Below are 72,089 nucleotides of genomic sequence, written 5' to 3' on the forward strand. Positions count from 1 at the left end.
TGTCTGACATGGTAAAGAAACAATACTATCCTGTAGAAAATTTTTTTTAAGGAATACCACCAGTAAAAGAAGCCTGTCAAATACAGGAGAGAGGGACAGTCAAAAAAGGTAAAATTTTAAATTACCAAAAAAAGGGTAGGAAATAGGCCTAGGTTATAGGAGACAGTGAAAAAAGATTAAATTGATTAACAATTTTGAAATTCAGAAGAAAAACTGTCATAAAAAACAACAAATTACGACTTAGCTTGAGAGAGATGGCTAAACGAGTCTGACCAGGAACGTGACAAATGAGATCTAGATTATCTAGGAGAGGGGCATTGTGGGAAGGTTCCTAGCTGAGAGTTCTTGGCTTGCACAAGCTGGGAAATGGCCTTTTCGGTTCTGAGGATGGAACTGAGGTCCTAACTGTAAAGTATGAATAAAGATTTACAACTTCAGATAAAATACTAAATTTAGTAGAAAAATACTAAGAATAATGCACCTAAAAAAAATCAGAATAAAATAAATTAATATTTATTACAATTCAGCTATTTGTTAACAGCAAGAATATTAAAAGGCTTGTATAAATTATTTTTGTTTAAGATGATACTCTTTCATACAGTAGAAAGGTTAAGTAGCATTACCTTTCGTGATCATTCTTCAAAAACTATGTGTTGCATCATGGGTATGCAAATGTGGACCCGCCTCAAAATGAAAGTGCTGTGGAATGTAGAGGTGAGTGGGGTTGTGATTATTCCACTTCTCTTTAACCAAAACTTAGTAAGAAGCATCACCACTCAAATACTGGGATTTTCGCAGGCTGTCTGGATTCTTTTAAATATTGCTCTTATAAACTTAGAAAGTAGCTAGAATAACAGCGTTTGTGTTAAAATGCATTTTCTAAAGGATTTAAAGTCTGACACTCAAATGTATGTCATTATTTATTTATTTCATTCCTTAGATCAACCCAGTGATTTGCCATAAAACCACAAATTTTATGAGGAACAGACCGAAATTTTGAGGCAAAAATCTCGACATTTGCCAAAATCCGGTCAGTTAAGAGATATACTGGGCACACTGTGGATGCTGCAAAGAGCTGGCTAACATAAAAAAGTGAAACAATACTAATTTCATGAACTTTAATCATAGTTTCTCTTAGGAATGGAGTCCATTCCCATTATGGTATCAGAAACCCAAAAGACTTGGAGAAATAAAAGGGAGAGAGAAAGAGAACTATTCACAACAGGACTGGAACTATATGACTTGTTTTTGATTTTGTAATGTTTTAAACTGTTCTTAAACATTGTGTTTATTTTTGTAAGGATAATTGTTATATTGTTATTAGATAACAAAACACTGGGGAAAAAGAAGTGGGCAACTTTACATGGAAAATCATTTTTGACCAAATAGTTATTTTATATTAATGCTTAATTGTGTTGAGCATCTCTTAAGTCTGTGTGCATTTGTTAGTGGGGTGACATACACTTTAAAATAACATATCAGAAGTTCTCCCAGTTAATGTTTGGGTAATTGATATCACCCAATATTAGGGTGTTTGGTAGGACCTTTATATTTCCCAGTGTTTCCAGAAACACGGAATGGGGGTTCTAGGACATGGTGGGTGATCAGTAACAAGCTACAATTTGAATTGCAGTTTTGCCCGTTGTTAGTTGCACATGGATGATCTCTGGGGCATTGTGCTGTACCACTAACCTGGAGGTGTGGGTATCCTTGATGAATATGGATACGCCCCGCCTTTTGTATTTCGGTCCGGGTTCTGTGGCTGAAATGTATGGTATAAGTTGTAGCCTGGTAGTGCTGGGGTGCTCTCTGGATCCTTAAACCAGGTTTCTGTTACTGCGCATATATCGATTTTCTCCATACTGAGGAGTGCCTCGAGTGCATGCATTTTGAGGTTTAGACTTCTGGCATTGAGTAGCATTACCCTCAGTTTTTTGTTACTTGTGCTATTTATGGCGGTGGGTTTGTCTTTTGAGCCTTGCCTAAAAAAGGCATTATGGGGGTGGCAAGAGCCTTGGCCAGTATTCGAAAGCCTAAGGGTGGCAGATGCAAGCCATCTCTAGTAAAGCAGCGTGGCTTGTCGAGCATGTCATCCCAGGCGGACAGACACTGGATCCCCTTTGAATGACATCAGAAACTTAGCCAATTTTTGAAACTGATAATTTTTTCTTTATACCATGGTATCATTCTTGGTGAGGGCAGGATGCTACTCAGGGTCAGGGTCATACCGGCCTGGACTATGTGATCAGAGAGCTCTTCCATGTCTCTTTTCATGTAGTCCAGGGAGGTACGGCTCAGGTCATTCACACCAACATGGACAATGACAGAGTTGTATTTGTACTTGTTCTGGAGTGACCTGAGTGCTTGTGTTATGTGGTGGATCCTGGCACCTGACAGGCAGCTAACAGTAACCTTCTCTTTATTCAGCCTAGTGAGTGGGACGTCAGTGTGCCTGACTATAGAGTCACCTATTACTAGTATGTTGGGTATGTTATTTTACCTTAAAGGCTGTGATTGCGTGGCACACTGGTTTTGTGAAATATGTGTTTCATGGTTTGTGTTGGGGGGTGGAGGTTGCTTGAATGTCTGCTTTGGAGGTCTCTGTTGCTTTTGCATATTTTTATTTAGGGCGTCCGAGTATGTTTTTGTGTATTTATGTGTGTTTTTGCTGGTGCTGGTTTAATGGGTCTATGTGAGACTGGTGGTGTGATGCAAGTATTTCTCTTCTCCTCTTGACTGTCTGATCCAGTCTTGGGTTGAGAGAACTTAGCCTCCAGTTTGGCTGTATAATTGCATCTTTTGCATGTATTAGTGTTTCATGGTAGGAGGAGAGGGTTTGTCTGTGTACATGAGGCAGTTGTAACATTGCCTCAAAATGCCCAGATTCACCAGTTGGACTGGAGAGTACACCTGAAACTGCCCTTTGGACATGCCCAGATAGGTACAGTGAACTGTTTTACTGAATGGCTGGTAAGGTCGAATAGAGAGCCTTGTCCTTCTGTACAGTATAGGGGGGGTCTAGTGCTAGGGTTTATAAGTGCTTGCTATGAGTTTTGAGCAAGTGCCGGACTGAGAAATGAATGGCTTGAGTGCTTAAGTTGAAAGTTTGTCTAGTTCCAAGGGAAAAATTGAAGAGGAGACTTTGCGGAGGCTGGAATAGTTATACCCTAGCTAACCAGCGCTGCCCGGTTCGCAAAACCGGGCAAATGCATTTTTTATAGCAAGGAAATGAAAGAGATAGAAATTAGCCCAAAATGGCCAATAAACTACTAATTTCTGGGCTGAACCCACTCCTCCAGGGACAGATAGGCAGCTCAAAGCTCCCTTCTCTCACAGGTGAACAGAGAAACTTCCTTCTATCCAAGTAAGGTATGGGCAAACACAGATATTTGTAACACAGCCCTGAATTCAGCACTAACCTGAAAACTGGACTATACTAGCTTAGAAAGGTGGGAAACAAGTATATATATATATATATATATATATATATATATATATATATATATATATATATATGTATATATATATATATATTTTTTTTTGTCAGAAAATAAAGCAAATAAAAAAGCACTAAATGCACAGAAAATGATACTTATTGTTATATATCTCAGATCAGAGTTTTAGTCAATTCCCCTAGTAATAAAGTAGAAAGAAACACAAATACAGTAAAAGCAGATGAATAAAGTGCAATATATATATATATATATATATATATATATATATATATATATATATATATATATATATATATATATATATATATATATATATAGATAGATATATATATATATATATATATATATATATATATATATATATATATATATATATATATATATATGGGTTCACTTTATAAAATCGAAATACTGAAATGTCGAATTTCAGTATCTCGAAGCTATAAAGTCAAATGTTAAAAATAGCGAACGTTCATAAGCACGAATTTGACGTATGTCAAAAATATGTCGAATTTGCGGTTATGAAGTTGCGCTATGTAATGTCCGGGTTTGTGTTTTGTTGGTGCACGGTGCCGTGTTTGGATGTAGGTGTTATGTCAGGTAAGTGAGTGTTTTGTAAGGGTTTTGAGTGGGAGTTAGAGTGTGTGTTTGGGACTGGAGAATGTGCGTGTGTGAGTGAGCTTTTGTGTTGTGTTTGTGCGATCTCGGAGTTAGCATATATAAGTAGGGGGGGTGTGGGGGGCCCAGCAGTTGTGTATGTGTGTTGTTTTTTTGTTTATGTTGTGATGTGGGTGTTGTGTTGTATGTTTAGTGTAGTGTGTGCGGTGTTTTCGGTTATGTGGTTTCGCGGTTTTTGTATGTCTGTGTTTTGTGGATTCGGTTTTATAGTCTCGAGATACTGAAATTCGATATTTCAGCATTTCGAGGTTATAAAGTGAATATATATATATATATATATATATATATATATATATATACATAACAATAGAAAACAAATAAACTGATTTAAACAAGTTACCCAATTAACCAGAAAAAAGCTCAAAACTGAGCCCTGTTCCAGCAGTCTTCAATCAGACAAGTTCTAACTGCACACTCCCGCTACTAGGGTGCAGGGGAAGCTTCTCCAAAAAAAGATGGCATGGATCACTGCTCAAGTTATACAAACAAAGCTAGATTCAGAAGGCCTGAATCTGGTCTATGCTACAGCAACAAGGCGCACCAATTTCAGAAAGAAACAGTTCAAATAAGAAGGCACAATAAGCCTGTGACCAGAAATTCCCAGCTCAGAAGGGCAGAATCCAGCCTCTCCTCCCACAAGTGTGCAGTCCACAAACCTTCTTAATGTAGAATAACTGGCCTGAAGCCCAAGTGCTTAAACCAGAACTAATACACTTTGAGAACAGCAGACACTGAGCCTTCAATCAGCAATTCCCAGCTTAGAAGGATGTAAGCTACCTGTCCTGCCACAACAGTGCAGACCACAAACCTTCTTAATGTAAAACAACCGGTATGAAGCCCAAGTGCTTAAATCAAAAGACTTAGAATAACAGTTACAATTTAATCAGGCTACTACCAAGCAGTGATAAATGCAGCAGAATAAATAAAACTGGGTACTTTTAAGATGAGGCAAACTCAAAATAAAGTAGGAGGAAACACAAATGCAGTAAAAGCGGATGAATAATGTGCACATTTTTTTTTTGCTAGCAAAGTGCAAGGAGAGAGGAAGAAAGAACCTAAGTGGGTTGGCCTTCTCAAACCTTCTCTCTGTATTAAGTAGAGTGAACACTAGACTCAGAATATGATCTCACTGTATTCGGTTAAGTGAGTAAATGAGATGGACTCAGGAGGAGTGTTCAAATACAGACTTACAGGAGGGGCAGGCAGTTCCAGAGCCACCAACACTAACACCAAAACAAGAACAGGGAGGGTTGGTAGGGAACTAACTGCAGAGAGACACACAGCACACACTAATTCAGTGAAACACACAATTAGGTAACAGAAAAAAATGAAATACAGTACTTTTAAAACTGCAAGTTTGTACTTAACTTCAGCTTCTAATGCAAGTGATTGTAGCCAACCAAGTCTCTCAGAAGTTGAGCATAAAATGTATTCTCAAACTTTGTGGCTAGCACTTAAAGTGCAGAGGAAGCCCTCTAGGCAAGCAGTTAAATATCAGATAATAAAGAAGTGAGAAGAGGTGACTCTATAGTCAGGCACACTGATGACCACTCACCAGGCTAAACAAGGAGAAGGTTACTGTCAGCTGCCTGTCGGGTGCCAGGATCCGCCACATAACCCAGGCACTCAGGTCACTCCACAACAAGTACAAATAAGACTCTGTCATTGTCCATGTTGGTGTGAATGACCTGAGACGTACCTCCCTGGAGTACATGAAAAGAGACATGAAAGAGCTCTCCAATCTTGTAGCCCAGGCAGGTATGACCCTAGCCCTGAGTAGCATTCTGCCATCGCCCAGAATGATACCGCAGTACAAGGACAAATTAATTGACTTCAACAATTGGCTAAGCTTCTGGTGTCATTCTAAGGAGATCCAGTATCTGTCTGCTTGGGATGACATGGTCGACAGACCAGGAAGCTTTGCCACAGATGGCCTGCACCTATTGTCCTTGGGATTCTGGATACTGGCTAAGGCTCTTGCTGCCCCTATAGTGCCTTTTTTAGGCAGAGTTCAAATAACAAATTCACCACCATAACAGGAACAGGCAAGCAAAAACTGAGGGTAATGCTACTCAATGCTAGAAGTCTAAACCTCAAAATGCACTCACTTGAGGCATTCCTTAAAATGGAGAACATCGATATCTGTGCAGTGACTGAGACCTGGTTCAAGGATCCAGAGAGCACCCCTACACTACCAGGCTATAACTCATACCACACTTTTCAGCCATGTAACCTGGACTGAAACACCAAAGACGGAGGTGTGTACATATTCATTAAGGATATCCACACCTCCAGGCTAGTTGCTCAGCATAATGCATCCGAGGTTATCCAAGTGCAACTAACTCTGGGCAAAACTGCAATATATATTGTAGCTTGCTACAGATCCCCCACCATGCCCCAGGATTCCCACTCCTCTTTTCTTGATGTACTGGAAAATATTAGGGTTCAACCAAACACCCTAATAATGGGTGACTTCAACTACCCCACCATTAACTGGGAAAACTACTTGTGTGCCAACTCCTTAGCTCAATGCTTTCTGGAATTCATAAACTCCAATGCCCTAGATCAACTTATCCACACCCCCACCAGGGGCAACAATATCCTAGACCTAGTCATTACCAACATGAGTGACCGGTGTTCCACACCTGAAGTCAACTCCTCGTTGGTCCAATCTGACCATAAGCTTATCACCCTTGATATCCACATCCCACCCCCCCCATTAAGGAAACCACAGTAAAAAAATTCTCCAAAGCCAACTTCATGCTTCTTAAGACAGAAGTGGTGAACTTCATGACACCCATGCAGATGGACAGTACAGTTACAACTGCTGAATCCTACACAAATGCACTCTGTAAGCACTTACATGAGTGCATGGATCATGCTATCCCAAACAGAGCCAAGATGCTATTCTCCAATATAAGGAAGACAATCTGGTGGGCCCCTGCCATAAACAAACTGTACAACAGAAGAAAGAAACTGTTGCAAAAGAAAGTAAAATCCCATGAGTGGAGGAGCTCCCTGGTCAGCCTCAGTAAGAAGCTGAGATCCCTTATAAGATCCTCCAAAGCTAGCTACAAAAACAAAATCACCACTAAATCCAAGGACAACCACAAAGCATTCTATAGCTATGTCAAGAATCTAGATGGCAACACCCAGATCTGCTCTGAGTTATAGCACAAAGGCACAAAAATTACAGAAACAACTGATATTGCCAATATCCTGGCAGATAGGTTCAGTGCTAACTTTACCCCCCTCTCACCCCCTAAAGGGCCCATATCCATACAGGAAGAATGCAGAGTCCCTGTAATCACAACTACACAGGTAAAAGCTGCACTCTCTAAAGCCAAAAATGCAGCATCCATGGGACCGGACAACATCCCAGGCTGCATTTTACACAAACTTCAGAACGAACTGGCTCCTCACTTAAGCACCATGTTCAATAATAGCCTCGCATCAAGCTTTGTGCCCACTGAATGGCACACAGCAACAGTTATCCCATCCCACAAAGGGGGAGCCACTACTGATCCTGGGAACTATCGACCTATTAGCCTGATGAGCCTGGTCTGCAAGGCCATGGAATGTATCATCATGGAACACCTAAACAAAGACATTGGTAACCTCCAAACTCTTGATCCCACCCAGTTTGGGTTTGTGGAAGGTAGATCTTGCTTCCTGAACATGATCAACTTCTTTGAGGCAGTCACCAAAGCTGTAGATGAGGGTAAGGTGGTTCACACAGCCTATCTTGACCTCGCCAAGGCTTTCGACACCATCCCCCATTCTAGAATTATAGCTAAACTCACTAAACAAGGTATAAATCCCTATGTCACAAGATGGGTTGCCAACTGGCTCACTGACAGAACCCACATTGTAAAAGTTGCAGACTCCAAATCTGACCTCAAAGCAGTGACAAGTGGAGTACCACAGGGTTCCATCCTGGGACCTCTCCTGTTTGGTATCTACTTCTCTGAAGTACAGACTAACACAGAAGGCCTCTGGCTAATGAAGTCCGCAGATGACTGCAAACTAGGAGCCATAGTTAAGTCCCCAAATGATGTGGACATCCTACAGTAGGGCCTCACTGAGACAGATGCCTGGTGTCAGAGCCATGGCCTCAAGCTCAATGCCAAAAAGTGCAGTGTCACCCCCTTTGGTAAAAACTCTGTACCCATGAACTACCACATAGGCAGCAATCTACTTAACACCGAATACGTGATACAAGACCTTGGGAACCAGGCGGACAGTAGACTCTCCTTTGATAGTCACATCACCACAGTAGTCAGGAAGTCCTACATGGCACACCTCATCATAAAAGGGTTCTCATTGAGGAAAAAAGAGGTCATTGTTCCCCTCTACTCATCACTCATTAGACCCATTATAGAGTATAACGCCTCTTTTGGAATGTACCTCACAAGACATCTGCAGCATCTGGAAAGGCCACAGAAGTACCTCACAAAGAGGATTACTGGCCTCAAATAAATGCCCTACACTGACCACCTCAAAAAACTCCAGCTTTACTCCTTAACATATCGCCTACTCCGAGGTGATCTCTGCCTAACATATAAAGCTATGTCAAACCCAGAGCTGTTGGACATGCTACACCTAAACAAATCCCAATTCCTCCAAGCTACACGGTCTAGGGACCTAAACCTTGTCACCACAATAAGCAGGACACACTGGAGGGATATATTCCTGTCCCAGAGACTTCTTATACTCTGGAACAAGCTACCCATCTATGTCAAGCAAAGTTCTTCATAAGCACTCTTCAAGAAAAATCTTGATGAGTGGATGGGAAATAGGAAATACACCCTGGGGACCACTTCTGTGTCTCTGCTCGACAGTGGCACAGGAAAATAACTTTCTTGGGTGGCGTAAGCCATGGAATCTTGCTGGCTAGGCTTACGTAGGCCCTTGGGCCGATAGCCTAATACCTGCCTATGAACCTATAAGACCACCACCCCCTCTTATAGCAGACAGACACACAGCACACACTATTCAGTGAAACACACAATTAGGTAACAGAAAAAATGAAATACAGTACTTTTAAAACTGCAAGTTTGTACTTAACTTCAGCTTCTAATGCAGGTGATTTTAGCCAACCAAGTCTCTCAGAAGTTGAGCATACAATGAATTCTCAAACTTTATGGCTAGCACTTAAAGTACAGAGCAAGCCCTCTAGGCTAACAGTTAAATATCAGATAACAAAGAAGTGAGAAGACCACCACCCCCTCTTATAGCAGAGAGACACACAGCACACACTATTCGGTGAAACACACAATTAGGTAACAGGAAAAATGAAATACAGTACTTTTAAAACTGCAAGTTTGTACTTAAGTTCAGCTTCTTATGCAGGTGATTGTAGCCAACCAAGTCTCTCAGAAGTTGAGCATAAAATCACAAAAGGGTTCCCATCCAGAACAAAAGAGGTCATTGTGCCCCTCTACTCATCACTCATCATACCCATCATAGAGTACAACGCCCCATTTGGGATGTACCTTATAAGACACCTGCAACAGCTGGAAAGTCCACAGAAGTACCTCATCAAGAGGATCACTGGCCTCAATCAGATGTCCTATGCAGCTCGACTGAAGAAACTCCAGCTGTACTTGTTTGCATACCGCCTACTCAGAGGTGATCTCTGCCTGACATACAAGGCCATGTCCAACCCAGAATTGATGGACATGCTCCACCTAAAGAAAACCTTAGCCCCTCAAGCCACATGCTCTAGGGATCTAAACCTCACCGCAACAATAAACAGGACATGCTGGAGGGATAGATTCCTGTCCCAGAGACTTCCCATGCTTTGGAACAAGATTCCAATCTACATTAGGCAGAGCTCCTTGCTAACACTCTTCAAGAGAAACCTTGATGAGTGGAAGGGAATCAGAACGTTTACCCCTGGGGATCACTTCAGTGGCTCTGCTGGACAGAGACACAGGGAACTAAACTAAGGGGGCAGCAAATGCCAACAGATTCTAGCTAGGCTTATAAATGCCTTCAGGCAGATAGCCTAGTACCTACCTATGAACCTAGGAACCTAAATCTGAGATATAAGCCGAAGGCAAGTTATAGCTTGAAATGAAAGCCAAAATATTTAAAGTGTTGCACAGAGTTGCATGCACATATGTAGGAATAATAATTTATACTGACAAATGTACATGAATGATTCATGAAGATGGTTGCTCATATGAAATTGAACTGGTGAGGACTGGCAAGGGACCTCACAGGATATGATTCCATTCCCCATACAGGAATCATAGAAAAACTCACTAAGCTTGGCATCAACCCCTATATCACTAGGTGGATTGCAATCTGGCTCACAGATAGAAGCCACAGTGTGAAAGTAGCTGACTCCAAGTCAGACTGCCAACTAGTCACAAGTGGAGTCCCACAGGGTTTGGTCCTGGGTCCTCTTCTGTTTGGTATCTACTTCTCTGAAGTCCAGGCCAACACACAGGGAGTCTGACTGACAAAGTTCATAGACAATTGCAAGTTGGGAGCTATTATTAACTTCCCAAGTGATGTTGACATTCTACAGAATGAACTCACTGAGACTAATGACTGGTGTCAGACCCATGGCCTTAAGCTCAATGCAAAAAAAAAATGTGTCATCATCCCCTTTGGGAAAAACCCGGTTCCCATGAATTACCACATTGATGGTAGTCCACTGAACACAGAAGGAATTATAAGAGATATGGAAACACAGGTTGACAGCAACCTCTCTTTTGATCACCACATTGCCACTGTGGTCAGAAAGTCCTTCTATGTGGCACATCTCATTTCTAAGGGTTTTGCATCCAGGAAGAAAGAGGTCATTGTCTCCCTCTACTCTTCCCTCATTAGGCCAATCATCGAGTACAATGCCCCATTTGGCATGAACCTCACTAGACACCTAAAACAACTGGAGAGGCCACAAAAGTACCTCACAAAGAGGATCCTAGGCCTTAAACACTTATCTTATATGGACAGACTCAAAAAAACTCCTACTATTCTCTTTCTCATATCGCCTGCTTAGAGGCAATCTCTGCTTGCCTTACAAAGCCATGTCTGTCCCAGCTCTGTTAGAAATGCTACATCTAAAGAAATCCCAATCCCTCCGCACCACACACTCCGGAGACCTCAACCTCATAGGTTCATAGGTTGGTACTAGGCTATCAGCCCTAGGGCCTATACAAGCCTAGCCATAACAATTCCCTGGCTATTTCTTCCCACATTATTTACTTTCCTGGACCCCTGTCTAGCAGGGTGACTGACGTGATCCCTGGGGTGAATTTCCTTTCTCCCATCCAATCGTCAAGGTTCCTCTTGAAGAGGTCCTAAGAGTCACTCTGCTTGACATGTATGGGCAATCTGTTCCAGAGTCTGGGGAGTCTCTGGGTCAGGAACCTATCCCTCCAGCATATTTTGTTTATTGTGATGACAAGGTTTAGATCCCTGGAGCGTGTAGCTCTGAGGGATTGGGACTTCTTTAAGTGTAGCATGTCCAACAGCTCTGGGTTTGACATGGCCTTGTATGTTAAGCAGAGATCGCCTCTGAGTAGACGATATGCGACAGAGTATAGCTGGAGTTTTTTAAGGCGGTCAGCGTAGGGCATCTGCTTTAGGCCTGTGATTCTTTTAGTGAGGTATTTCTGAGGTCTTTCCAGTTGTTGCAGATGTCTTGAGAGGTACATACCAAATGGGGTGTTGTATTCTATAATGGGTCTAATGAGGGATGAGTGCAGTGGGACAATGACCTCCTTTTTTCTGGATGAAAAGCCCTTTGTGATGAGGTGTGCCACATAGAAGGATTTCCTGACTGTTTTGGTGATGTGGTTATCGAAGGTGAGACCACTGTCCATCTGTGTCCCTAAGTCTCTTATCACACTTTTTGTGTTTAGTGTACTGCCACGTATATGGTAATTCATGGATACATGTTTTTTCCCAAAGGGGATAACAATACATTTCTTGGCATTGAACCACAATTAACAGAACATTCTGGAGGGACAGGTTCATAACCCAGAGACTGTCCATGCTATGGAACATACTTCCTTATACATGTCAAGCAGAGCACCTCGCTAACCCACTTCAAGAGAAATCATGATGAGTGGATGGGAAACAAAAAATTCACCCCGGGGATAACTCCAGTGACTACACGACAGAGGCACTGGGAACTAAGGTCGAGTGGCACTATGCCACGGTAATCCTATGGCTAGGCTTCTAAAGGCCCCAAGGCCATTAACCTAGTACACACCTATGAACCTATAAACACCTGTTCCACTTTTGCTGCATGGGTTGTTTTGAAATAACATTCTATGTTCTGAAATCACCATTGAAAAGGGGTATTGTGTTTTATGTTGTTTGTTATTTATATTGCATGGAGAGCAACCACATGAAGTGAGTGAATAAACATCCAATTTCACTGGCAGATCTCATGTATATAGTTATTTTATCAATACCAGCTCTACAAACTCTTTTTTTAGTGTTGTTACATTGATGATTGTTTACTATAGGGTACACCATTGAATTGTGGGCAGTGCTGACTTGACCGACATTCCAGTGGGGCTGTCATTTCAGCATGGTGGTTGGAAATACCTCTCAAGTGTAAAGATTTTCGCAGAATGTCCAGATTTTTGCCTCATATTTTTGGTCCGTTTCTCATAAAATTGTGTTTTTCTGACAAGTTAGTGATAAATTATTAAAGACTGAAATTAGAAACTAATAACAGACATTTGTGTTTCAGACTTCATAACCTTCAGAAAATTAATGCTAATGCAAAATATGTTATTCCATCAACTTTCTAAGTTTGTAAGACCAATATTTAAAAAGTGTTCCGATTTTGGGCCTTTGTCCTACTTTCAATATGACTTTGTCCAGATTTATTGTTCTAAGAGGTTGAGAGGTAGGATTGGAATGTTTTTTTTTATGTTACTTTTATTCTGAGAACAAACAAAAAAAGTAAAAAATTGAAACTCTAATATTGTGCATTACTGATTTAACAAGAGTGAAATAGTACACGCATCCAGCAAGGGGCTGACACCCCCTACAATTCACAATTTTAGGTTCATCAGCTTTGCAGTTAGTATGGTGTGCGGATTGGGTGGCAAAGCCCACCCACGCACTTAAGCTGTCTATCTTTTTAATATCTCATTTTGTTAAGAACAACTTATAAGTGTAAAATATATAATTACAGTGTCCACCCACTTCAAACCAAGGGTGGGGCTTGCTACTGTGCATCCTGGTATGTCCTAATATAAACAATTGGTTACTTTGAAAAATCATCCGTTTGTACTGTTTCCTTCAAATTAAGACATCAGTCGGTTTTAAGATTTATGAAACCTGACAAGGGAGGTGGAATGGTGGTAATAAATGTAGAACGTTACAGTCATTCCAATGGAAAAATGTTAGATAACACAGAAGAATACTGAGAAGGTACATTAATTTATATTCATAGTAGTTTTAAGTATACTGAATATTATTTGTAAGATTTTTTTAATGAACTGTGATATTAAGTATAAAGTTTATAACTTTCTGTTAAATGATAACCCATGAATAGGAGTTTTATTCGGCATCCCAAAAATTCACAAAAATCCAGTGGCTCCACCTTTTAGACCAATAGTTTCAGCCTCTGGTAGATCTACAGAGGCTATATCTACATTTTTTAGATTCAGTATTGAATCAGTTGGTCCAGCAGTTACCATCATACATCCAAGATTCATTGGATTTTTTTTTGTATAATATAAGGAATTTTAGTTTTGAAAATCGATATTCAACAGAAGAGTATCATATGTTCACAATAGATGTGGCATCTTTGTTCACAAGTATACCTGTTGAAGCAGGTAGTGAATTTGTTAGATCTTAAATAAGTATACTGAAACGGACAACAGCAGTCTACTTATATTGTTCTTTATTAGAAATTTTGTTGACTAGCAATTATTTTTTGTTCAATGGAAAGTATTATCACCAAACCAAAGGTGTAGCTATGTGAGCTACTGTAACCCCTGCATACGCCAGTTTAGTACTTGGTTGGAGGGAAGAGGAAATATTGAGTGTGAGTTCTGCATATCCATATGTACTATTCTATTCTGTATATCCATATGTACTATTCTATTCTGCATATCCATGTGTACTATTCTATTCTGCATATCCATATGTACTATTCTATTCTGCATATGCATATATACTATTCTATTCTGTATATGCATATGTACTATTCTATTCTCTATATCCATATGTACTATTCTATTCTGCATATCAATTTGCACTATTCTATTCTGCATATCCATATGTACTATTCTATTCTGTATATCCATATGTACTATTCTATTCTCTATATCCATATGTACTATTCTATTCTGCATATCAATTTGCACTATTCTATTCTGCATATCCATATGTACTATTCTATTCTGTATATCCATATGTACTATTCTATTCTCTATATCCATATGTACTATTCTATTCTGTATATCCATATGTACTATTCTATTCTGCATATCCATGTGTACTATTCTATTCTGCATATCCATATGTACTACTCTATTCTGTATATCCATATGTACAATTCTATAATGCATATCCATATTTACTATTCTATTCTGCATATCCATATGTACTATTCTATTCTGTATATCCATATGCACTATTCTATTCTGCATATCCGTATGTACTACTCTATTCTGTATATCCGTATGTACTATTCTATTCTGTATATCTATATTTACTATTCTATTCTGTGTATCCATATGTACTATTCTATTCTGTATATCCATATGTACTATTCTATTCTGCATATCCATATGTACTATTCTATTCTGCATATGCATATATACTATTCTATTCTGTATATGCATATGTACTATTCTATTCTGTATATCCATATGTAATATTCTATTCTGCATATCCATATGTACTATTCTATTCTGTATATCCATATGCACTATTCTATTCTCTATATCCATATGTACTATTCTATTCTGCATATCAATTTGTACTATTCTATTCTGCATATCCATATGTACTATTCTATTCTGCATATCCATTTGTACTATTCTATTCTGTATATCCATATGCACTGTTCTATTCTGTATATCCATATGTAATATTCTATTCTGCATATCCATATGTACTATTCTATTCTGTATATCCATATGTACTATTCTATTCTCTATATCCATATGTACTATTCTATTCTGCATATCAATTTGTACTATTCTATTCTGTATATCCATATGTACTATTCTATTCTCTATATCCATATGTACTATTCTATTCTGCATATCCATATGTACTATTCTATAGATGTTTTGCTTATGATCTGTTTTTTATAGTTAAAAGACAATGTGATTATGGAGATGTCTGTACTACTCTCAACCAAAGAACTACCATTCTTCAATTTACATCTGGGGAAAAGGGACATCTTATTTCATTTTTCGATGTAGAATTAAAATGGAATATTGAAAAGAGCACATTTGAAAGTCATATCCACGGAAAGCGTACCTTCTGTAAGAGTTATTTGCATTTTCATAGTAACCACCTTATGTTTATTAAATGAAATATACCTAGAAGGCAGTTCATCAGGGCCTCTCGTATGATAAGTGATGATGAGTTTTTTCAACAATAAGTAGAGTACATTACTTCACTCTTTTAAACAGGTGTTATCCAAGGGAATGGTTACATAAAAGTGCAATAAGTCAGAAAGCGTATGCTGAGTTCAAGCCTGTTATTATAAAAGGATGAATAAAGAAAAGAAAAATAATAAGGAAACACCAGGAAAGAAACTGATGGTACTAATAATATGATCAGTAAAATAAAGAATAATTGTGGGCCTGGAAGTCCTAAGAGAGAAATAAAAGGCCGATATTTATCTAGTAGGTTTAGTCCACATTATTGTTTGGACATGTCAGTGGATACTTTTCATGTAAAACAAATTATTCAAAAAAAATGAAAAATCATTTCTGGTAACCAAGATTTTATAGAAATATTTGGTGAAGGACCTGGGGTGTACTTTATTTAAACGAAAACGCATTATGTCGAACACCGCTCGACACATATACACCGAAGCGTGAAATAATCGAACGCACTAAACCGCGAAACACAAAATACCGAATTATCATACTTGGCCAACCCCACCGCCCGGAACATACTACCCACTCAAACAAAATAAATAAAGCACAAACATACACCAACCAAAACCCTACTTCTAACCCTACACTAAACTCCACATACGCCACTATCTATGCACTATCCTTAACCCCTCCCTAACCCTAAGGTCCGTAACTACCGCACACTTACCCTACGGAGCTATACCCAAACAAAATAAATAAACCACAAACATAAACCAACCAAAACCCTACTTCTAACCCTACACTAAACTCCACATACACCACTATCTATGCACTATCCTTAACCCCTCCCTAACCCTAAGGTCCGTAACTACGACACTTACCCTACGGAGCTATACCCAAACAAAATAAATAAACCACAAACATACACCAACCAAAACCCTACTTCTAACCCTACACTAAACTCCACATACACCACTATCTATGCACTATCCTTAACCCCTCCCTAACCCTAAGGTCCGTAACTACCGCACACTTACCCTAAGGAGCTATACTCAAACAAAATAAATAAACCACAAACATACACCAACCAAAATCCTACTTCTAACCCTACACTAAACCCCACATACACCACTATCTATGCACTATCCTTAACCCCTCCCTAACCCTAAGGTCCGTAACTACCGCACACTTTCCCTACGAAGCTATACCCAAACAAAATAAATAAACTACACACATACACTAACCAAACCCCTACCTCAAACCCTACACTAAACGTTAAATACATTACCCATCTTACATTACCTATCTATGCACTTACCTTAACCTGCACCCTAATCCTAACCCTAATGTCTGTAACTATCGCACACTTACCTTATGGATCTGTAGCGCAGACTGGCCAACCAAAACACTTTGACATTTCAAATTTTGTGGTTTTGTGCATTCACTGGATTCGCGGTTCGCTGATTACGTGTCGATGAACTCGCATTCGATGTAACGCGGTTTCAATAGAATAAAGTAGACCCAAGGACCTGTTTTTGTACAAAAAAAAAGATACATGCATCATGACTATGTTAGAACATGATACCACCAAAATAATACCACCTAAAACTAATAAGATTTTAGGGACATATAAATGTAACAGGTGTAATATATGTAGATTTATATATGAAGGACCCTATGTCTCTTTGAGTCACTTACATATGCTATAAAAATACCAGGAACAGATCATTGTGGTACAAGTGGAGATGTGTATATAAGTGTATGTTTGGGATGCACAAGTGTTTATGTGGATGTGTCGACAAGAAGTTTAAGAGAAAGAATAAGAGAACACAATCATGCCATAAAGACAAAAAAAATCATAATAATGCTTTATTTACACATTCACAATCCTGTAAAAATGATAAGAAATTCACTTTTACCATTTTAGAACAAGTTTTAGTAGATAAAAGAGGGGGAAATTTTAAAAATCAGATTGAAAAAACAAAAGCAGAATGGCAAGTAAAATTAAAGGCAGATTCTCCCCTGGTTTAAATGATGTGGTCAACATAAACCCCGGGATTCATGAAGCTCAGCGCAAGGCCGGCGTAAGGTCTGCGCCGGCGGTGCAGTGAATAGCCGGCGCAGTAGCGCCATATGCATATTAATGAGAGTGCACCACAACCACAGACACGTGCGTAGTGTACGTGAGCGAGCCCAGGTAGGATGCGTCTGGAGGCGTGTCTAAGCCGGCATGAGGTGAGCAACCTAATGTGCTGACAGCCACGGTCCGCCCATAATAGTAATGGCAGCAGCCAGGTCCCGTGCAGAATGAAACGCACGTAGAGTATGCAGCATAGTACCCGTCCCAAATAAACGGAGAAGCAAATACAAGCCACGAAGGCTTAAGTGTACCCATCCAAGGAGCAAAGGATACGCAGAAGACCGCGTTTGTCCCGCAATGCACCGTCAGTGGTTACACTCAGAGAAGGTGTACAGCAGCATGTCAGCGCCGCACCGACATAGGAGCAGCGACTAAGGTCACCACCTATTCCACTGTGGGTGGGGCAGTCTCTCTATGGGCAGCTGTGTCCCGAAAAAACGTATTAAAAATGGCAAATGTGCTAAGATTGTAGGACATAATGATATCCCGTATGTAATGTAATGGTAGCATGAATTGTTTATTTCTGTAACTGAAATACCTAAATGTCACAAGAAACAGAATAAGCAAGCAAACTGCCACAACAATAAGCTTTTATTTAGGCAAACAAGTGAAGTCCTATGCTATATAGTGACCGTGTGTATGTGTCAGCCTGTAAAGTCAGATGTGAGTCCCGTAAATATCCCAGCTTGGAAACTGGAAAAGGTGGCAACCCCAGTAGCGACATGGGCATGGTCACCAGGGTTACCAGCTGTCCCAATGTGCCATGGACAGTCCCTGATTGGACAGTTGTGTCCCTGCAACAATCGGAAAAATGGAAAATGACCTCAGATCCCCTGCCAAAAATATTCCCGCAATATACATGTAATAGTAGTATAAAACATAATACATTGGTATATGAAACACAGACATGGCAGAAGAAAATGAATAAGGAACCTAAATGCTTACAGAATAAGCTTATAGTATGGCAAACAAGTGAAGTTCTGTCAACTGCACTTGCCGTGGGTAGGTGTAGTCCTGCACATTCCGAAGTTTCCACATAACATGCCCCACTATGGGCATTGGAAAAGGTGCCAACCATAATGGTCACAAGCAGTAGTGAGAGTACATAGACGGGTAGCTGTGTTGACATAACAACAGTAAGGAATCAAGATACCTTAAACACAGGCAAACATGTGCATAGCAACATATCCCACACCCAGCAACGTCTCTGTCGCATACACTGGATGGCGTATGTTGAAGTGTAATATCCAGAAGCAGAACCCATGCATTCAGATGTAATACACAATAGCCTCATTGTACATGTCAGTCCCACCCATGTACACCTGTGCACCCTAACCCGCTAGCATCCGTGTGCAGCTATACATCCACACACAATGTGCATACCTGAAATGTGGTAAGATGTTTGTGTTAGGCAATGCCACGCAGGCAAATACGTACCCCACATGTCACCAACCCACCTCAGGTACAGATATGTAAATGGCTGCATGTGAATGTGTCTGCAGAATGTGTACATCCTGCATGTGGTATGTACCCGTCGAAACCATATAGGTTTGCATACGACACGGTGCACATAACTGTACACATGTGGACAAGTCGGGTTGTTGAACCACCGCATCGATGATTAGCTATGCAGTGAAGTCGATCACATATAGTGGAACACGTGCCCACCAAACAGGACTTCCTAACAGGGTGCTACAGGCAAAGAAGGGGAAGGTGGGACATCACATGTGGAGAGTAGCGTTGCCGGACGGCCAAATACACACGGTCAAGGTAAAGGACGGAACAACATGCATATGGCCGGATGGATGTTGTTCGAAAAATATATATAGAAACACATATGAAGTGCCAGTTTAGACTCGAAATACTAGATAATGCATTGAATTGTACCGTACAATATGGCAGTAGAACTAAGCCTGCATGTAATTGGTGAAGCTAAGCTGTAGTGTGATGGAATTCTGATCCTGGCAGTAACCAGTACAGCAGGCTTATGTCTGTCAGCATTAATTATCTGCTGGGTTACAGAACAATAAATGTATGTACATGCATAACATCACCCCTTCCCCTGAGGAGGATGGCCTTGTGAGCTCTATCGAAGATAACAGTACAACTCCTTACCAGAGAGACAAAGCAACATATTAAGAAATTAACCGACTACAGTATCGGAACAGTCTAGGGTCCTTGAAACAGCTACAATCACAGAAGGACACTGTAATTGACAAGGTGCCTTGCAAGGCTGTGTTATTCTCATGGGAAAACATTTAATAAGCATTACCTGAGCACCGTTGTAGGAATACAACGTTGTGGACTCTAGCGATGTAAATGCCTTGTGACTGACCACATCATTAATGTGTGCAAAAGATGATAGTATACCCAATGTTCATACAGCTGTAACATGTATAGAGTAAAACAAATGTCTAAACATTTACTGCATAGTTCTTTGCCTCCAGCTGCACAGTAGTAAAACGTTATTAATCTCAGCTTCCTGTGTTATTGACTGTCAGTTTGAAAATACGAATGAGTGTTACAGTTTGATTTAAACAACTTAATTGACAGATGTGTACGGTCTAGCATGGGAATAGGTCAAGCCAACCATCACAATGTCCATGTGTACCACATACAAACAGCCAGTAACACGCAGTAGTAGTGCATGAAGGCATACACGACTGTGGGAATAGTACAGGACATATGGCACGTGCCAAGTGCAGATGCATGACACAAACCCAGGATGGGTGTCCCTGCAAAGAGGAACATGTGCCAACCACACCTCCCACAGATGTACCGGCAAAAAAACACATGGCAAACACACAGAAACACTACTGTCCAACACACGACTGCAACGGAGCCTGGTCAAACACCAACATGAAGCATGCACAAACAGGGACTTGTGTAATGTTTGCCTTAACACCCCCCATAGGCCAAAGAAGAATAGAATGGACATATTCATGTAATGTTGTGAAGGATGTGTGGTAGTCCTCGGTATCACAGTGTTAGGGACACAGATACACTGTCATCAACTGTGACGTATGTGCACTGTACACAGCATACCTGCATGTAATACAGAGGACAATCATGTGCCACAGAAATATACACTGGAGAAAGAGTATAGGGATAGACAATTGTAAATGTGACAAACTATGAATATAGGTTCATACGTCCATAGGTACAGGGTAGGCCATCGTCCCAGGTTCAGCCATAACACTACACCATAGTTAGGATGACTTTGCCAACCTTCTGTGCTTCAGATAAAATACCCATGATAGCCCCGTACCTCCGTCAAGCAGGGATAATTATGTAATCTCTGGCCTATACCTGCAATTCTCCATCCAATGGACAACACACCCGAACAAGGCTAGGAAGGATTTCTGTCTCACATGTACTGTGATGTAGAGCCACAGCATTATGAGTGTCTGGGTGATATATGTGTCACTCGAACACATCCCATTAATGACCGTGACAAGGTAAATGTCACCTGCCCTAGTGGTTCTGAGGGATGCAGATACAGTAGGTGAAGCATACACATGACATATGGGTTGACATGGCCTTGTATGTCAGGCACAGGTCAACACTAAACAGCAGGTATGTGACGTAATGTGGCAGGGGTCCTACAAGTGGGGCAGCATTACACAAAATTATGTCATCCTGCATCTGTACAACAATTAACCTATGAGGGCTTCCCAGCTGCTGTAGGTGTATGGTCAGATACAGTCTGAATGGGGCAATGTAGTAAATCATAGCTGTAACACGTAATGGGTACAAGGAGACATTGACCTAGCCTGATGTAGATGTGAATCCCTGCACAAACAGGTGGGCAATGTAGAAGTCCCACACAACCACGATAGCAATGTGTGTGTTGAATAAATGGTGACTGGCAAACTCTGTCCCCTAATCCCTGGTAATCACCCCTGTGCTGAGTGGACAGCCACCTATATGCTGGACAGGGGTGACCTAGTAGTTCTCCACAGGTATGATGTTGCATCACTTAGCATTTAGCTGTGGGACATGTCCCTGACAGCAGATATGCATATCTGGGAGGCCCCTTCGAAGGATATCTGTGTCAGATGTCCGTCCCACTATGGCACCTGTTTTGCAGTCATCTACAAACAATGTTGCCCACAAAACCCCTGTGTGTGCCTGTACCGTGGAAATGTAGATGTATGACAGGAGTGGACCCACGGAAGGGCCCCATGGGACACCACTTGCGACAGGCAGTAGGTCTGACACGCTGCCAGCAACTATGACCGTGTGGGTTGTGTCGCATAGACAGTTTCCAACACATTCTGTGATGTACGTGTTCACATCCCAGCCAATGGGTTTATCAATGATACTTGAGGGGGGTAATGTGATGAAGGCCTTTGCCAGGTCGAGGTAGGCTGTATGGACTGCAACACCCCCATCAATGGCCCCGGTGACTGTCCCGAAAATTGCACCCATGCTTTAAAGGCATGAACCGCCCCTGAACAAGACAAACCGTGTTGGATGCAAAGTATGTATGTCCCCTATGCAGTCATATACGAGCCGCAGTATGATCCCTCCCCATGTCTTTGCAGATAGGTCTCCTCATGGTAATGGGACAGTAATAACCAGGCTCAGTGGAGGCATTGGCCCTGTGATGTGGGACTACAGTTGCCATGCGACACAACCTGGGTACCTTACCTGAGGTGAGGCTACAAAGAAATAGCTGTCCTAACTGTGGGTCTAATACCTCAATGAGATAGTGGAGTACACAGTGGGGTCACCAGCTGGTCTCATGGATGCTATGTCCACTACCCTGGAGAGCATGTCCCACCTGTGTGTCACAGAACATTTGGTGACCACAAACCGCTGGTACAGACATCTCCTCATGTGTGAGGGAGGGTGTGGAGATGTCCATACTGGACTTGTCAGCCTGTTTGTTGGCAATGTGTGTATGTTGAGTAAACTCCACCTCTTTGTGAACCCAGTCAGAGCATAGGTGGGAGTGACCTCCCAGGTGTTGAGCATAGCAACTGAAGATGGTATGATTGTCAGCCAGGTCCATGTAGGTATATCTGTGGAATGTGCCCTGGACCATGGCACGACAGTGTGTAACTCTACACATATGATGACCAAGGGTGTCATACCTCACAAGGTGTCTGCTCCACCTTGTAGTAGCCACCTCCTCATGTTGTACATCCTGTGTATGGCTGGGGTACACCACACTGGATGCTTGGCATTGGTACAATGAACCACAGTTGGGTAAGTGAATGCCTGGTTCATGCAGTCCTGTAGGTACTGGTAGATGGCAAATGTGATTGATGCAGTGGCTGCAGTACTGTCGACCACTGGCTCAGGGTCCTTAAAGGAGACCACAGTAGTGTGCAGAATTGTGTAGTCTGCCTCTGAGCAAGCAATGTGTATGGTAACTGGCAACACTCAGCAACGGATGCCAATAGCAGAAGCCAATGTCCAAATAACATAGATTAACTTCTGCATGATAATATGTCTTATCATACATGTATTGACACGTGTGTGCTAATTACAATTGCAAATGGCGGTAAGACTGGCCTAAAGTTCCCGTGATGTACACAGTCTGGAGGTGTTGTTCCGATAATAAAGTGGCAATACCTCCCAATCGTGACCCCTGGGTATGAAAGTGGTTGCTAACCTGCAACATTGGATGTACACCATTGGGTTCTGTTGTCGGAAGACATGGTTCCTGTAGCACTACACAGTATGGGTAGACAAGCAGACATCCGCGATTGCTGAACACACAGCATCAGTGAAACCCACTGCTCACAAGGACACAGTCCGACAAGCTCTACACTTTACATATGCACAGTGGTGTCCATTGTAGGACCCAAAAATTGTGGAAAGAACAGAATAATGTCTTATTTCAATGCGTACCTGAACTCATTGTCGTCACAGGTACACATATGCACCGCAAGCGTGTTTAATGTTGCTGATAGCTGTCCATGTAATGCAGCACAGATGCACAGAAATACCCAGGGTACCGGGTCCATAGAACTGCGTCCATATCACAGTCCCGCACACATGAAGGATGTGTAATGGGTACTGTCGATTGTTGCAGTCAAGGGATTCTGGGTATGTAGACTCTGGCCTCGGTGTTGTTTCGCAGGCAATCCTTTGTCCCGCCCCGTGGGAGGGATGTGCGTAGCACCTGCCTTACTCTCCGCTAATAATGCAAACCATCTACTGGAGATTGCAAAATGCAGGTGTGAAATGTGTACAGCCCTATACTAGTGTCCAGTAGGCAATTCTCATGGATGGACAACCGTATGGCCAAGATGGCACCCACAACTGCAAACCCGGGTAAATTACACAGCCGCGGTAAGGCATAACACAGGAAATACACATAGGGACTACAGTTGACATTCCACATACAAAGCCGGACCGTCGTGCCAACACCGGCGTACACAGCACTCAATCTGCCAGCAACAGAATGAGGAGCACCCGCTACCGTACAGCGGAACAGATGTGCGACCTGTGGAACACATGCTAATGGCACACACACAACGTCAAGTAGGATATGTAAACTATGGCATTCCCACCTATGAAGACAACATGGTTAAATGAAAACATAGGTAATCAACATGTTCCGGTGGTGTTATATTGGAAATACGGTGACGGATATGTCCCATTGGGATGTCTGAGGTTTATATGAAGCAGTTGCTAACCAGCATCTTTGGATGTATGTCATTTGTTCACAGTACTAAATCACCTGGTTATGTAGCACCATGTAGACTGGGTAGTGAAACAGACATCCGCGATTGGGGAACATACACCAGCAGTGAAAAGCACTGGGCAGGTGGACACAGTCCAGCAACATCTAACTTGACATATGCACATCGGTGTCCATTGTAGGACCCAAAAATTCCATTCATGGAATGCCTGCTAGCTTCCTGCATTACTCACATGACCTCATTGTCGTCACCACGTCACAGGTACACATATGCACCGCAGGCATGTTCAATGTTGATGATAGCTGTCCATGAAATGCAGCACACATGCACAGAAATACCCAGGGTGCCGGGTCCATAGAACAGCGTCCACATCACAGTCCCGCACACATGAAGGATGTGTAATGGGTACTGTCGACTGTTGCAGTCAAGGGAGTCTGGGTATGTAGAATCTGGCCTCGGTGTTGTTTCGCAGGCAATCCTTTGTCCCGCCCCGTGGGAGGGATGTGTGCGTAGCACCTGCCTTACTCTCCACTAATAATGCAAACCATCTACCGGAGACTGCAAAATGCAGGTGTGAAATGTGTACAGCCGTATACCAGTGTCCAGTAGGCAATTCACATGGATGGACAAGCGTATGACTAAGATGGCACCCATAACTGCAAACCCGGTGGAATTACACTGCCGTAGTAAGGCATTACACAAGTAATACACATAGGGACTACACTTGACATTCCCCATACAACAAACACAGACAACCAGCCGATGAAGTCCAAAGCAAAGACGAGGTACTGTAGACACCGTCAGTGACCACTCAGAGCACACCAGGAATTAAATGCAGTCACCATAGTTTATTGAAGCTCTTTTCGTCTGCTTCATAAGCAGACTTATTCAGAATACATACAATGCAGTCCAACCTACTACATGTAAAACCCATAATTGGTCAGTAAATTAGATGTGCTAGGTATTAATTACATGCCTTAAAGGCAAACAAGCAAACAAACTTTACTTGGGTTACAGATTCCACACAGTGAGGACATCAGACATTGCTTCGAAAGGTACATTCTTCATAGAGAAATGGAAATATATGTATATATATGGAAGATGAACCAACATAATGTTTTCCAAATGTCTGACTGTGTAAGCTACATATATATGTTCTACGGACTGTGCCAATATATTAAAAGAACTGCAGACACCTAGTAATATAAATGAACCATAATATACACAGATAAACCGTATGATTATGACTAATGTAAAATAGACCAACGAAATGTAAAGATTCACAATGTGGTAATGTAAATATTCATTTAGAAGGTTACTTAAATAAATCAATTCAGACATCCATGTCAAAATACTAACAGAAGGCCAGCGAGGTGCCTGCCCTCACATGTACTGGGATGTTGTTCCACAGCATAGTGAGTGTCTGGGTGATGAATCTGTTCCACCAACACGTTCTATTAATGACAGTGTCAAGGTGTACGTCACCTGCCCTTGTGGTTCTGAGGGATCTAACCTCTTTAGGTGAAGCATACTCATCAGATCTGGGTTCGACATGGCCTTGTATGCCAGGCACAGGTCACCTCTGGGCAAGTGGTATGCAACTGTATACATCTGGAATTCTTTCAGTTGGTCAGTATAACACATATTCCTGAGACCGTGCATCTGTTTGTCGATGAACTGTTGGTGCCTTTCCAGCTGCTGCAGGTGTCGGGTCACATACATTCTGAACGGGGCATTGTACCCAATCATAGGTCTAATGAGTGATGAGTACAAGGGGACAATGACCTCCCCTGATCTAGATGTGAATCCCTTCATGATGATGTGGGCAATGTGGAAGGTCTACCTAACTACGTTAGCAACGTGTGTGTCTAACGAACGGTTATCAACAACCCGGGTCCCCAGATCCCTGGTAACTCCCTGTGTGCTCAGTGGATTGCCACCTATATGGTAGCTAGGGGTAACCTTGTTCTTCCCGAAGGGTATGACTATGCATTTCCTGGCATTTAGCTGTAGGCCATGTCTCTGGCACCAGTTATCCACATCTGTGAGACACTCCTGAAGGATATCTGTGTCAGATGTGTGTCTGACTATGGCACCCAGTTTGCAGTCATCTGCAAACATTGTCACCCATAACCCCCCTGTGTTTGCTTGTACTTTGGAAACGTAGATGGTGAAAAATAGTGGACCCAGGACTGAGCCCCATGGGACACCGCTTGTGACTGGCTGTGAGTATGACATGGCGCCAGCAACTATGACCATGTGTGTTCTGTGACTTAGCCAGTTTGCAACCCATATGGCGATGTATGGATATACGTTCAAGATGACGGGTTTATCACTGATACCCGAGGGGGCTATTGTCTCAATGGCCTTTGCCAGGTTGAGGTAGGCTGTATGGACTGCTTTACCCTCATCAATGGCCTTGGTGACTGATCCTACAAAGTCAAACACGTGTAAAAGGCATGATCTGACTTTGACCAAGCTAAACTGGGATGTATCCAAAGTATGCGAGTCCCCTATGTCTTTATCTATGAGTTCCATTATGATCCCTCCATGGCTTTGCAGATAAGGCTTGTCAAGCTAATGGGATGGTAATAACCAGGGTCAGTGGAGGCACCATCTATGTGAAGTGTGACTACAGTCGCCTTGTGCTACTACTCGGGTACGTATCCTGAGGTGAGGCTAAGATTAAACAGCTGTCCTAAGTGTGGGTTTAATTCCCCATAGAGTTCATGGAGTACACAGCTGGGACACCATCCGGTCCCATGGATGCTGTGTTGACTGCCTTGGAGACTGCATTTCCCACCTGTGCGTTACAGATGTTCCAGGATCTACAAGTCTCAGGTATAGATAACTCTCCATGTGGGGGGGGGGAAATGTTAGCACTGAACATGTCAGCCAGTATGCTGGCAATGTGTGTAGGTTCAGTCATCTTCACATCATTGTGAACCCGGTTTGAGCATATCTGGGAGTGTCCTCCCAGGTGTCCAACATAGCTAAAGAAGGAATTATGAATGTCTGTTGAGTCCTTGTTAATTTCTCTGTTGAATTTCCCCTGGATGATTTCATGACAGCTTGTAGTTCTTCACATATAATGAGCAAGGGTGTGTTACCTTACAAGTATTCCGCTTTAACTTGTAGTATCTACCTCCTGTCGTTGTAGAGCTAGTTCATGGCTGGGGTCCACCAGACTGCATGCTTGTGTGTGGTACAAAGAGTCTCAGTTTTGTATGGGATTGCCTGATCCATGCAGTCCTGTAGGTGCTGGTGGAAGGCATATGTACGTGATTCAGCGGTTTGAGTGATGTTCACCACTGGCCCAGGGGCCTTCATGGCAATACACCACGGCTGGATGTGGGTAATGCTGGACATACCCACGGCAGACGTGGCGCGTTCCCGAGTCCGATGCCTGAGGGACCACACACATAGCCGGCCTTAGGCATAGGCCAAGTAGGCAGCCGTCTAGGGCGTTGCTCTACTCGGGGCACCTTTCCAGACTTTGTTTGGTGTAGGTAGACCAGGAGGGGGGTAGCGGGTGATGTTGCGGTGGCAACTTCTGCCTAGGGCACCACTTAACCTAAGGCCACTCTTCCCGTGGGTAATACAGCAGTACCCACACCCAGACGCGGGTCATTGCTAGTATGGCATATCATCTATGGCAAGAAACCATATATTCCCAGACATAATGGCACAGCATAATGCCTGTCCGCCACCCAAACGCAGACATACGTCACCCGCGGCGGTGCGGACGTACTGCGCGAGATGTCCGTTACCAATGTCGACATTGTCTCGCTTTGTGAAACAAACTCCACATAGCGATTCAATACTAAACAGCGACGGAGAACCCGATGTCCCCGTGGCTGAGCTGTTCAACCTGTTCCGCCATGTTAAATGTGTGTAGCACAGCGGAACCGCCCAAACCAAGCAACGGACATGTCTGTGGCTCAGTGAAAGCCGTCACGCAATGATAAACCCATGTAATATTGCGACACAGGTCATACATACCGAGGGTTAGTAATGGAAATAGGTCCGTTCGACCAGACCGTGTGCAATTAGTATAACAAGATCTACAACGGGTACACCAGCCAATCGGCACATGGTTATGAATAATTGGGGTGACATGGTACCATAGACACGGACAAACGTGCCCATGTGACTCATCTAACATTCGTACACGGTCAGGGCAGTTCCGTACACTGGGCGGACAAGACCAAACCCAAAGCACCACAGCAACACCCTGACAATCGAAGGCCTGTATGCGTAGGGGATATAAGCACCTGTCATCTGAACATCCCTGCGGTCACGACATATGCATCCTGGGCCATGAGCGAGGGGAATAAGGAATGTTTAACATGCAGTACCGCACCTTTCCCAGCAGGAGAATGGATGCCTGTGACGTGCGTGAGTGCGGGGGGGGATATGTAAATGTACTTAAGTACCATGGGTATGCATATTAATGACACCGAACAGCTAACGTGTAGTGGTCACAGTAACTGGCAAATGTGAATGCAGTCACGTTTGAATTACGACTATGGAACATATAGATGTGAACGTGTAATGCGTCCATGCTGCAAAGACTGTTACATGTATAAAGTTGTAAGTGCGTTCTGCACACGTCCGTCAACCGGATCAGACATATGTTACCGGAATAGTCACAACTAACACAAAACACGTAACCACACAGACCCAGTAAACATATATAAACAGAATACGGATATGCATGTGCCTGCGTAACCCATAATTAGGAAATGCGAGTGTGCGTAAAGCGTGTGATCCACTGGAAGCAGGGAAGGTTAAGGATGTGTCCTCCACTCATTTACATTCATAATTGTAAAATATATGCTTAAATAGTACTTACTGATTCCATGCTTTGGAATCGTAATGCTACAATTATACACATTGATATAAAATATCCTGATCAACACACTACATTCTAAGGTTTACTCACAGCAATTATCAACTATGTTTCAAGATACTGATTGTATTGACCAATATTGTATTTATATTAACACATTGTTGTCGTATTATTGTTTCCATGAAGTAATGTATGCAACACTGATTTGTATATGTCACGTTATAATCAAGACTTGTAGCACTGTCCACTTAACTATGAGCAGGTTTATTGATTATTTGACTTTAAACTGACTCTGAAGGAAGTGTATAAGGGACAACTATGTAATGCATTCCGTGCTCCGACGATGCCCCATGTTAGTAGGTGAAAGAGCTCAGTATCGTTTGACTGTGGAGTCTATGGTTTTTGTCATTGTCTGTTTTGGCTGATATATGTTCAATAATCTCGTTTATGAAGATGGGCAGAACGCAAGGTTTGCTGTATTTCCGCTTACTGGCACGTGGATATAGATAGGCCAAGTAATACATAATATGGGTACTCAAGCAGACATCCACGATTGGGGAACATACAGCGGCAGTCAAAACCACTGGCCAGATGGTGACAGTCCAACAGGTTCTACACTTTACATATGCACATCGGTGTCCATTGTAGGACTCCAAAAATAGTTGCGTTTACACCTTCGACTCATTGAGATCAGCCAGACAGGGTGTCAGCCGTGACTACGGCACAGCTAGACATGCACCACCAGCGTGTTTAAGGTTGATGATACCTGTCCATGAAATGCAGGACATATAAACAGAAATCGCCAGATTGCCGTGTCCATAGAAGTGCGTCCACATCCCAGTCCCGCACACATGAAGGATGTGTAATGCGTACCGTGGGGGTTTGCAGCCATGGGATCCTGGGTATGCAAAATGGGGCTCGGTGTTGTTTGGCAGATAATCCGTTGTCCCGCCCCGTGGGAGGGCTGTGGGTATAGCACGTGCCTTAGTCCCCACTAAGGATGCAAAGCATCCACTGGGTAATGCTAAAAGCAGGTGTAAAATGTGTTCAGCCCTACATCAGTGTCCAGTAGGCAATTCCCATGGATGGACAAGTGTACGACCAAGATGGCACCTATAACTGGACACCTGGCGGAATTACACAGCTGCGGTAAGGCATAACACAGGAAATACATTAGGGACTACAGTAGACACTCCCCATACAAAGTCAGACCGCCGTGCGAATACCGGCGTACACAGCACTCGATCTGCCAGCAACAACATGAGGATCACTCGCTTCCATACTGCGGAACAAATTGGCGACCTGTGGAACACATACTAATGGCATACTAACAACCTCAACTACGAAGGTCATACGATGTTTCAACACTAGCGTTCCCACATATAACGAACATGCTTCAATGAATAAATAGGGTATGCATGTTCTGTCTGTTTTATATTGACAATACAGTGGCGTATATGTCCTACTGGGCCTTCTGAGGATTACTTAAAGCACTTGCCAACCTGCAGCATTACATCAATACCATTTGGGTTAATCGTAGTAGAACATGGGTTTCGTAGCACAACATAATATGTGTAGTCAAACAGACATCCGCGAGTGGGGAACATACAGCAGCGGTCACAACCACTGGCCAGATGGACACAGCCCAACATTTTCTACATTTTACATATGCACATTTGTGTCCATTGTAGGACCCAAAAATTTCTCCTTTTGCAACGCCAACTGGGTGCAAGCGGAAGACCAAGATGAACTACAGCCGTGACTATGGCACAGCTACATATATGCACCGCCAGCGTGTTCAAGGTTGATGACAACTGTCCATGAAATGCGGGACATATGCACAGAAATCCACAGATTGTCGAGTCCACAGATGTGCGTCCACATCCCATTCCAGCACACATGGAGGATTTGCTATGGGTACTGTCGAGGGTTGCAGCCATGGGATCATGGGTATGCAGAAATGGGTGTTGGAGACGATTGGCAGATGATCCATTGTCCCGCCCCGTGGGAGGGATGTGGGTACAGAACATGCCTTACCACCCACCAATACTGACAATCATCCACCGGAGAATGCTACATGCAGCTGTGAAATGGGTACAGCCCTACACCAGTGTCCAGTAGGCATTTCCCAAGGATGGACAAACGTACGGACAAGATGGCACCCATAATAGCAAGCCTGGTGCAATCACACAGCCGTAGTAAGGCATAACACAGGAAATACAGATGGAAACAACAGTAGACACACCCTGTAGACATCCATCCTGCCGTGCGAATCCCGGTGTACACAGCAGCCAAGGTGCTAGCAAGTATGTGGGGATCACCCGCTTCCACTCGGCGGAACATACGGGTGACCTGTGGAACACATATTAATGGCACACCAACAACGTCAACTAGGAAGGTCATACTATGGTTAAAATATGGCGTTCCCACACATAAATAACATACTGTCATGAATAAATAGGTTCTACATGTACCGGCTGTGTTATAATGACAATACAGTGGCGGATAGTTCACACTGGTACCTCTGAGGATTACGTAAAGCAGTTGCCAACCTGCAGTACTACAGTAACACCATATGGGTAAATTGTGGAAGGACACGGGTTCCGTAGCACTACATAATATGGGTAGGCAGACAGACATCCGGGACTGGGGAACATACGGCGGCAGTCAAACCCACTGGTCGAATGGACACAGTCCAACATGTTCTACACTTTACATATGCACATCGGTGTCCATTGCAGGACCCAAAAATTTCTCCTTAAGTAAGTGTGGGCAGCATAGTGTGAACCAGAAGAGGTGACAGCCGTGACTACGGCACAGGTAGATATATGCACCACAAGCGTCTTCAAGGGTGATGACAACCGTCCATGAAATGCAGGACATATGAATAGGACTCCCCAGGCTGCTGTGTCCATACACGTGCGTTCACATCCCATTTCCGCACACATGAAGGGTGTGCAAGGGCTACTGTCGAGGGTTGCAGACATGGGATCGTGGGTATGCAAAAATGGGTGTCGGTGTGGATTGGCAGATGATTCGTTGTCCCGCCTGCGTGCGACGGGCATGGCATATGCGTTACTCCGCAATAATAATGCCGATCATCCACCGGAAATGGAGATTGCAGCTGTGAAATGTTTACAGCCCTATACTAGTGTCCAGTAGGCAGTTCCCATGGATGGACAAACGTACGGCCAAGATGGCACCCATAGCTGCAAACCTGGGGGAATCCCACAGCTGTTGCAAGGCATAACCCAGGAAATACAGATAGGGACTACAGTAGACACTCCCCATACAAAGCCAGACCGCTGGGCAGATACCGCGTACAGCACTCAATCTGCCAGCACATCAATGGGGATCACACGCTTCCATACAGTGGAACAGATGGGTGACCTGTGTAAACATACCAATGGCACAATCTCAACGTCTGCTGGGAATGACATACGATGGTCAAACTATGGCGTTCCCACCAATGAAAGACATCCTTCGGTGAGTTAATAGGATTGATGTCAATAGCCCATGGCAAACACCCAATGAACAGGAAAGACTTGCTGGCACCCTATGGCCACAAACCATGTCACACATAGGTAGATGGAACAGTCAACTTAAACATCCAAAGGTACTTCATAGACATGTATGCGCTATCACCCGTAGGCCCCGTGAGACTTACACATAACATGGAAGTATCCAAGCTTTAAATGTCCACCCTTACACTTCCATTTGTCACTTTCTATGCGAACAATGAACATGTAGCCACAGCATAGAAAGCACAGACGCACTGCTAACGAAACACACACATGTCAACATCACAGAAAGCATACTATGAACACACGTATTACATGATATTGTACTATGAAACACAAACAAACCAGCAACCTGCGGCAAGAATAGTCCCCGTAGTTCGACACAACACAAGTCTTCGTAACATTTAAACAGTTTATTAAAACATGCAACGTTTTCGTTGTTTCCACAACGTCTGCAGAAAAAAGCAAAGTCTAAGAATGTTCACAATCAACAATGTGAGTCTTAACAAGAATTTAAGTATCACATCGTTGAATGTGAACAGTTTAAGAATTTGCTTTTTCAGAAGAAGTTGTGAAAGCAACGGAAACACACACACACGGAAGGGACGGGAGACGAACCTACGCCTATCTACATGAACTCACTACAGTATGAAGCATTTACAGAATGCGCTACTGAGTTTACTGAACAGAGCGCTGTCAGAGGCATACTTGTAGGCTGGTGACATCAGCCGCAAGACAATAGTTGGCAATAGCCAAGGTATGTGTTGCGGAGCGTCTAAAAGCATGTTCAGTCGCAGAGGCAGCTGGAAACACACACACACACACACACACGGAAGGGACGGGAGACGAACCTACGCCTATCTACATGAACTTACTACAGTATGAAGCATTTACAGAACGCGCTACCGAGTTTACTGCAGAGAGCGCTGTCAGAGGCATACTTGTAGGCTGGTGACGTCACCCGCAAAACAATAGTTGGCAATAGCCAGGGTATGTGTTGCGGAGCGTCTTAAAGCATGTTCATTCGCAGAGGCAGCTGGAAACACACACACACACACACGGAAGGGACGGGAGACGAACTTACGCCTATCTACATGAACTCACTACAGTATGAAGCATTTACAGAACGCTACCGAGTTTACTGAAGAGAGCGCTGTCAGAGGCATACTTGTAGGCTGGTGACGTCACCCGCAAAACAATAGTTGGCAATAGCCAAGGTATGTGTTGCGGAGCGTCTTAAAGCATGTTCATTCGCAGAGGCAGCTGGAAACACACACACACACACACACACACGGAAGGGACGGGAGACGAACTTACGCCTATCTACATGAACTCACTACAGTATGAAGCATTTACAGAACGCTACCGAGTTTACTGAACAGAGCGCTGTCAGAGGCATACTTGTAGGCTGGTGACATCACCCGCAAGACAATAGTTGGCAATAGCCAAGGTATGTGTTGCGGAGCGCCTAAAAGCATGTTCATTCGCAGAGGCAGCTGGAAACACACACACACACACACACACACACACACAGAAGGGACGGGAGACGAACCTACGCCTATCTACATGAACTTACTACAGTATGAAGCATTTACAGAACGCGCTACCGAGTTTACTGAAGTGAGCGCTGTCAGAGGCATACTTGTAGGCTGGTGACATCACCCGCAAGACAATAGTTGGCAATAGCCAAGATTTGTGTTGCGGAGCGTCTAAAAGCATGTTCATTCGCAGAGGCAGCTGGAAACACACACACACACACACACACACAAGGGACGGGAGACGAACCTATGCCTATCTACATGAACTTACTACAGTATGAAGCATTTACACAACGCGCTACCGAGTTTACTGAAGAGAGCGATGTCAGAGGCATACTTGTAGGCTGGTGACGTCACCCGCAAGACAATAGTTGGCAATAGCCAAGGTATGTGTTGTGGAGCGTCTAAAAGCATGTTCATTCGCAGAGGCAGCTGGAAACACACACACACACACACGGAAGGGACGGGAGACAAACCTACGCCTATCTACATGAACTTACTACAGTATGAAGCATTTACAGAACGCGCTACCGAGTTTACTGAAGTGAGCGCTGTCAGAGGCATACTTGTAGGCTGGTGACATCACCCGCAAGACAATAGTTGGCAATAGCCAAGATTTGTGTTGCGGAGCGCCTAAAAGCATGTTAATTCGCAGAGGCAGCTGGAAACACACACACACAGAGACACACACACACACACACACACACACACGGAAGGGACGGGAGACGAACCTACGCCTATCTAGATGAACACACTACAGTATGAAGCATTTACAGAACGCGCTACCGAGTTTACTGAGCAGAGCGTTGTCAGGAGGCATACCCCTACGTGGGTGGTATCATTTGCAGAGGCAATGCGCCTGATCGGGAGCTAGGTCAGAGTGCGCAGTCACGCAGCCTGTTACCATCCTAAGGTCGCCGTACAGTAACACGTTAGTGCTGCAGTCGGGAATACCAAGTAACTACTGATCAGTACATCACTGCCTACTGGGCATGCTCAGACACTTAGACTCGGCACAGAGCAGACATGCATACACATGGTGCGACGGCATGCGTGGCGGAATGTGGACCGTCGTGTGTGTCCAGCCACACAACAGAAACCTGGCCATGCCACAGACGTGGCCGCTATGGGGATACAGGCATGCACCTGGGGTATAACTGCAGTCTGCCGCGGTGTGCACTGTGCTGTGTGTCTATCTACACGGCTGCCTACTGGGCATGCTCAGACACTTAGACTCGGCACAGAGCAGACATGCATACACATGGTGCGACGGCATGGGTGGCGGAATGTGGACCGTCGTGTGTGTCCAGCCACACAACAGAAACCTGGCCATGCCACAGACATGGCGTTGCAGCGGGAATATCTAGGTGCAATTAACCATGTGTAGGACTGGCCTACAGTTTGTTGCATGCTACAGACAACCCTCCCAAACACAGGCTACCTGCACAGATGTCCTGAGGACACTGGTGAGTGGGCATGCTCTCACAACAGCACCGTCTTGGGTGACATGAACCACCCATACATAGACTGGGAACATTAGCCATGGCACAACACACTACGCCACCGGTCACAGGTGTTCTCACACCTGGCCACTGTTAAACAGCCATGCACCATACATACTAGGGGGGGGATGTCTGACAGTTCTGCCCATCACACATGGTGAGGATATGCCCCACACAGGATGTACAGCCCTCAATGGTGATGCCAGACCGTATAGTGGATCCACTGGTCATCCACATCCTGTAGCCAACACCGGCATGGGGGACCTAAGTGATGACCTCTCCACAACAAACCACACACATCATACGACCGGTGTGGTTCCCTACAAGTCCTCCATGCCAGTGTTGAACCCAGGCCAGACCGGCAACCGCCTAACGAATGCATTCTCTGAGCACCCACATGCATGTCTGCAACAGGCAAACATGATAACATCAGGACCTTGTCCACCACAGGTAGGCACATGGTGTGGTGGACCCCAGCCACTGACTAGCTGTACATCAACAGTTGGAGCTAATACATGACAGAGCAATGTCAATACCAGGGAAACCATCTCCCATTCATACCGGCGTCACCATACGGCCACACATACAATCATCCACGGCCGCTTGTGGGAGTGGTACTGCAGAGGGCACATGAGACAACCATAGGGCCTTCCTTAACTGTGGTAAGGACATGGTTGGGGCACACAGACTTGGCTGGAAATGGTCCAGAATGGTACAACGGTCACTGCACCCACAGACATTGTCTGCAAACCAGCGGACATGTTCCATGCATACATCCCCCAAGAGGGACATATCCATCCCACCAGAGTGTAGCCTCCCAAACATCTCATATGGCCTGGAGTGATCCCATATCTCTATGGCGGTTGACACAGCACCAATGGGCACCGATGGTGTCCCTGGCTGTGTGCTACCCATCCTCATTGAGGGCCTCGGCTTACACATGCGGCCACTGTGTCATGTTAGCCTTACTATGGGCTATGTCCCCAATGGATGGCATATGGCATCTGTGGTCCCACTATGCCAGGGTAGTGCTCTTATGGACTGTAGACAGCCACACCCTATCCGCTTGACAAGCCTTGTCTGCAAAGCTGTGGGGAGGTCCATACAGGTGCCCATGGATACAGACAGCGGTGTACAGCCAATACCGGAACATACCCACAACAACATAGTCAAGGGCGGATCCTGCCTCCCGAACCTGCTCGTCCTGTCTGGAGTGGTCACCAAGGCCATTCATGGGGATACGTGGGTTTGCACACAGTACCATGACCTGGTGGGAGCGTTCAGAGCACACTACACATGGGACTCATGGAAAGGCTCGCCAGCATACATGTGGGGACATATGTCACCCCATGCTTCTCAGAAAGGTTGGAGGTCACACCACACAGGGTTGGTGTTCCTGGTGCCTTGTCACACTCATATCTGGTCTCCAGTGGAGGCCCACAGGGCTCAGTCCTGGGCCCCCTGCCATATGGCATTTGACCTTCCAATGTGCATGCAATCATAGGGGGATTGTGGCAGACAAGGTATGCAGATGACTACGCACCGGCCACCATACCCAACACCCCATGTGACACGGACATCCACCTTGGGCGTCATAGACATGGATAACTGGTGCCAGAGCCATGGCCTGCTACTACATGCCAGAGAAGGTGCAGACCTACCCAGTGTGAAGGACATGTTCGCCCAATGTCACATGTAGGTGGTAAGCCATTCCAGATGGTGGACATGTTCATGGAAATGGCTACGACACCTGTCGTTAACATCTGTCAACACACACAATGGCAATGTGGGTGTGAAGACATTCCACTGTGGCCTCCTGGTCTGGAAGGAATCGCATCGACATCAGGGGTGTTCATTGTACCCCTGTACACATCACACACCAGAGCAATGACTGCGTACATTGGCACATCTGGCCTGTAGCTAACCTGACGCCTGCAGCGCTCGGAAGGACCGCAAACGTTACACAAGGCGGGGATGACGGTGCTAGGACATGTGTCACAAGCTGCACGACCAAGGGGACTCCGGCTGTAAACCTTCACAGCACATCTGCTCTGTGGTGATCTGTGCCTGGCATACACGGCCATGTCTGACCTGGGTGACATGGGCATATTCCACTTCCTAGGCTCCAGGCAAACACGGGCACAGAAGCAACTGTCACACACATCACCACAAAGATGACTGTGACGTGCTGGGGGAACAGGGTCAACGGCCGGAGACCCCCTACAACACGTAGAGGAGTGCCAGCCCATGTGAAGGAAAGGCACTGACTGCCTTCATCCAGGAGTAATAATGACATGTGGATGTGTGGATATAGTTATGCGCCAGGCATCATCTGTGTGTCAGTGCTGGACGAGGGACTGGGGACTGATGGATGTGGCATCCCCATCCTGAGGGGTGTTAGCAGCCACACACAGTCATGCTAGGTCCACACATGTCGTAGGGCACATACCCTGTTATGTACATGTGCGCCTATGTTCCTATGTAGGGGTCCATGCCGGGTACCTGTGCTATGCTGATGTTGCCAGACATGCCTGTGGGTACCCCACGACTACGCGTGGGGAACTAATTACAGTGCTCCCAGTAGGCATATGCAAGTACACCATCATTGTCATACGGGTTAACTGAACCAACATGGTGCTACACATGTAACCACCACACATACTGTGTACACAGATCAATGAATGCTGCACCTGTCCTGCATGGTATGTCTGCTGCATGATGTCAGTGCACAACCCACATCACATACACACCTGTCACCAGCCATACACACACACACCACAACATACACATCACGTACTATGCGGACCCAGGTATCACATACACCTCTCACTATCTTGTCCACCCTGTGCATCAGAATATGTTTGCATAACCATGCACAGATGGTGTAGCTCACAGTTATGCGGCAGAGACTTCATCATATGCACAGGGTGATATGTGTGCCACAGGCATAGGCTGTACCAATGGATGACATCATGTGTGTGTGTAAGGGTCTGTGCATTGACTGGGCATGTCTGTGTACATTGCATGTGGGTGTGGTGGAGCCCTACAGTCATGTTTGCTGTGTGTGGGTTTGTGTGTACACAGTTCGGTCATCTGTGATGCCTACACGGGGTATGCTTGGCAGCCCCAGACTGTACAGTGCAGGTGTTACGGCTCACTGTGTCCGCCTGCCGCGACGTGACCCGTGCCTGCCTGGGGTCGCACAGGCACGACCGGGTGCAGGTACAGACAGTCCACTCTCCGATGTCAGATGTCCGCTGGAAACGTGCCCACGCCGGGGCCATCCAGGGCCACGTCCACGTGGCCTGCTCTGTCCTGGTGTGGTCGGTGTAGTAGCAGCTGCACTGCTGCTGCTACCAGCACTGGGTGGGTGGGCATGGGAGGTGGCACGCACACGCTGACCTGCACCAAGTGGTGTTGCTGGCCTACGCCCACATGCCCTATGCCTCACCCCTACCTGGTGTTCCTGCACGGACAGCCCACGCTCAAGGATGGCCATGCCTCGGTCGAGGATACCAGCCATCTCACCCAATCTCCTATCCAGAACATCGGCAAGATGCTGTTGGGCATTCGCCAATGCCTGGATGTTTTCATTCAAGGAACGGATTGCAGACCTCTGCAGCCTCTGCCCTTCCTGGTTCTGCCGTTCGGCACATGCCTGCGCCGCCATTACAGTCTGGAACATGCGTCTGGTTATACCAGCTGCTGCACCCTGTACGGCAGGTGTATGTCTAGCGGTGCTCCCCCTACGAGCAGCACCTGCCACATGCCTGCGTGGCACTGCACCAGTCATTACACTGGCAACATCGTGTGTACCCACACCTTCTGCAGCCACCACACATTCCTGCTCGGTGCCAACAGACGCTGACTGACCGTCATCTATGAGCAACGGTGTTGGGGTATGTGTCGGCATCCGAACCATGTTCAGGGATGAAGGGGTTGTAAGTGTGATGTTCTCCAATGGCAGAGTGTCTGCCTGTGACGACCCTGCCTGTGCCTCATGCACATGGTCATCACCACTAGTATCTGTGGGGACACTAGCATCAGCTGGACCGCAGGAGGGGAACTCACCTACAGCACCTGTCAATACAAAGGCATACCGTCAGTTACAATACAGACACACACACACACACACACACACACACACACACACACATCATGCATGTGATATTGCAGGTGGCATGCAGCATTCACACACCACAGACCAGTGAATGTAGACCAGACATTCCTAGTGGCAGTATGCACACTGCCCTGGTGGGAACAGTACAACAGGCAGGTGTCTTTTAGTAGGCATGCAGTACACACATTCATGGTAGTTTGCATGCATCGCCGTGATACACCGTGTGGCCATGGGTGTGTTGACAGTACACATGTCTGCCGACACTATGTCATGTACACCGCATACATGTGTGGTATCATGTGGACATGTGACGATGGTGTCCCACTGCATGCAGCACATCACAATGGCTGTCATGGTGCAGTGTTATGTGTACAGTCTACAGATACAATGTATGGGTAACAGGGATGTCTGTGCAGGTGCGGTTGGTGTGAGCTGTGTACATAGCTGTACAGTGTGGAGGCGGGCACTGTGCCACTGCACAGTAGCAGGACACAGTTATGTTTCTGTGTGATGCGTGACCTGGACGCATTACATTGCCATGTCTGTAAGTCAGTTCAGCCGCTCAGCAGCACGTATGTGGTGGATATTGGAGGCACCTGTAGTAGCTGTGGAGAGGCATTCCATGTCAGTGGTGTACTACATCGGATGTCCAGGGGGGCCACTACAGTGATGAGCCCACTATGTGTGTACAGGGTGCAACGGTGACTACCCACTGTGGATGTACTGTGTGGCAACATGCCTGTAGGTATCGACCATGGCCTTGTCTGTCTGGGTCATTGACAATTGTGTGTGGTGGACATCGTGCACATGGCCCTGTGGTGGCCCATGTGACATACAACCATACTAGTGTGAGGTGTCACATTCCCTACAGATATGCAGACAGTGTGGATGTCTGCTATGTCGTGCATAGGTCATGTCATGGTGTGACAATGTTGCAGCCAGACATCCACGTGCATGGGACATGGCATGTGCCATGTCACAACGTGCACCCGATGCAGGGGCATAGGTCACATTGGTAACACCTGTGCTCTGGCAAGATCAGAGCTCACTATGTGGTACTGTGTGCATACTGCAGAGGAATACCGATGCATACTACACATGCAGCCATTGTGGAACACCTACACCATTGTATGCATAGCTGAATGCACGTAACACACCAATAGGTTGTGTGGTGTCATGCCACTCTACGCTAACGGTTGTATCTACTGTACATGGGTGGTGTGTGTGTCGGGTGGTGCAACCTGTATACCGTGACTGGGGCACACACAGGTGTGCATGTCATGCCTGGACACATGGGGAATATCAATACACCATATCATGCCTTTGACTAGCAACAGACTTACCTGCAACAGACCCTTGTGTTTGCGACACCAGACGTACCTGTAAAGGGATGACACAAAGGTATACACATTATCCATTACTATCGCCACAGTCAGCAGTGTGCATGTCACATCATGCATCTGTGAGTTAGCATGTGCTATGCACATAGGTTCATAGGTTCATAGGTTTATACTAGGCTATCTGCCCTAAGGCATTTATAAGCCTAGCCCAAATTATTGTGGCTTACGCCACCCCTTATATGAAAAAATACTGTGCCCATTAGTTTGTTGTGCCTCTGTCCAGCAGTGACACAGAGATGATTCCTGGGGTAAACCTACGATCTCCCATCCACAGGTCTAGATTTCTCTTGAACAGAGTCAGCGAGGTGCTCTGCCTCACATGGACCGGGATTTTATTCCACAGCATAGGGAGTCTCTGAGTGATAAATCTATCCCTCCAGCACGTCCTATTTATATCCGTGCTAAGGTTTAAGTCACTTGCTCTAGTGGTTTTGGTGGATTTGGATTTTTTGAGGTGGAGCATGTCCATTAATTCCGGGTTGGACATGGCCTTGTATGTCAGGCACATGTCACCTCTGAGCAGACGGTATGCGACTGAATAGAGCTGGAGTTTCTTCAATCTGGCAGCATATGACAGATTTTGGAGTCCCTTTATCCTTTTGGTGAGGAACTTTTGGGGTCTCTCCAATTGCTGCAGATGTCGGGTGAGATACATCCCGAATGGGGCATTGTACTCGATCATTGGTCTGATAAGTGAAGAGTACAGGGGAACAATGACCTCACTAGATCTGGATGTGAATCCCTTCATGATCAGGTGGGCAATGTAGAAGGTCTTTCTAACCACTTTAGCAATGTGAGTGTCAAAAGAAAGGCCACTGTCAACCTGGGTCCCCAGGTTCCTGATAACCTCTTCTGTGCTTAGTGGATTGCCACCTATATGGTAGCTTGGGGTTACCTTGTTTTTCCCCGAAGGGTATGACTATACATTTTTGGCGTTTAACTTCAGGCCATGGCTCTGGCACCAGCTATCTGTTTCCGTGAGTCCCTTCTGAAGATTATCCGTGTCCGATGCACTTTCCACTATGGCCAGTTTGCAGTCGCCTGCAAACTTTGTCAGCCAAAGTCCTCCCATGTTGGCCTGTACTTCTGAGAAGTAGATGCCAAACAATAGGGGCCAAGGACCGAGCCCTGTGGGACACCACTTGTGACCGCTTGGAGTCTGACACAGCGCCAGCAACTCTAACCCTGTGGGTTCTGTCCTTAAGCCAGTTTGCAACCCATCTTGTGACATATGGGTTTACATTTAAGCTGGTAAGTTTTTCTACAATACCCGAGTAGGTATTGTGTCGAAAGCCTTTGCAAGGTCAAGGTAGGCTGTATGGACTGCCTTTCCTCATCAATGGCCTTGGTGACTGTTCAAGAAGTCAACCAAGTTCAAAAGGCATGATCTTCCCTTGACAAAGCCAAACTGGGTCGGGTCCAATGTCTGCAAGTCCCCTATATCTTTGTTTATGAGCTCCATTATGATCCTCTCCATAGCTTTGCAGACTATACTTGTTAAGCTTATGGGCGGTAATTACCAGGGTCCGTGAGGCACCGCCTTTGTGGAGTGGGACCACAGTTGCCGTGACGCCACTCCTTGGGCACGTATCCTGTGGTAAGGCTAAGATTAAACAGCTGCCTTATGTGCGGTTTAATTCCTCATTTAGCTCGTGTAGCACACAGCCGGGACACCATCCGTCCCATTGATGCTGTGTTTTAGCTTTAGAGAGAGCAGCTTTCACCTGCGCATTTGAGATGTCCGGGAGGCTACACTCGGCTGGGCTGGGATAGTTATCTCTCCTTTAGGGGAGAGGGGGTGAAGTTTGCACTGAACCTGTCTGCCAGTATGTTGGCAATGTCTGTGGGTTCAGTGATTTTTGTATCATTTTGGACTAATTCTGAGCATATCTGGGAGTTTCCACCCAGGTTCCTAACATAGCTGAAAAAGGCCTTATGATTGTCCTTTGAATCCATGGCAATTTTTCTCTCAAAATTGGCCTTAGTTGATTTTATGAGTGCTCGTATTTTTTACTAATAATGATCAGGGTGACTTCCCTTTTATGGATTTTGTTCTATCATGTAATAGCTTTCTCCTCTTATTGGAAAGTTTGTTAATGGCTGGGGTCCACCAGACTGGACGTATGCCCTTTGTGGAAAGAGTCTTGGTTTTATTTGGGATTGCCTGATCCATGCAGTCCTGGAGGTGTTCATAGAAGGCATTTGTAAGGGCTTCCGCAGCTTGGGTTGTGGTTTCCTCTGGCTCAGGGGCCTTGAAGGATACCACACCAGTCTTGAGTAGTGTGAAGTTTGCTTTAGAGAAGTTCTTCACTATGGTCTTTTGCTTGGGGTGGGGGGATGTGGATTTACAGTGAGATTAGTTTATGATCAGATCTCACCAATGAGGGATATACTTCGGTGTGGAGCATTTTGTCCCCATGTTTGTGACAATGAGATCTAGTATATTTTCTCCTCTCGTGGGAACAGTGACTAGCTGTTCCATGGCATTTGAATTTATGAACTCCAGGAACCGTTGGGCTAGAAAGTTAGGGCATGAGTAATGTTCCCAGTCTATATTCGGGTAGTTGAAGTCACCCAATATGATGGTGTTTGAGATACATTTATACCCTCCAGTGTCTTCAGGAAGGCTGTGTGGGGTTCCTGAGTTTGAGAGGGTGGCCTGTAGCATGCTACAATTTGTAGAGCAGTTTTGCCTATGGTTAGTTGCACCTGGATGGTTTCGAAGCTTCGTGCGTTGCCACCAACCTGGAGGTGTGAGTATCCTTTATGAATATGGATACACCCTCCTTTGTGGTGTGGTCCGGGTTTTGGGGCCGAACGCATGATATGAGGTAAAACCTAATAGTGCCGGGTGCTCTCAGGAGCCTTGAACCAGGTTTCAGTTACAGCACAGACATCGATGTTCTCCATACTGAGAAGGGCCTCGAGTGCGTGCATTTTGAGATTTAGACTTCTGGCATTGAGCAGCATTACCCTCAGTTTCTTCCCATTTTGTTTTCTAGGGTGGTAGGTTTAGAATTTGAGCCTTGCCTAAAAAGGCACTATGGGGGTGCAAGAGCCTTAGCCAATATCCGAATCCCAGCGGTGACAGGTGCAAGCCGCCCTTAAGCAGCGTGGCTTGTCAAGCATGTCATCCCAGGCAGACAGACACTGGATCCCCTTTGAATGACACCAGACATTAAGCCAATTGTTAAAGCTGATCATCTTGTCTCTATATTGTGGCATCATTCTTGGTGAAGGAAGGATACTGCTCAGGGTTAGGTCATACCTGCCTGGGCTACATAATCAGAGAGCTCCTCTATGTCTTTTTTCATGTAGTCCAGGGAGGTACGTCTCTCAGGTCGCTCACACCAGCATGGACAATGACTGTGTCATATTTGTACTTGCCATGGAGTGACCCAAGTGCTTGTGTTATGTGGCGGATTCTAGCGCCCGATAGGCAGCTTACTGTGACCCTCTCCTTGTTCAGCCTGGTGAGTGGGACGTCAGTGTGTCTGACTATGGAGTCACCTATGACAAGTATGTTTGGTGTTGTATTTGGCCTTAAGGGCTGTGACTGCTTTGCACACTGCTTTTGTGGTTTATGTGTTGCTTGTGGGGTGTCTTGAGGTAGCAGTTGTTTGGGTGTCTGCTTTGGAGGCCTCTGCTGTTTAGGTAAATTTTTACTCAGAGCCTCCAAGTATGTCTTTGTGTGTTTATGTGTTTGATTCAGTGGAGTGGTAGCATTATGTGAGGCTGGTTTTGTGGTGCGTGTAGTTGCCTTCTCCTCCTTTCTGGTCTTGCCAGTCCTGAGTTGAGAGAGCTCAGCCTCCAGTTTGGCTAAATAGCTGCATCTCTCGCAAGTATTTGTGTTATGTGGGAGGAGGAGAGGGTTGTCTGTGTACATGAGGCAGTTATAACATTGCCTCAAGATTCCCAGATTCACCAGCTGGACCAGAGAGGAGACTGACAACTGACCTTTGGACATGCTAGAATAATATTGGGAAATCCTTAATTGAAAACAAGGGCCAGTGGGGAGTGAGGGTGTAGTGCTTTTAATGTTTAGTGCTGACTTATATAATTGCTTTAGTGAGCAAGTGCCAGGTAACTTGAGTGCAATGTGTTACAAGTAACTAAATGCAAAAACGACAAACAGTAACTTTCTTTCAAGTGAAACAAGGAAATAAGTACAGTAAGCAATGCAGATATCACTAGTGATCCACAGAAGCTGAGAAGTTGTATTAGGTGGAATTAGCTTCCAAGGAAATAACAAGCAAACAAACAACAAGCATATAAACAAAGCTAGATTCAGTAGGCCTGGATCTAGTCTATGCTAGAGCAAACAAGCTGAACCAATTTCAGTAAGATACAGTTCAAATATTCAGGCACTATAAACCTTTAACCAGAAAATTCCCAGCTCAGAAGGGCAGAGTCCAGCCTCTTCTCCCACAAGAGTGCAGACCACGAACCTTCTTAATGTAAAATAACTGGCCTGAAGCCCAAGTGCCTAAACCAGAACTAATACACTTGGACACTGGGCTCTCAATCAGCAGTTCCCAACTTAGAAGGATGAAAGCTACCTGTCCTGCCACCACAGTGCTTGCCACAAACCTTCCTAATGTAAAACAACTGTTCTGAAGCCCAAGTGCTTAATCCAAAAGACTTGAATGATAGCTACACTTTAATCAAGTTACAACCAAGCAGTAATAAATACCATTGAATACTTTAGAGAATGTCTGGATTAGTGCTCAAGTTACACAAACAAAGCTAGATCCAGCATGTCTGCTAACACAACATAGCATACTGTAGTATGCGTCTTGTGTGGCCATATACCTGGCATGTATGGCTATATTATGTGTTGTACTATGACACCCACCCCCACATCACTTATCATACAAACATGCAACCCTGACTTACCATACAGCTCCAAGCTCATAGTTCGGGAGACACCCACCTCCACGATGGACGCATGGGTTTCTGCGTGTTGTTCCGTGGGTGTCCCCAGACTGGCCAGGAGCTCCTCCGTGGCTATGAGTGGGGGCTGGGTTGGTGGCCCACCACCTGTCCCACGTTGTTGTCTGGCGATTGCAGCGGCACGCTGTCTTGCATGCCGGATCAGGTCTGTGCAGTGCCTGCGGATCTGCTGATAAGTGCGGTTGTATCCGCCCAGGCTGTTCACCCCCCTGCACATCTCCTCCCACATCTCCCGTCGTTCCTGTGCCTGCTGTGGCACATGACTAAATAACATGTCATGATTACTATGGAGGTATGGTATGATCACCTCCTCCTCCTGTCGACTGAATGCAGGAAGCCGGGATCGTGGCATTATCTGTAAGACATAATGATGGTGGCAGGTCACATTTACACTGCTGTGCTGGCATACTGTTGGAGATACATTGCTATGACAAGTACGACATCTGCACAGTAATCTGTGAAAGGCATCGTGGCAGTGACACAGCCGATGTGTTGGCTTCACACCATTGAGCAGTGTGTGTCACATCATATCTGTTTGCCACCCCATCACACTATACACGCACCATGTAGATGTTAGCCAGCTGTGGACATGTGTACCTGGCTGCACCTGTGTCCATATCACTGGCATAGGTCCCCATGTGACGTCGGTGCTGCTGTTCACCTGGACGCTGTGTATATGTCAGTACGCATCACATCTGTAGCCATTGTGAGCGTCAGCAGTGGCACTGTACACATACACATGGACACCTGCACATGCATGTGTTGTGCCATGTACATCCACACAGCACTGTACGGGTGTTGGACAACTTGCCACAGCTCACCTGTGTTGCACATGTGATAGACATAGGGCAATGTGTAACCATGACACAGTAGCGGGACAGGCCATGCATAGCATGTACACACACACATTGTCCAGAGCATCACACAGCACCTGTGATACCACAGGGTGCATCACCGCCACATTACTGCTGTGTATGGTTGATAGTGAGAGTGCCTTTTGTCCATTGCACCATGTAGGACTGTGATAGCTCCTGCAGCCTTGCTGGGCAGGTCTGCATGGTATGGCAGGGTATGCCACATACATGGCACTGGGTTGTGATCCACCTGGGGGTTTACGATATTGGCAGGGTGGCTGTCCATTCCATATGCCATTGCTATGTGTATATGGACATTCAACATGTCTATCGCCATGGTGTGGACACTGGCCTCAAGCGAGGTATGCTGCACGCTGCTTGCTGAGGGTGTGTCTGGTGCATGCAGGTATCACACATCCATGCATACACTGTAACCCTGGCAGGTGCTATGTGCTGGGATATTGATCAACACAGTGCTGTATGAGGACACACACCGCTATCCCGTGCACATGGATGGTTGCCTGCACTGATGTGGGTACCACATATGTGTACATCCAGTGCCTGCTGCCACCCCATGTCTGCTGCTGCACTACACACAGCCATCCCTCCCTCTGTGAATGTGGTGTTGGGCACAGCATAGGTATCCATGTATGGGGACAGGGATGTTCACATAGCAGGGTCACTGATGGTATCGTCGATCAGACCATACGCGTATGACGCAACCCTCACACATATAACCCATTCATATTGTTGTTCACAACGGTGACACAGCTATATTGCTATGCCGGAGACATTCACAGCCATACATACACAGATGCATGCACGTCCATCTGTGGCATGGCCTGGACTATTGGTGTGGTTCAGCACATTACATGTTTGACTGCAGCTGGCGCAGACCTACTGTGCACATGTCTACACGGTAAGCCTGTTCTACAGTAGGCATCTGTGATGTGCTGTGCACATCTCATATCTGCACATTTGGTTGGTGTCCATCGGTCCACAGGCCAGTGGTGGGACACACAGGGATGTTGCTGAACATATATGCATGCGACCCTGTACAGCTGTAACACTAGCCTCTCAGATGCTCATGTGTCGTGGCCATGAACACCGTACACACACATGTGGTTGTGGGCTGCCGTCCATACCCATCTCCTCCTGTGGGTTGCTATCATCCCACACACTCCTTGTATTGTATGTTCAGGCTATGCACCTATGTGGGGCTTGTGGGCATGCAATACGATACTATATGCCTTTGCACCCATCACAGACAATGTCACACAGGTACACCGGCAGCCGTACACATCACAGCTTGTTGTCAGCACGTCACATGTGGTACACACATAACACATCTCCTGTGGGACATGGTCATTTGTACGGGCATGTCCAGCAGTCACATACCACAGCTACCCCTACATGACGGCTATGCAGGACATGTGTCTGTACAGCTACTGTGACATGTACACGAGCAATGCCCCCTACCTACATCACATGGTACTACCTGTGGAGTATGTGTGTCTGCATCCATGCTATGGCCATAGATGACAATTGTACATCAATATGTGCAACATACCTCATTGGGGTTGTCATGTGCACATGTTCCATGTGTCAATGCATTGTTTGTGTCTGTTGGGCGGTCATTGTTGTGCATGGTTTAGATGGCTGACATAGCGTCCTGTGTCTGATTCCAGGTACTTCATTGGGCTACCAGCATTGTACATTTATACAGCACATTCCAGCCATCATGTAGCCAGCTTAGATGACAGTGGGAGGTGTTCCGCCATGTGCACATATGTCACACAGTACGAGGGTGACTGACACACATTGTCAGGACTGGGTTCTGACTGCTGTGGATGTGTGTACTGGTGTTGACAACCATGACTGCACCAGATGGTGTCTTCTGGATGTGTAACATTCACAACACACACCTACATTCACATAGCAGCACATCGTCCACGACAATGGACATTCCTGCATGAACACTGTGTACGGTATGTCTGTATGACCACTGCATATATCACTGGTAGCCACCAGCATGGCTGCCTACAACAGCGGTGTGTATCCTGTGCAAACATGGGCTACACCTGTCACAACACACCTGTGTCAGATGGCCCTGTAGTGGGTGACAGTGCAGTTCCATACATCATGTAACAGTATACATCGTGCACCAGTATGTTGCAGACATGTGAACGGCTGTGCTAGTCAACATATGCACACATGACACATCACCTGGTACACCGTGTCTGCCTTGCCACCTGCTATTGTGACCACCCTGTGATGACATTGTACGGCCCATATGGACTGGGACATGTGATGGCTCAATGGTGAATTAACCCTCCGGGTGTGTGTCTAGCCAGGTGTCCAGTAGCCAGTGGTCTGCACGCAGGGATAGTGTACATTGGCCTACTCTGTCACTGGGACTGTTGACTATGGTCATACTGTAGTTATGCAGGCATGTGGTGTTTGTCCAGTCTGATAGTCGTGTTCAACCACACTACCGTGGCACACATGACCTGTGGACATCTGCCTAAGGTGTGCAGCCCACATGTACATCTTCACATGCTATGCTGCCTGTGCAGCGGTGTCACATGTCTGTCTCCGGCAGGGCTGTCACAGGTAGGCACAGCATGCAGTGATGTGTGACAATGCTTACACCCTCCACTGTGCTGTACACAAGCACTGCACACACAGTACAGCACACATGTCATTTATCTGCAGTGCCTGGGACCTGCCTCCATGCCCTACACGGCACACCTGCCAGTCCAGATTGTACACAGATCATACCTCCCAGGCACATACCTGGACTGCAACACACACGGGTGGGTGGTTCCCACACCACACAGTGATTTACACACATACTGTATATTCCCAAGACACATTGCATCATAGGTAATCCATGTTCAGATACCCATGTTCGTGACCGCTACGCACATTGTGACACGCAACAGTGAATACACTGTACACCACAGGTTACATGCTGGTCGTGTTGGCATACTGTACATTGCACCTAGGACAGTTGCTACTGCTATGTATTGACAGCAACACGCCCTTCCCTAGTATGGACTCCCATGTACCCACACATGCTTGGCCATGCAGTATGCATAGCTGGGTGACACATTACACGACACATACCATACCTACACTACCCTCGGCATGCACCAAACCTCCATGTGTCTGTGTGCTATGCCTACACACATCCCCCCTCTGTTTGCTGAACATCCATGCTTCTCAGCCCTGCTAGCCACACCCTAAACACACAACCATAGCAGCATGCATGGTACATACACTCTACAGCCGGTATTACTGACATCCACTGACAGAGGTAGTTGATGGCATGGCACCCCGTACGATGGACAGTCTACGTGCCTATGCCAACACTGATCACAGTGCACTTCTGCTACATTTACACACTGGTAGGGACCATGCTATTCCACACAGAGACATGGTGGTACTGGCCCTTTCACAGACGCCACAGTGGTATTCCTGTTCCATGCACACGTGCTGTATGGGCACATGTGCAGGCTGTTGCACGGTAGTTATGTTCACATGTGTGTGGTGTGTCACTTGACAGTCATGGTATGTCCTCATGGTGCATCACATACTCCACAGCTAGCTACCTACACATGACTGCCATACATTGCAGTGTGGGCCCTCACGCAGTGTGGTGGTATGTCTCTGCTGTTTGACTACATCCACATTCAATGCAGCATACAACAGTCATGCAGGCATTGCCAACACAGATGTTGCTGGCATCGTGCCTGCCAATGGGGTACCTACCAACAATACACACTCTCACTCACTACAGGGTTCCAATCCTTGGCTGGACATTGTATTAACCCTGTGGACACATACATAGTGCTGCCATGCACATGTTATGTCCAGGAACACAGTCCCAATGTCACCTCCAACCGCCGTAGTTGTTGTATCCCGCCAACCTGGCTGTTACATGTCTCTGCAGCAGCACACTGCATTGACTGCTAGCCCATTCATGTACATTGTGTACCCTGACCACCACACTACCACATCTATCACACTACACATGGGTGGTACCGCATTGCACGTCTGGGGCTGCATTTGTACACCCATGACTGGGCCATTCAGTATGGCACTGGGCCACATCTTGACATACATGCTTCACACACTCATTGACTACCTGCATGCCTTTACTGGCACCCTTGTTGGGCTTCTGTGCGCCACAGCACACCACATCCCATGCTGGCCACCTGTCATACTATTGCATGGGTGGTTGGGGTGGTACAGAGGGTATCACATCAGACATGATCCGCTCTTTGCCCTTCAGTGCCATTCCACTTTATGCTATTGCCAATGTACACATCCAGCATCACATTGTACCCTATGTCTCAGGATGTTACGCCATGTGCCTCCTGTACAGGTCACACAGTGGTGCAGGCATATCATGCTAACTACAACAAGTCAGGGACGTGTGACATTGCACAGTCCTCAGACATGTGGCCCCTCATGCTCAGTATTTGCATACGTACACTACCTGCTGTCACACAGTATTGTCCATGCCTACATATACCACATCTACATACCTGGCAGCATTCTAGCTCATCCTACTCATATTGCTAACAACCATACAGGTGTCAGTGTGGCAGATATATCATGTAGATATCATTGCATCAGTTACATCACACATAGTGCATACACATCACCTTTGCATAGTGACAGTCATGCAGTGTGTATCACATGGATACTGTCCCTATACATGCATATCACGTTGTACATGGTTGATGTACACACACATGCCCCACATGGTGCTGTGGTTGCCATATTCCACCATGGCATGGGTACACATGTACAGGACCACGCATTTCTGGACCGTATGTCTAGCTGATACCTTGGGTGCCCTTGTACCTGTGCCATACACACATGTACACGTGGGCAGTGTTACAATAACACATGTGTGGTGTACCTTACACAATGGATACAACGTTACATGTCTCAGTATAGTCATGCTGTGATCTATACCCGGCTCAGACAGTTTACATATGCAAATGACAGTCATGTAACACATCTGTACTCACCTGCATACCACTAACACAGGGGTGTAATCTACTCTGCCATGGGCCATGTTCTCCGCAGTACTGATGCATGTAGTACTCCTACATGGCGTTTGCAGTGGGCAGGGTGGGAGGAGCAGTCCTGCATGTGTGCACACATGCCACATTGCTCAGCCCGGGCGTCTGTGTGACATCCACAGACTGGACACACACCGGGCTGTGGGACATAGGTCCTGTGCACATCCCACAGGGGCACACTGTGTCACTAGTCATGTGATAGCTCCCTTGCTAGTAGGGTGACACAGACCCATGGTACCACCACAGTGGAAGTACTGTATAGACATACAGTTGACATCCACTTCTGCCGTTCAGTGGACACTACCATGGGGGGGGTGACACTACTGTGTACATTGCACATGTGTTTACACACGGCCCTGCCGGACATCATTGTGGCACACATTGCACCTGCTACGGAACGTTTGGACATGGTTACTTGCTGTTCCCTCCATTTCGGGTACCTATTCTGCTACTACATTGTCCCATATGTGCAGGCCATACATATCTTGTTTATGTACATAACATTAGGCCATCCCTCCATCATGCATGCTATGCCTGTGATACTGTCTATGATTTCTGAACATATCCATCATGACAGCTTTGCATTACACATAATTGACATAGTCACCCCTACTGCGTGGGATACATGCACGTCGTGCGCACATTCCGTATGACATCGACGGTATATGCCCATGCACATGTGTGCTGTGACACTATACATACATGGCCTATCCCCTGCTGTGGGGTTCATTGTTCGATATCCACTGACAGCATCGGCGGGTGGTGGCATAGTTCTGTGTTTGGAATCCCTATGGCGGACCTTGGGTTATCACGTCTGTGTACATGTTGTCCCACTGCTGTGCACACGTTGTCCGCAGTCGTTGGTATGCTCCGCGGCTTAGCATTACATGACCACCTTTCACCACTCTCTGCCTAATGGACAGGTATCTTTACTTACACACATCGTTCACATACAGTGCAGATTAGTCATACGTATCATGCGTTACACATCAGTACATCTCGTGGGTTCGACATACCTTTCCAGCCTTCGCTTCTGTATTCGTCAATATCTTCCTCTCACTATTTTCTCTCGATACCGTTTGTGTTCGTTGTGAACATACGGTTTGAATATCCAGGGAGTCTTCATTTTATTCGTCGTCACCAGAGGCATGTGGGTTCATCACGCCAATAGCTGTTCCTCGGTGTGTACTTATGCGCATATCACTGGTGATCCTCCTCCATTAAATGCGTTACCGGAAACTAGGCCATGGTTCATTCCTCGTGTGGCGTTAGTTATTTGCACTACCTTCGTGGGGATGGTATGTATTGTATAATGTTTGTGTGACTGCATACGCTATGTGTGGTGTCAGGTACATTACGCTGTGGTGTTAGCCGTGGATTGTGTGTGTTGGGTATGGTATTCTGTTTGACATGTGGGTGTCCGTGTCCTGGCGGCGTCTGTCGATGGCATTGTGCATTCAGATGTGTAACATAGCTGTTATATTCCTGTACACAACGGATGCAAGGATGCATCAGCTGCTGCTAGTGTTTCCCACGTGGCTTGTTGCGGGTATGCCGCTGTCATTGACTGCCTGTATGTATTTGCTACGGTTTTAGCTGTTATCCCTTTGATATGTGCGATGGGGTATATCTGCGGATGTGGGTGACGGGTACGGGGTGTGGGTCTTGCATTTATACATACAAGATATGCTTGTGTGTGTGCTCCATCCCTGCTAGGGGAGCTGCAGGTTACCTGTCTGTTGTTCTGGGAATGTTTGTTTTGTTGATGTCGTGTGGTGTCGGTATCGCCTGCATGTGTGCTTCCTGCACGTATTCCTCCTTCACATCGGTTATATATCTGCGGATGTTCGTCCGTGCCTACTATCCATTGGCATTTTGTCACTGATAGTTACGGTGATTGTGGTCCTATACTTGGGATGGCCTGTATGCTACCTGTAGCCTCCTATTCGTGTGCCGCTTGCTTACTTAATGGTCGTGGAACACACAGCGGTATTTACGGGACCGTAAGTGTTCACGATCGGTGCCGGGATAGCACATTCGTATTTTCGCCGTACATGCCTGATGCTGTGTAACGTTGCCGACGTATCGTGTTGAGTCTACCTTATGGCCGCCATACCTACGGTCATGGTTTGTACATGCGCCCTTTGCATCTCCTGTTGGCTATGGCCCTGTGGTACATTCTGGGACATTTCCGCTTTGCATCGTTTTACGCCGCCACGCCAAGATAGCCACTGTGGAGATGTCAGTACTACTTTGTGGGTACTGCTGTACATACGCCTATGGTTCCTGTACTGTATGCCTACACACTCCGCCTGTGACATGTCACCTACATACACATTGTACAGTGGCACACACATTACACACACACAGCGGAACACACGACAACCTCACCTCACACATACACATATTGCCGCCATGGCTCTCAACCTTCTATTTCCAAAATGAGGAACACACACATTAGTAATGTGGAACAAATGGGCATAATGTGGAACACATACTAATGGCATAGTAACAACTTCAGCTAAGTAGGTCATAGGATGGTTAAAATATGCTGATTTACTTACAATGAAGAACCTTTAATGAATTACTATGATTAATTTCTATTTACCAGGATGTCATTTAAATACATTCCTAACAATGGATGTTTGACAGACATTTTCAATGTGGAACTTTGAGGAACTGCGAGGAACATGAACTGTTTTAGACCCCAAATGAGGTACGTTCCTCATAATTACGTACACTTCACTGGTATGCTTGCCGCTTTCGCACCGACGGTTGCACACAATACCTACGTTGGCTGCATCGCCGGCAGCGGCATGTATCTCCGCACTCATATCCTATGGATATGACACGCACATATCCCGTTACTGTACCATGGACTGGTGATCATCCCGACACGCGGATATGTATTGATGCAGGTTGACATTTCCATGGCTGGCGTTACCTGCTCTGCCCACCCTCCCGGATGATCGGGTTGTCGGTCACTATGTTTACTATGTGGAGATTTCGCTTCTTACTTATCTGTGAACTTGCATCCCTGGGTTCCATATTAACCTGTTGTACTTTATATCTGTGTATGCGTACATATATTTCTACATGTGTACTGATATCTATTTCCGTATCTGTGTATGCACATAAGTACATATGTGGTCGACTTGCGGCGATAGTGGCAGCATACGGCCACGCCGTGCTGTAGAACCGGCGCGGTGAGGTGTTGGCGTTCCATGCTCTGCTGGCTATTGGGTGTGCAGTGTTTGGGCGGTGCCTTTGTTGGAGTCACACATAGGTCCGCCATACGGTACACATTACGGGCGGACATGTTTGTGTGGCGTCCATTTCACTGTGTGTGCAGGTAAGGAGGTGTCAGTCCATGGGGCCTACACTGTCAAAGTATGTGCTATGCGTTCCCTCTTTGCCAGGGCGTAGGCATATTGGGTACGCCGTCTACCTACTGGGGCTGGCACAGCGTGTTCATGGCGCTGAACGCCCTGTGCCTGTGCTTGCCTTGGCAGTTGTGGCGGGCTTGGTGGCCCTACACCATTATGTCCCTGCAGCAGCTGTTTCCGCAGAAGCATATTGTGTAGCATACAACATACTATGAATATGTGGGCACATGTGCCTGGAGAGTACTGCAAGGCTCCACCGGATGTATCCAAGCACCGGAACCGTGATTTCAACATCCCAAACACACGCTCTATGATTATTCTGGTTTGTGCGTGTGCATCATTATGGCGTTCTTGCATGTGTGTGTGTGCATTTCTGATGGGTGTCATCAGCCACGGCTCCAGTGCATAGCCAGCATCCCCACAAGGTGACCTTGTGTGATGTCCCCCCTGGCGAATACCTGATACAGCTGTGAGGCATGCCAGATATGGGAGTCGTGGAAGCTTCCAGGGCTGCCAGCACACACATCCATGATAACGCATTGCACACGACCTGGCAATTGATGGAGGGGTATCCCTTGCGGTTTATGTAGCGTCTACCCTGCTCCCCGGGCGGGACTTGATTTCTATGTGCGTATAGTCGATCGCACCCAGTACCTCCGGGTATTGTGCCACACGGTGGAAGCGGCGCATAATGCTAGCCAACTCCTCCTGAGATCTGGGGAAGTTTATATACTCATGGGCATGTCGTAACATGGCATCCAGGAACTGGTGTAGTACCCTAGATGCTGATGCCTGTGAGATACCCATTATATCCCCGGTTGGCCTTTGAAAGGTACCTGTAGCCAGTATTCGCAAGCTCACACATACCTTTGTGTCCACTGGGATGGGCTCCCTCTGTTGTCTCTTGTTCTCAGGCGTGGCCGGCACAGCTCCACTATTTGCTGTAACGTGTCCCTGTCCACCCTGTAGTGCTCTACTATCTCCAGGTCTTGCAGCCCCTGGTAGGTCACCCTTGGTCTGAACACTCTCCTTCTCCTGTGAGGCCTACGGTAGTTGTCGGCACCATCCTCCGCAACTCCGTCTGTCTCTGCCACATACCTATGCATCACGGCCACGGCGGCACCCACCATATACATATTAAAAGTTCCCAGTGTGTTTACACCCTACGGTGCGGCGTTTGGGAAATCGTGCTGTGTGTTGTGTGCATTCACACTTTATACTGTTGTGCTGTATACCGGTGATGTCATTGGGTGTGTCTGTGCAGCCGTATCCATGGATTATTTTCGGTGTTTTACGGTTGCAACTGCAACGGCATTGCCTTTAGTGTTACATTACAGTTGCCTGCATTGGCTTAGCTTTGCATCTTACATTACTGCATCCTGCAGGCACATGGCATATGATGCATTTTATCTGCAGCCGCAGTTATGCTACCTCTGTACTTGGCTGTGCTATTTCGGTTCTTTGTTCTTTGCATTTCTACTACATCCCCTACTATCTTTGCATTCATATGCCTTCCCTTTCCCGTTATGCAGGAGTCTGCATACAGAGTTGTCGGCTGCCGCCGTTTGCCCTTCCTGGATTGATTGGTGTTGATTGCTCATTACGGCTCCAATTACACTGCTTCCGCATTTCCTCATATTCTCCGCATTACCTTCCTATATCCATGGTTGTTGACGGGGAGGCCGTCACATGACTGGGTTGGGGAACATAGTCATCCTCGTGCACATGCATCTGTGCGCGCATTATGTACTCTCAGCGCATCTATTTCCTCACATGCCGGTCCTGCTGCTGTGATGTGCATTGTACAGCCCAGGTTTGCTGGCCTCCAATATGCTTCCTCCTACAGTGGCACACCCCTCTGCGATTGACATGTATCTCGTGTAGGCCACTCCTCGGTGTAGTACCGCTGCGCTTGCTCCATCCTTACACCGGCGCCAGCTTTGCGATTCACTATTATCTGCCTCATTTGCGTGGCATTGACTGCTAATACATGGTTACGGCGCCGAACACTGCCACCACTCCTTGACAACCCTTGCGCTGGGGTTGGGCTTCCCATACATACTATGGTGTGTGGTGGCTGTACAGCTGATGTGTATTATACAGCTCTTTTAGGACATTGTCATATTATTTCATTGCTTTGCACCTTCTGTACACATATCCGGGGGTTCTGCTGTGGTTTCTACATACATGACATTTTTGTCATTATTTACAGTTTGTGCATGTTTTCTTTGGACATTCTCGGTGCCTTTCGCCTTTGGCATATTGCACCTGTATGATACCTGACGTTGACAGCCTTCCATTACTCCTTGGTCATGTTTGGATAAATGTAAACCGTTTTTTTCGGTTTACATTGCCGTGCCCTTACGCTACGCATGCCCCACTTCGTGAATCGCTATTTGCCTTCATTTGCATGGTGCAATACCGCACACAGTGTGATTAGCATACCTACGCCGGGGGCGGCGCAGGTCCGGCGCACGCCGGTAGTGCACGTGGGATTGCTTCATACCTGAATCGCTCGGTGGCCATATTTGGCTTTATAACGCCGACGCTATGCTGGCGCCTGGCGCAAGGTTCATGAATCCCGGGGAAAGTGTTTTCTTAGTGAACGCAAACCAGGGGGACCATCAAAGGTTAAGTATGCAATGGTGTTTATTGAGCTTAATTAATTGTTCATTTTTATTGGGTGATGGACTTAAAAGAATTGATGCTCTTTCAATATGCTGTATTTTTCTGAAGTTGTTCTATGAAAGCAGCTATTACAGTTTTTTTTACGCTCAAAACGGAAGATGTCCTCACTAAGCTATAATAATTGTTGCTTTGCTTTTTGACACACTATTCATCGGGATTTTTCCAGTTTCTTGGTTTTTCAACTTAAGTTTTATTTTCCCTGAAAAATCCCAAATTTTAGTGATCGCTCCAACAAAACTAAACAATCACGGGTAATATATGTATCTATTTGCAGATGTCACATAAGCAGTCATAGAGACAGAGCCAGTGTTAGCCTTTTGGGGGTCCCCAGCAAATGTCAAGTTGAGGGCCCCTAGGCATTATGTCAGTAGCACCCATCCTAAGAAACCTTTTAGTTTGTGCTGCAAACATTTAGGAGAAGTATGCAGAGACATACATGTAGCTACAAGCTCTTACATTACAAAAGGCCTATATATCACATTATGTTGACCTGTCTACCAAAGGGACACTTACAGATACTGGCATTTAGTTGCAACAATGATACATTGCAATAACTCTATGTACAGGTCTGGACTTAAATGAATTGATGACTAGGATTAAAAACAAAGAATAATGCTCACTACACTCTGTTCGCCTGATAATAAACAAAACTGGTAAAGTACAACAAAAAAAAACAGGCTTAAATAGTGGGAAGTATACTTGCTGTGTTCAGTTCAAGTCAGTCACAGAAGGTAACCAAATGTTCCACAAAGAGAAACGAAGCTGTAAACTATAAACTGCTTTACTTTGCGAACTCTTAATCCAATAAACAAGAGTCAAAATCACCATGGAGTGTTCATTCGAACCTACTCATCCACTGGGCATGATGAAGATTCGTTGAAAGCGCTAGCCCTGTGTTTTAATTATTCTAATAAACGTGGTTTCTACTGGACGCTTGGATTTATTTTTACATGCTGGCTGCGTGTTTTTTCTACAAGCTATTGTCCAGTGGATGAGTAGGTTCGAATGAACACTCCATGGTGATTTTGACTCTTGTTTATTGGATTAAGAGTTCGCAAAGTAAAGCAGTTTATAGTTTACAGCTTCGTTTCTCTTTGTGGAACATTTGGTTACCTTCTGTGACTGACTTGAACTGAACACAGCAAGTATACTTCCCACTATTTAAGCCTGTTTTTTTGTTGTACTTTACCAGAATTGATGACTAGGCCTACCATTTCAACACCCTCCGCACCCCCCTAGTCCTCTCCTTTGATCCCCCTCACCCTTTTTGGGCTCCCCATACCATGCACATTACTTTTTTCTTCCTTTTCTCACATTTTGCCTTACTCTTAGCTTTTTCAAAAAGCCATAATTTTCTATATGCTCTGAAGTGCATTTTAAAGTTTTTGTTTTCTTTTTACACAACCTTTTCATCCAATAATGGCTTGAACAGAAATTATGATTAAGGAAAGAAATTCATTGTTGCTGTTCAGCTTTAGTTTTCCTTGCATCCTTTCAACACTCCTTTCCTGATAAAGACAGCCCAGTAATAATCCTTTAGGAAATAACTCAAGTAAGCAAGGGCCCAAGAAGCCGTAGGATTACAGATGATCTGGGATACATTTTAGAGCATATTCTCAGCATTTTACTCCAATGGTGGCCTAAAGAAAAATCACCAAAAAGAAAAGAATGTCAGTCTTATTTTTTTTCTTTAAATTGCCTTAGTCGTATATTTCAAGTGACTGCTGATATACGTATATAGCATGCTTCCTCACCCCTAACCTTCAAAGTCAGCCCCATGTATATGTGCCTGATGTGTGATTGTGAGAATGATTTCAGTAATAAATTATAATTTGTTGGTCCTAGACAGTATACCACCCCTAGCTATAGTAACCTTCGTTTTACACCTCTGAGGTCTGTGAGAAAAGTAAATAAACAATGACCACACTGTCCTCAGCTCGAACACAAGCTGTAATGACTTTGTGTGCATACCTCTAAGGTTTGACTGTGATGAAAATTAAGGTTGTGATAAACACACAATCCCCAGCCCCCCCCCCCAATAACCTACATCAGCTTTCTGTACACACACATTTCAGCAGAGCTTGTTTAAGAATGGGTGTGGTTGAAACCAAAGGCTATTATCAGCTTTATCCTAAAATGGTCATATCTCAGCACTGTTCTGGTTAAACAGCTCAATCAAAAAATTGATAGATTTTTCTCCTGATTTTTCTTCCACCAGCAACAGCTTTTGTGGGGGTCCCCACAGAGTCAAATATGATTAAGGGAGCCCCCAGTATCCATTTATATAGTCTGGTGAGTGGAGGCCACCAGACTCCAAGAAGATTTAAGTGTCTGAATGTTCTGTGATATATTTTATGTCTTACTTTTGAAATATAATTACTTGTTAGGCACATTTTTACTGATACCCAAAATAATAATGTCTGTGTAATGGCATTATTGGGTGCTTGCACATATAAAAATCAGTGATATTTTTTTACATACGCACTTAGACACACACAAGCATAAGCCATAGTGGTACTAGTTTTGTACTTATTTCAGCAAATAACAATACAGTGTGCAACACTTGTATTCCCACACCAGATCAGTAACTGCTGTTTAGCAGTCATCAAACAGCAGCAGGAGTAAGTCACTTATTTCCCTCATTGAGGAGTAATGCATACGTATCACTGTCCCTGATTTCACAGACTTTCCCTGATTTTGTTCATACTTTTGTTTTCTCCTTCATAAAAAGTTTGATTTGCTGGTAAATCGTTCAGGATTACAGTCAATCAATCCAGACATCTGAGTTTTATAATTATTGTCCAAAAATACATGTTGATGCAAAAGGTGTTATTCTATTAACTTTCTAAGCAAGTTAGAGTAATATTTAAAATGTAGTCCTGATTCTGAGCCTATATTCTATTATTTTTGGGATTGCACTAAATTCTTAAGCAAAGAAATTGAGAGTTAAAGTATGTGGTCTTCTGCTTGTATTTATAAAACTCTCTGAAAGAGAAAATCATCCTTGATGATAGGAAGTATCAGCTCTTCTTAAACTCCAAAATTTACGCAGGCATAAGTCACTCTGGGCTGCTGATCTCTCCAGTACTTACCTTGCTCATGTTCATTATCAGCTTCAGCCTAACAAGGTGATATCACAGCCCTGTTCAGGTTAAAAAGCATAATTAGTAAATTAATATGTTTTTCTTCCTCATTTTCCCCAACCAGCAGCAGCTTTTGTGGGGCCCCCATGCAATCAAGGATGATTAAGGGGGCCCTTGCAGCTACAAGTATAGCAGGGACCTAAAGCTGACTACGTAGTTAGTTTTAGTGGAGAAAATGTCCAACAGCAGGGGTTAACTAAGCTAGGGGCACTATGTCAGTGGTAAAGTATTTAATGGAATTCTGAAGCCTGTTAGTTGACAAAACACTAACACAACCAGAAATATATTTTGAATTTTAAAGGGGATATAAATAAGAGTTATTACCCAAGTGTTTATTAAGTATAGAAAAATGCTGTACTAGCTTTTTTTTGGTTTGACAGACATGTTACAAAACATCAGGATAAGATAACTTGCTGTGGTTGGGGGCCCCCAGCGACCACAGGGTTCGCTGGTGCCTAAAGCCGGCTATGCATAGAAATTGTAAAATATCAGCGTTCATGGTTTAATTTCAGATGATCTACTATCAACACTAGCCAGAGAAGCTGTGTGGTACTTGCTGGGATGGTTAGTCTTTGCGTCTTTCGGCTTTTCCTGGTTAGGGGTCACCACAGCGGAACTCCGGTCTGCTAATGATTGGCAGTAGATTTTAACGTGCCGAGTTGCCGGCCCTGGCGCACAACCTTCAACGAAGGTAAGCCCATTCACGCATGTCTCCGCACAGAAGACGCTCTAGCTGAGAATCGAACAGGACAACGTCTTAATTTGTATTTTATTAATTTTGAATGAAAGAAGCGCTCCATATAAAACGCCCTTTAAGTAGGCGGTGACTTCCGGTATCCCGCTATGTACGTCATACGGGGGAACGGTACTGCCTTCTATGTGTTCTAGTGCCTCTTGTCTTATAGCCTAACCAAAAATTCAGAACTAATAAATAAAATAAGAAGAAAGGGAAAAGTACTCTTCTTTTTAATCTGTGTTATGATTTGTAATGCTTAACGCTTGAGAAGTATGGCAACAGGTTTGCATGCACAATAAATATGGAACTGTATTGACTAGCATTAACAACCGGCTATACCCGTCAGCAATTCATGAAAATCAGCACACGGCAAAACAAGTCAAACTTAGGGGACATTCGGTAAGATGTCGGGACTGTGACTTGATGACGCAAGACTGTGTGACACACACGCATCGCAGTGCGAGCTGTAAAACCACTTTTCAGTACTTGCGTTACACCCGCCCTATTCCTTGTTGAGCAAGGACAGGCAGTGATACGTTAACGTCAACGTGTCTTAATATGTATTCCCATGATGCAACACTCAAATCTTGTTAAAAAACTAAACCACGGTGACTTGTAACAGAAAAAGTTCAAGCGTTGTATGATAGTAAAGGTTACTTTTGTAATTCTTAAGGCGAAACAATTTTTAATTTTTAGACACCATATTATGAAGAGTGTGAGTTATATTAATAAAGCGATTACAGCACTGTGCTGTAGGATTGGATGATACCAAGAGTCTATTTTTAGCAATTTTTGTTTGCCCTATTTTTGGTAGGGTTGTTTGAAATTATGTAGGTGTTTGATTTTTTTCTAAGTTGTACCCTGTTCTGTACTTATTTTATTTTTAAATACCGTCTATAGCTTGTAAATAGAAAATAAGTCTTATCAAATTTTGATCTGCTGTTTTCGCCTTTTTCTCTGTTTTGAACTCCGGTTGGCAGTAGATTTTAATGTTGCCGATCTGCCAGTCCGACCCCCCAATCTTTAACGAGGGGAGCATCCAGTTACGTATGTCTTTAGGAATTCGGAAGCAGATTCCACACAGAAGGCAGTCTAACTGAGAATCGAACGGGAGAGCCTTTTCCGGTGAGACGACAACGCTACCGTTGCACCGCCGTGGCTTCGTAGGGTCTATTATACGAGGCTCGTTAATATACATAGTAAGAGTTCACAGTAGTATATTATTTCACAGTTTATGTTAGATCCACTTACATGACTATTTCATTTCTGACATTACACTTTATATGTGTTAGAAGTTAGGAATACCTACATATTTGGTATACCATGCAGATTCACAGGATCTCCAAGATAAGGATGTAATACTAGTTGACATAAAAGGTGGGGTAAGGGGTTATTGAAAGAAGAAGAGACAGGGAAAGGGTAAATTAGTGGGGGTAGTAATATGCAGTATAAAATATTAATCAGGGTTGTCACAAGTACACAGCCAAAATTGTAGTAGGTGGATTTTAAGGCTAAGGATGTAATACAGTTGGCATAAGAAGGTGGGATGAGGAGTTAATAAAAGTAGGAGACGGAAGGGAAGAGGTACATTAGTGGGAGTAGTAAAGTGCTGGGTGAAAAAGGAATTGGTAATAGACAGCTGGAAATTAAGAGGTTGGTACTAAGCTAAATGCCCTTGCGAGCAATTTTAAGCCTAGCCAATTATCTAATGTGAGATTCAAAACCCACACCTTGTGTTTGTAAGGTAAACACCTTAACCATCAGGCTACCCTCCCAACGTAGTATAAGGAAGGAAGTATAAAAGATTAACCAGAGTTGTCACATTTATTTTATTTATTTTTATTTTATATTTGTTGATGGGGCTAGTCTAACTGGATACATATCCATTTTCAGTAGAGGCCAGGGGAGAAAAGCTCAAGGAAAACATGCAAAAATTAATAAAGCTTAAAAAGTAAAAAAGCAGCCATTGTTACATAAACATTATAACAGAAATGAATTAAAAACTAATTTTTTTAGAAGATGTGCATAATTATACTACTCAAAGTGAACAATAACAATAATATATATGGAAACATAGATTTATATGCAACACATAGTACATAGAGGCATTGTAGGGAGGATTGTAGTGGATGTAGGCTGACAATAAGAGTTAAGAATAAAAGTTAGTCAGGGTTGGTACAGGAGCATAACCAGTGGTTATTGAGAAATAGCTTTAGATTCCTTTTAAAAAGTGGGAGAGATGTCTGAGATGTAAGGTCCGGTGGTAGTTGATTCCATACTTTTCTGACAGAGTTAGAGAACAAGGAGTCGCCTGCTGAGTTTTTTGATTTTGTAGTATTAATCAACATTCTTGGACTGCGGTGGTGGTGCTGCAGTAGCGTTGTCGCCTCACAGTTAGACGTTGCCCGTTCGATTCTCAGTTAGAGTGTCTTCTGTGTAGTGACATGCGTGAATGGGCGTTCCTTCATCGAAGGTTGTGCGTTAGGCCTGGCAAGCCAGTATGTAAAAATCTACTGCCAATCATTAGCAGACCGGAGTTCCGCTGTGGCGACCCCTAACCGGGAAAAGCCGAAAGACACAAACAAAGTATTAATCAACATTTTGTTTGAGGAGCGTATGTTCTTGAGGTTATTATATGGTATAATGAGGCTAGAGAGTACTGGGGTGTTGCCGGGTTGATACAGGGTTTTATGGGCTATTGTAAATTGGTGAAATTGAAGCTGGTTAAGAAATTCTAACCAGCCTAGTTGTTTTAGATTCAGACAGTGATGAGTTCTAAAAGGAGAGCTTGTAGCAAATCTAGCAATATTATTATATGATATAGCTAGTTTGCCGAGGTTATTTTTAGTGAGGTTGGTGTATATGGGAGAAGCATAGAGTAGGGTTGAGATTAAGTGGGTTCTGGCTATAGCGGTCCTAGCTACTGGTGTAAGAAAGGGTTTGATTCTGTAGATGGATCCTAGTTTTCTGTTAACTAATTTTATTGCGGTGTTTATGTGAGTATCAAAGTTTAGGTTATTGTCAATTGTAATTCCTAAGAGTTTGGTGGTAGGGTCAGGAGAAGTAAGAGTACCATTATTGGATGTGAGAGTGATATGTAGAGGGGTGGACTTCTGGGTTGGTGTGAAGAGTAATAGTTTAATTTTTGGGGGGTTGAGGAGGAGGCAGCGGTTAGAGAACCATTGTTCTACAGTGTTGAAAGTTTTTGTGTAAGAGACTGAAGTTTGGCCTGGAAAGTGACTGAACAGATTATAGTAGAGTCATCTGCATATTGAATGCAGGTGGAGAGTGGAATGGCTAAATGAAGGTCATTGATATAAATGGAGAACAGGAGTGGGCCTAGTATGGAGCCCTGTGGAACACCTAGTGAGATAGGAAGGTGATTCGATAGTTTATTATGCCATAGTACAGCCTGTTGTCTGTTTTCAAGGTAAGATGTGAACCAATTCATAGATAGAGGGTCAAGTGAAAGGGACTTCAGTATGTGTAGAAGGAGTTGGTGATTAACCATGTCGAAAGCTTTAAATAAATCAACAAAGACTGCAGAGGAAAGAATATTTTTGTTGCGGTTTTTGTTTATACAGTTTGTGAAGGATAGCAGGGCAGTGGTGGTACTGTGGAATGGTCGGAAACCATGTTGACAGTTAGCTAGTAGGTTGTGATGGAGAAGGTGGTTAAGTAGTTGTTTGTGAATGCACTTCTCCATTATTTTTGCAAGTGGGGAGAGTAGAGCTATGGGACAAAAGTTGGAAAAGTCATTGGAGTTCCCACCTTTATGTAGTGGGATGATATGAGAAATTTTCCAGATAGACGGGATAGTACCTTCCTTTATGGTTCTATTTATCAGTATGGAGATGGGATAAGCAATAGCTTTATCTCCTTTTTGCAGGAATTCTGCTGGGAGTTTGTCAGCTGAAGGGGTGGTTGGTTTTAGCTTTTGGATTAGGGAGCAGATGTAGGATGGGTACTGGTTCTAAATGGAATAATGGGGGAGGGATGGTAATGGTAGTAGGCAGATTAGAGGCATCAGGGGATAGATGGTTTGCAAGATTTTGGATAGTATCAGTGAAGAAAGATTTGAAGGCATTGGCTGTTTGTATTGGATTGTCGGGGTTGGAGCCTAGAGGGTTAGAGGTGATAGTTTTGCTTGGATACAGAAGTTTGTTAATACTAGTCCAAAATTTTTGTGGTGCTTTGAGGGAGGATTGTTGTAGTTGGAGATAATAGTTCTTTTTGTCTAGTAGGATGGCTTTTTTTGTATTATTTCTATGTTGCCTAAAGGTTTGGTGATCAGTAGGATTCTTTGTAGTACGCCATTTTGCCCAGGATTTGTTTCTGCGAAGGAGTAGTTCCCTAGTATTATTTGAGAGCCAAGGGGCTGGTTTAGTTTTATTTCTAATAGAACTTGTTGGGGCGTGGCAGTCCAGGATTGTTAAGAAAGTGGAGTTAAAGTATTCAACTGCTTTATTTATAGGGAGAGATTTTAGAGGTGTCCAATTGCATTGTTTAAGTTCTGTTTGGAACAGCTTGCGGTTAAAATGTTTTTTGGTGTGCACTGTTCTGACAGTGTTAGGGATGGTTAGGCTGGTTTTATGTCTGATAATATATATCAGCGAATGGTCACTTAGGACATCTGGAAGGGTTCCTGTTGTGTAAGTTTGATGAGGACTATTAGTGAGTATCCAGTCCAAGGTACTTTCTTTATTGTTAAGTCTATTTATTGTGGTGGGGGAGTTTATAGCTTGCGAGAAACCATAAAGGTTAATAAGGGTAGTGGGGTTAGTGCTGCTACATGAATTCCAATCTATATTAAAGTCTCCTAGGACTATGGTTTCTTGAGGGAGGTTAGAAGAAAGCCAATTTAGAATGTATTCAAGTATACTATTGTTATTTCCTGGGGGAAGATAGGAGCAGATGATGTTTATGGCTTTGTGTGTGTTAAGCTGGAATTTAGAGATAATTATTTCGGCACTATTTTCTAAAGGTAGGTTAAGATTTACAGTGCTAACTTGTAGTTCTGCTTTGTAGAGAATTGCTACCCCTCCACCTTTTTTGATTGTGTGGTCTAGTCGAATGATGCTATAACCTGGGGGGGTGTGATTTCATTGTCTTTTATTGTGGGTTTAAGCCATGTTTCTGATAAACAAAGGATGTCATACTGGTGGACATCTAGAGGGCATGAACTTGAGCTATTTTATTGCAGATACTGCATATATTTAGATGAGCAATAGAGAGTGAATTGGAAGGTTTGGTTGGTAGTATGGGGCTTGTTTTGTATTGGTTACAGTTTGTAGTGGTATGGGTAGAGTTTGGGCCAGGGTTAGGATGAATGTCCCCATCTATTAAGGAGTGGAGGAATGTAAAGTTCTTAGGTTGGAGAGGCTTACAATAGTAGTCAAACAATTTTTTAGGTTGCTATATTTGATGTGTACTAGTCGGTGATATTAGCTAGTAGGGTTTGCAAGTGAAATTTAGGAAGTTTGGAGATATGGCTAGTGTTGGCATTAAAGTGTGTTTGGAAGGGAAGAGGAGGGTAGAGTAGAGGGGTTGTTCATAGGAAGTTAAGAGGTAAGTTGTGGTTAGAGCAGGTAGGAGTTAGACCACTATCAATAGTTGTAGTTGGTATGGCATGATTGAGAAGAACTTAATATTGATAGTGAGGTGGGAATTTAAAGCTGAGATAGGTTTTATAGGTAGGTTAGGACATGTGCCAGTAGGTGGTGTATGTTACCAAAGGGGATGAGAGATAAAGTGTCAGTGGGTGTGTCTTAAGAGATTGAGGCTGGGTGAGGTAAAGATGAGATTTGTGTGATTGGAGTAGGTTTATAGGAGGTGTGTCTATAGAGGATTAAATGTAGGACAACTGTGGGCAGGTGGCAATTGGGGGCAGGGTAGGGGAGCGGAGTGAGCCCAAAGGGCGAACGGAGCGGGTAGAGACAAGAGAGTGGACTATCGAGGATGACAATCTGTAAAGTGGGAGAATTCTCATGTTTTGTATTTCATGCTACCGGCCACCTCCCATTTACAAATGTACTCGATACTTAACACAGCCATCAAGATGTTGTTCCTATATACTTTGAAAAGGGACACATTATTTTCACCTGTAAGGGACACGTTTTTTTTCACCAGTGAGCAATAATTTTAAAGATCAAAATGTTGCCCCTATACACTTTGAAAGGGGCATATTATTTTCACCCGTCGGCAGCAATTTTATAGATGTATTCATGTGGCGTAAACATATGCTATGTAGCTTAAAACAGCAGACACTATCTTAAGACAGTTCAAAACATTCTCGGAAAAAAATGTACTTATCTGAGTAGTGTATCGTTACCCCATAATTGTACAGATTTTTGCAGAATGTTCAGATCTTTGCCTCATAGTTTTTGTCTTTTCCTCATTAAATTTGAAGTTTTCAGGCACATTATAGAGGAATAAAGTAAAGACTTCCAGACTGCATATCATACCTCTCAACCTCTTAGCGCAATAAATCTGGTCAAAGCCTAAAATAAGGGGGGCGTACAAAGGCCTAAAAAATAGGGTCAGATTTTAAATATTGCTCTTATAATCTTAGAAAGCAGCTAAGGTAATAGGTTCTGAGTTAGCATGCATTTTCTGAATGTTATAAAGTCTAAAAGTCATGTGTGTCTTTTATTTAGTGACTTCAATCCTCAATAATTTGCCAGAAGAACACAACAGACCAAAAATATGAAGCAAAAATCTGAACATTCTGTGAAAATGTGTACAGTTGGACATTCTGTGAAAATGTGTACAGTTGAGACATATGCTTTATACCCTTCAGAAAGTACATGCTAATGCAAAACCTGTTATTCTAGCAATTTTCTAAATTTACAAGAGCAGTATTTAGATTCTCTACTTATTTCTGGACCTTTGTCCCCATTATGTTTGGCTTTGTGCAAATTTCTTGTACTTGCAGCTTGAGAAGTATTGTGAGTATGTGTGTCAACACCTCTGCTTCACGTCTACCATTAATAAAGTGCAGTTTTTAAAAGAGCAATAGTGTTACAAGTAACTATACAATCATTCACCGTAAGACCCTTTGTTCTTCCAAAGACAATGATCCGGTTTCTTTCCTGCACATGGCTCTTTAAGAAGAGTACTTTGCTTTATTTCAAAGCTGTGCCAAAATCAGTCCTTGCATCCCTTGAGACCTCTTGATTTGGAGATGATAAGCTTACAGTTAAGGGACCCTGTAAAGAAAGCCATCTCCACTTGAAGCAGTACAAAGACACCTTAACAAACTCAAAGTCCATTCTGTGCCCTGTATTCCACTGAAATATATTGTAGGTCATTTTTCCCCTCTTTAGCACTGAAGTGAAAGTTGTGCAGCAGTAGTTTTATGCGCGAGTGCTGTTGTCTTTCCTGAACTACCATGCAGAGGAAAACATGTTTGTGGTTTAGCTGAGTGCCACAAGTTCTGATAGCATAAAGCTACTTCCATTTTAGTTTACATACATTACAGAACTGTTGGTGCAAGTCTCATTAATGGATAACGGGATGTATCTCTGTCAATTTTGTGTTGTTGAAAACAGACACGGGCTTTGCATTTGGCCTTGGATACAGTCAGCTGTTAGGAGCATGTTGTAAGGACTGGTAAGTGGATGCACATTCCCCAGAGGATGTGTCTATGCGATCTTGTTCTGAAGTCTCCCACATGGGGTGCAGAATTACATTTACCTTTATGATAAAGTCTCTGTCTAAATTCATCATTCCTGAATTAATGTCTGTTTACTTATATTTAGCACAGGTAAACAAAACAGAATTCCTGCTGTAAAACAAAAAGGAATATTCCAAAGAAAACACTGACATTGAGAAAATTCTTTAATAATAACAGCAAAGCTTTTGGGACTATACCCTTCTTATATATCACACTGATAAAAATTCAATGTGCATACCTCCAGAAAACAATACTACATACTGAAATCAGTCCACTACAGATGGAATTTGTACTTATGCAAATTTTAAAAACAACCACACATAACCAGTCAGAAGATGTGGTTATTAGACTAAGTTCTGACTAGCTAAACTAAATAAAACAGCTATACTATTGATCATATTTGTCAACATACTGCATAGTCTTAATTATAAGTTAAAAAAAGAATAAAAATAAAATAGATTAAAAAACTAGCTGCATGTAGCTAGTAATACATGGTGGTATTCATAAAAGTCTCAATTCTGACTTGCTAACTAAAATAAATTATGTAAAACTAAACTACGTACTGTATTGATAAACATACTGCACAGTCCTAAACATGGGAGTTGCACAGTGTGGTCTGTATGCAGTCCAAAAAGTAGTGTTATGCATAAAAGAAACCCCTGTAACTCAACTGCATACAGATGTGATTGACCCTGATGATTTGGCATTTCTTTATTATGCTTCCATTCTCCAAATCTCCATCATGATATCCTTCTCCTACATGTACAGAGCATGATAGTCATGTGACAAGAGACCTCAGAACATATTATCATAATATCATCGCAGAATACAAGGCTACTAACCCAAGGGGCTTTTTTAAACCTAGCTTTGCTTCCCAGTAAAAATTGATAGGTTTTGGTTCCTGTAGATCAGAGTGTAAAGTGTGTGTGCTTGTATCTTTAAGAAGTATGCAAGGCTGTACGTGCATGTATATAACCTGCACACGTGCACAACCTTAGTGCCATTTTGTAGTAGCAGCTAGGGAGTGAGCATGCATGATCATAGTCATTAATTGTATATAAGTTACTTACAATAGAGTCAATAGTCAACAGTAGGAATGTGCTTGTATGTTTGAACAGGATCCATGAAGGCTCATTTATTCGTGTCCTAACACGAAAGTGATATAGTGTCAGAACCAGGATGGAAGAGAGAAGAATATTCCAAGCCATGAGATGTAAAGATGACAGCGAAGGTAAAACTGAGAAAATAGTGCACAAACATAGCCAGAAAGAAACAAAGGTAATGAGAAATAACACAAATTATATACTCGATACAAAAGACAATAAAGGGGCATTATAAGGGCACAAACCACAATATCAGGCAAGCGGAAAGTATAAAAAGTTTGTTAACTAAAGAAAATGTTTAAGATAAAAGTATTTGATGAAACAATTAACTGTAAAGCAAAATGAGTATTTTAAAGCAAATCCAAGCATGTTTAAAACAGATTGAGTGTGTTCAAGGCAAAGTTGGGCATGTTTAGAGTAAAATGTGCACAAGGAAAGTGTACTGGGCATAAAAAGGGCTTAAACAAGCAAAATGATTACAATAAGAAAAGAAAAGGGCACATAAGTGAAAAATAAAGCAAGGCAACTGTTATGTGTTTTGGCAAAGTGTTGTATTTGGGCATAACTATGACTTTGCATTGTATCAAGGGCATAACTAAAGTTATTTGAAGTATCTCAGAGTGTGTAAAAGTGCTTACAGTGTGTGCTTATTAAGTTGCATGTATTTCAAAGAGTTTATTGTGTGCAAAGTGCAACTATTTTGTGTAATCCAGTCAAAGTATAGCAATTTCGAAAATGTTTCTTGTGCTGGGTGTGTCTATTCCCAAAGTACTATCACTACAGAGTGCTTCTTGTACTATAAAGAGTTGCCTAGTAAGGTACCACAATTCTGGCGACATTTCAGTGTGTTGTATGCAGTTATTCTCAAAGTGCAATTACTTTGAAAGTTATTGAGTTTTGGACAACAGATGTTTGATTTATTTGCATTGTGCAGTTGCTTGACGTTTCTTACACAGATAAGAGGCGTTTTCTTACATAAGACAACATTACCGGAGTATTACAGTGCTATCATAAAGTTCTCAAATGTTTCTTAAAGTGACT

Source organism: Protopterus annectens, chromosome 10.part0 (assembly GCF_019279795.1).
Source record: "Protopterus annectens isolate FY-2018-M chromosome 10.part0, PAN1.0, whole genome shotgun sequence".
Classification (NCBI taxonomy): domain Eukaryota; kingdom Metazoa; phylum Chordata; order Ceratodontiformes; family Protopteridae; genus Protopterus; species Protopterus annectens.